Source organism: Pinus tabuliformis, chromosome 4_1 (genome assembly GCF_031772625.1).
Source record: "Pinus tabuliformis cultivar Carrire ecotype Pingquan chromosome 4_1, CPIR1, whole genome shotgun sequence".
Taxonomy (NCBI): Eukaryota; Viridiplantae; Streptophyta; class Pinopsida; order Pinales; family Pinaceae; genus Pinus; species Pinus tabuliformis.
In genome coordinates this window covers 323,419,410-323,491,498 of record NC_142303.1, presented here as the reverse complement: position 1 = coordinate 323,491,498, position 72,089 = coordinate 323,419,410, and positions in this window count along the sequence as shown.

The window sequence follows — 72,089 nt, the reverse complement described above, 5'->3', positions numbered from 1 at the left end:
AACATATATGCACTTTAATATATGTTTATTATATGTGTGTGTGTTTAATTTTTATTAATATATATAATTTTTTATAGTTAAATTTATTAAAATATGTTTTTAATATAATAATAAGTCAACATAAATTGAAAATATGGAGAAAAAATTATAAGTCATGAAAATGGAAATAATAAAAATAAGAAGCAAATAACAAAAATAAGAAAATTAAATAAAAATGAAATAAAATAAAAATGAAAGATTTGTAAGTAACAGAAATGGAAGTTACTAAACAACCAATAATAAGACCTCAACCAATCACCTTAGAAATAAATAAATTTAAATAATAATAATAAATAAGAAAAAATGAATTCCTAATGTTAAACCATGGATAAGCAACATAATTTTTTGGTCAAAGGCAAACTAATATAAAGACAACTGTTCAATGAAAGAAATATTTTTATATATTACAAAATAGTTATATAAGGCACATTTGATGCATGTTTATATTAAAAGTAATCCAATATTAAAATTACTCATGATCATTGATCAAATTGAGGGGTTGGTCTTAATTTCAATTAGAAGGGCATATATTCATGTAGGCCTTCTATAATGAAAAGTTAAAACACACACACACATTTCAATTGGCAACAATATATTATCTCAACATTTCATTTTCAATCAAATTTATTTGTATTAAATAAATTAAATTCCTAAAACTATATGACTACGTGATTGAGGGCATGGGTTGCTAAAACTGAAGTAGAAAACTACTAATGTTTACATTACACAATACGATGGTTGTTGTAGAAACAATGGAATTTTATGCCCTTAAACAGGTTACATTAGAGAAGAATATATGGGAAAAACCATGGGTTGTCAAAACCTAGAGCCAAAAAATTGAGAACCGTAAATTGACTAATTTACCTCAATTTTATTTTAATTATTAATTTCATTTATTTTATTTTATTTTATTTCTATGTAATTTGACTGGGTCAAATTTTTTAGCAAGACGAGACATTACAAAATCTCTTCCATGGTGGGTTGGAGAGTGCCTCTTTGCACAATTATAATATTTTTTGTTTTCGACAATGATTTTTTTTGACAAACTTCGGTTTGTTCAAGCTTGAACAAACCATGTAACCAATTCACATAATATTCTTCCAATATTGAATTGTAAGGAGAAATTATCAGAAATATTTTTCCCAAAGTATTTATTATATTATAGAAACAATTGTAAATAAAGTAAAAAGTATTTTTGCATGTGATTTTTAATATATATACAAACCATAATAAGGAACATAGTGTTATAGGAAAATTTGGGCCATCGACCCTGACTTCCAGATCCGTATTATTAGGGTCCATCAACCCCGAATTCAGTTGTTTTCATTCCCTAATGAAGTTAACCTACATCATGCTTGCCTCTCAAGAGTTTCATGACACCATTCATCCAAAAAATGCCCCTAAGGAGATCAATGCAGGTGGCCTTCTATCTGGCTGCAATGCATTGCAGTAACTGCACTGTCTGGGTGCTATGCATCACACCTAGCCTTTGTTCTGCCTACGCTGAGCGAGATTCATCGAATTTTTGAAATGAATCCATTGGATTCCTCATCCAATGGATGCTTCTGGAAGTTTCCAGATGGATTGAGCTCGCTTTTGGATGAGGAAGGAGATGAATGAACCTTAATCCATTATCCCTTCCTCCATGGAACCACTTCCCAATTTTGGCAAAGCATTCATGAGGGCCATTAATGGCTTAACCTCCTCCATTCAGCTATAAATGGACCAAGCATTCAAAGGCTGGGGAGGTTGGAACTTCTTGAGTTAAGGAAATGCTATTTGAGTGAGACTTGAAAGAGAGTAATGTTATCATGTCAAATTGTTGCTTCATGAGGAGAGAAGGGTTTGAAACTGGAAGGAATACGCTGAATCGAACATGGCTTCAAGGGTTGTAATCTTTCCTTTATCAATAAAGAGTTCTATGATTTTTCCGATTCATGTGTTTATATGATGTATATTTTACTTTCGATTCTATAATATGTTTAGTTAACAGATCGATATGTATGCTTTGATGGTTTTCTGTCTCGGCTTGTGTTCATGTACCTTCCAAGTGAGTTAAGTATGGAAGGGAGCAATGAAAACGGTCAAAGGGAAGAGGGATCGAGCAAGAGATATAGGTTGGTTCTTTTGTTCCTCTTTCTCTTATCTGTTAGCTATAGGAAAAACAATGTAATTACTTTAGCTGTTGTTCTAGACTAGCTACTAGGTCTAGGGGTTAGTCGTTTGAAGAAACACTAAATTTTCCCATAACACATAGAAACCATGTAGCCGATATACATGTTATAACATCATTCAACACTCTTGTAGTTCTGATGCTCTGGTATTGCCTTGAGCAATCCTTTCCCATACAGGCTTGATCATTCATTAAAAACAATGTTTTGAATTTCATACGTGACGTTGCCCTTTAAAAAGCGCGTACACATGCGGGTACCATAATATAAAACCTGCATATATTATTTAAAATATGAAAAAATAAAATAATATCCTATTTTTTGGGCGAGATTTACGGGTTTCACCGAAATCCCACCTACAGGAGCCTGTGGCCTAACTAAATCAACTGATTTCTGGTGGTATTTATACACCTCATGGGAAGGCCTAATGACATTAAGGAGATAGGATATCGACATTATAGTCTTTTCGGTCCCCAGATCAAGTCTGATTTTCCTTGTGCCTCCTGCACTCCTAGTCATAGGAAACCCTTGTTTCCTTGCATAAATGCTCATCCTTCATTATATGACATCCTTTTGCACATGCCCTAGAGGTGATCTTTGAGGCTTGGGCTAGACGGATTCGGAGGAAGGTTTCGTTGGTGCTGTGGTTGGATCAGGTTGTATCTATCCACTACTCTTTGTTGATATCAATAAAGAAGCTCTGTCTAGTTTTCGATATGTTATGATCTCATGTTTTTATGATTCATGTGTAATATGTCATGATTTATATGTTTATGCTTGATGATCTAACATGTTTATTATGCACACACTTTGAACTACTTGCTATGTATATGCTTCTTTGAATTGTGTTGCAGGTTTGCTCGCTTGGGAGGAAGCAAAGGGTTTGGACCCTACGAGATCAACATCGAACGTAGGACCTACGGGTACTCCTCTCAAACCCAAATTTGGTAGTTTATATAGTTTGTTTGCTTGAACGTATGTTTCTTGTTAATTGTCTGCCTTCGATCTGTTGAGGTTGTCAACCCTTACCTTAGGGAAGTTTCCCCACCAACAAAATTGGTGACTCCATTGGGGAATACAGTCACATATTTCCTAGAAGGGTTGTTTTTCCCTTGATCTGGGTTTTTCTTTCTTGTTTCTTGATTTTTCCAGTATTGTTGATTCTGTTATCTCAAAATCAGGCCCTGGAAGGCTGCAGACCAGGAAGACTTCAAGTAACTATTTCAAACCGACTTTAGGCTGAGGCTTAGCCTCCTCAACCTGAGAGGGCTCTCTCTTGATGGAATAATGATTTTGATTAAAGATAAGATGGCTAACTCTTATAGAACAACTGTGAAAAATATGAATGGTGGAAACACATTAAACAAAACTATCCATTGGGCTTATGGAGTCAACAACACCTCAATATAACAATGAACTCAACCCTACATGGAAGTCAGGGCATTCAGCATTTAAACATTCAGAACATAAACTCATATGGGACCACACAGTTTATAAATGTATACAGGAAGCCAGAGCACATTCAGTGAATTCTGAGTGATTATACATCCATACCACTGTAAGAATTAAGGAAAGGACAACATCACATATTCTGAACATAAAAAATCCTTCATGAATCCTGAGAAGTAAAGTCAAGCATGTATTACTGAAAACGAGTCTTACATAGGCCAAATACAAGCTTTTCCATAAAATTTTCCAACCCCGATTACATTGCTGTTTCAGCTATATATAGAGCTCTTATTCTAACTGATCGAGATTCCTCCTCAAGCATGAGGGGAATTCGAAAACTACTTCTATTACTGACAACTCTTAAACTCTAACTACTTAATAAATACAACAAAGTGTTGACTGGAGTTTTTTAGAGATCTAAATCAACTATGATTCTAACTCCATATTACATGCATGATGGCTTTAATTAAGATGATTCCTTTCTATGACATCTGGTTCTCTTTCAGTTTGGCTGAGATGGGTGTTTAATGCTCCATGTTAACCTTGGATGCTGTATCTTCTTCACTGTCCAGAAAAATTAGGAGACTATCCTTGTTTCTCGGCTGTATGATCTTCGAATCTTCATAAGTCGGTTTTTTAATTGTTATCCCTCAAAATATGACGGTGGCCACGTTTTGATGTGCTGTCCGCTGTTATGAAACCTGATTTGATGACGTGTCATCCACTGTTTCGAAAACAAAAAGGAAAATGTATTCAAGCTGTCTGATACATGCTTCAATTTCCTTATGATATGACAAAATGCCACTTTTTGATTCAAACTATTTATTTCCACTTGTGCTAGTCTGATTGGCTGTTGTAACTTCAGGTGTTCTCATTGTATACAACTGTCCTTCAAAATTTTCCCGCTTCAACTTCAAAACTGCTTGATTTATGTTGAAATCATCACTTTTAGCAGTTTCGTAGCGCGCTACGAAACTGCTGAGCTATTTAAAACAACTTGTTTTTAACCTGAGACCTTTATTAACCGAGTGCTTGATTGCCAAAAACTTCTTTAGACTTTCCAAAGGCCGAATAGGGATTTAGATTTCTTCAGAAAGATAAGATCAAGCAAACTTATCAAAATTTTGAAATAGAATCTTACTTGAAATGAAAACTCATTTAGCAGGTCCTTTAAGCTGGCTTAACTGTGCCTTCAGATCTTCAATTTGTTTCTTCATAACCTTATTCCCAGCTCTCAGTTGCATATTGATCCTTCTGATGTACTTGGCTTCTTTGATTGCTGGTACTGTCCAGGTGTGAAATTGTGAATGGCCATCAACCACTGAATTCAGCTGGGCTTCTACAGTTGCATTCCCTTCCCATAGAGTTTTATAATAGTTTGCTTGTATGATTGCATGTCTTCTAGCAGCTTTCTTCAATTTGGCAATCTCATGCTTAGCTGATTCTAATTGGCTCTTCAGGTCTGCTATATTATCTTCTTTAGATGTGATGACTGTTTTGCCTGTGTTTTTCTTTTGCCAACGTTGTGTCCCTTCCCCTGTTTCCTCTGTTCTTGACAGTGCTTCCTGTACTTGCTGGAATCTCCTTGTCATAGGTCTTCTAGGTTTAAAAACAAACTCTTCAGCTGGCTCATCAAATTTAAGCCTTTTCGAGGCCTTGGCTTTCTTGGTGCTTTCTTGTTCTGACTGTATCAACTCAATTTGAACTGGTAGAGACTGCTCAAAGTCAATAGCCTGTAATAAGGCATTTAAACTTCCCTTGGACACTGGACTTTCTTCGACTGCTACAGCTTTACCTTTTTCCTTATTCATCTGGCTTCTTGTTCTTATCCTTGAGACTACTTCAAATGTGCTTGTTTCAGGTACAGTCTTTTTACCATGAGCTTTTTCCTTAGTTGATTGCTGAGGTTGATCTTGGATGATGAGTGGCTTCACTTGTTTTCTTACTTGTGAATTTGGAACTCTTTTAGCTCTTGCTTCTGTTTGGAGCTCAGCTATTGTAAAATCTCTAGCAGGTAGAGGAGTGAGGCTAGTCTGGCTTTTGAAGCCAGCCATAAAAATGAATGAATTCCAATCTCTGTCTACCTTTTGGAGCCCATCTAAAACCAGTAGTTTGATCAAACCATGATGAAACAAAGATGTTTCACAATCCTCTTTCCTCAGCTGTACCTTATCACACATCTTACTCAAACTACGGAAAAGATAAAAAGGTAAGTCTATGGAGACCTTCCCGGTGAAATGCAAAAGGAGTTTAAAATGGTAAGAGTAAACCTTGTTATACCTTCCTTCACAAGTCAGATATTTCTGTATGCAGGTGAGTAAATGAGCATAATATTCTTTGACATAACTCCTGGGCACTGCCTTACTTAAATCTTCATTTACAAATTCATCCTTCAAAAACTCCTTGCAAGGATTCATGTCAAACTTGAAATTTTTAAACCATTGCTCTTGTCCTCGTGGGATCTCTGTCACAGTAGATATCACTTCTGGCGAAACCTGCAATTCTATCATGGCTACTTTTGAATTCAAGCCTGTGAAGTTAAGTGCAAATTCTTTAGTTACCTGTGCGTGCCCTCCTTGTAACTTTTTGCAAAAATTCCAGCACCCGGCCTTTTTAAATGCTTTCTCCACCTCTTTATTTCTCAGCGTTATATCTAAGCCTTCAGGCTCAGTCCTTAGACATTTGCCGGATCTGTGCTCCTTTTTCTCCATTGATTCTTCCAAATCTTCGCAAACAATGACTACCAGCTCCGGTTGGAATTGTGATTCAGCTTCTATTTGAATTCAGCCTCGCTTGATTATCTTTGCAGTTGAATTTTAAATTTTTCCGTTTAAAATCTTTCAAGTTGTAATCTTGCAGATTTGTCATTTCATGCAAGACTTACGACCATCATTAAGTTTTATGCACGGTGGTCTTTCTTGGAAATGATGATTCATGCGTATCAACAGATCTAGTGGTGGTGATAGTGGCAATGAGTGGTGAAATGTGATAAGAGGGGTACATGAGCTGACATGAGAAGACACGGCCTATGACTCACCTAACGGATTTGACATTTCGGGAAAGATTCGCTGCGAAATGTACGAATCCATGATTTCGCAGCGCTGTCAGTTTTAAATTTGAATGATGCGCTGCGAAACTGCCTAATCAGGATTGCGCTGCAAAATTACAAAAAGGCACGGTGACTGACATAAGATAACAGGTGGCTATAAAACAATGGTAGATGGAGGGGAACCAATGGGAGCTGAGAATAACTTGACTCAAAAACTCTTCAAACTTCAGATTCTAAGGGAAGAAAATTAAAACAAAAATAAACTAGCACTGACCTTTGTCATCGGGCTAGGATGAAAAGTTACATATATCAATTTTAGTTCTAAGTGATAACAGATTCATTTGTAGTCTGGACAATCAGTTTGATATTCTAGATCAAGTCTGTATTTTTTTCCCTGTTTTTCTATATATACACTCTTTTTGTTGTACAAAGAAGCATACATACACGATTTCTGCCAAAGAAACCAATGTATATGCTAGCTTCTTCGGAAACAGTCGCGTGTATACACAATGCTATTATTACATAGTCGCAAATATTTGGAAAATTTTGATTTTTTCAAGTTTTTCCTTCAGTCAAGGGTGTAGCCTGGTTTTTCTGTTTTCTTGAAGTCATCTACAATCTGGAATGGTCTTGTTTCTTACTGTTGTCAGTTTCTTTATCTCCTTTTGCAAAATGGATTTTTTCAACCTAGGATTTGCATTTTTTCGAAGTTTTTGCATTTGAAGTTTAGGTTCAAGACTTTCTTTGTGAAGTGTGTGACTGCTTTATGTTGTTGGGACAATGAGTTGGTTCTCAAATTGCTTATAATCTAATCTTTTCATTACTTCACTTTGCATTCTTGAAGTTGACTCATTTGGTTTCTTTTTGATTATCTGAGAAGGGTCTTTGCAAGTTTGGTTCAGTGAAGGATTTTGGTTCTCTAAAATCCTTTTGTCTTGTTGAATCTTTTATGTATCTTTCAAGTCAAGTTGTTCAACCGTTTTGGTCTCTTATTAACTTTAGTCTTATCATCTTGGTGATTGTTTATGGCTTGTGAAGTTTGGTGTCTTTTCGCTTGATTTTGATCTTGAAGTGGTTGATTGCTTTGCCTTCTTGAAAATTTTGTCATAAGTCAAAAAGAAAAAGAGAAAAAACATTTGTTTTTTGCCTTTCTTTTCTTTAGCTTTTGGTTTTTTGGGTTTTTTTTGGCTTTTCAACAAGTGTGCAAATCTTTGCTTGAGGTTGAAATTTTATTTGTTTGGGAAAACTTTTCTTGGATATTTGTTTCTCCTTGTTTGTCAAATTTTGGCTTTTGGCCTTTGAAAGAACACATTTTTTTGTTTAGAGCATTCCATAGAATCTTGCATTTAGGCATTTTAGTATGCATTAAGGCAGTTTTCATTTTAGGCATTTTAGTCTCTTTCGATAGATGTTGAATGTGTGAGTGTCTTTAAAGGAAAAAGAAAAGAGTTTTGCTTTCATAGATTTCTCGTAGAACCTTGTAGAGATCACTTTTCATTGAAGAAAAATAAGTTGCATTTGCATGTAGCCTAGTTTTCTATTGGTTTCTTTTTGTGTCAGAACATCACAAGTTTCACTTCCGCTACTCGTGACCTAAATAACAACCAATAAAATCAAGTGCTTAATTTAAAATGAACTAGATTTTATTTTTGTCATAGATACATCAATTATTCTAGGGAATTTAAGGTCTTGGAATAGGTGTCCCCAGAGTAAACTCTTCAAGGCCACTCTAAATTGAAACATAGAAGTTGATTAAATAGTGCAAATCCAATATTGTTAGGTTGTTCGGGAAAGCTCCTCTAACACAAGAGTTAAGCACAAGGATGAGTGAAGACAGGGAAAGAGAGATACCCCCTCTCCTACTTGTTGGATCATTCGCCCACAACTGTTCTGCCCAACCTTTGATTACGAGCTAGTGACCTTAATTTCCTATCCTAGGGACCGCACAAGTGACTGCGGGGGGATTTCCTGTGGTACTTGAGACAAATGTTGCATCACTTTCATAGTACTTCTGGAGGGTTCCCTTACGAAGATAGGGTACTTGCACCGACAAAGGCTATTATCTAGAGGTGAGTGTAACTGTTTCTGATACCTTCGCTGGTAGGCTTGGGCCGTAATTATCCCAAACTATCTTCGCAAGGTCCTTATCTTCATTTTCTTGTATATTTGTGTCCGGTCCTAATAACCTAGAGTGGAAATACCTAGAAGCTGCTTGTTTGGTTGTAGCTTTAGGGACGTTTTAGTGAGTTCTCTTTGCTCCTAGATTGCCATAAGCTTTTATTTTTGAGTCTTTAAAAAGTTCTCTTAATATTTAAAAGTTGCTGATCGATTGGTTCCTCGATCTAGGTGGCTTAGTGGCTTTCACCTGCGAGTGTTGAGCCTTCATCTAGAAGGCGTAGGAGCAATTCTGTTGGTGATTTTCAACCAGTAGCAGCTGACGCATCGAAGATTAATCCTTCTCCAGGGGCTCTCATTTCACAGGGTGAACCTAGTTCAGTTCATAATTTGGATGGAAACGCTCTGGTCCTTGCTAGGGTGCTCTTCCAATCGAAAGATGAGGTTGATATTGAAGACATCCTTGAGTCCCCCGTGATTCCTTTAGAACCTCTTCCTTTTGATGTTCCTCATGTTGTAGAATCATGGGTACCCCGACTCACAGGTTGGCAAGCCCCGTTCACTCTCCTTCTTATTTTTTTGATGGCCAATGTTAATGGCATAAGTATGGCTACTAATACTTCTGGTGTGCAGACCCCTCCTTCAATTGCAGGAGGGGGTAATATTCCTATCTCTATTGTTACGCCTAGTACAATAGTTGTTGGCTCTACCTCCATTTTGGGTTCGAATGGGGGCACCCAACCTTCTGCCCCTTTCATTGTTGCCTATCCTTTCAAGATGCCATCTAGTGGTATTCCTTCAGTTCCTTCAACCTTCCCATATTCTATTTCTAAATCCATGACTTCTATGCCAAGTGGTTCAACATCTTTTCAGGGTTTCTCTTTTGGAAGTGGTCATGTTCCTCCTTCCAATCCATCTTTTAACTTAGGATTGGTACCTTTCTCTAGATATGCTCAGAATGTTAATCCTTTCCAAGGAAGTCAAGGATGGATAAATACTTTCGTTAGTGGTTTAGGGGCTAAGAACTTATCCCATCTATTTTGTCAATAGGGGAGTATGCCCTTCCCTTTTGTCAGGAACTCACAAGTCTTTCTTCCGCTAGCTAGTGCATGGAATCCTTATTAGGGGATTTCCCCTTCTTTCAATGTTCCACTAGGAGGAAACTACCCTATGCATGGTTACCCTGCAAAAGGGGGTGGATACCCTCCGAATACTTCTGGGCCACAAGGATTTCCTTATGGTTCAGGTCCTTCTACAAGTAACCCATGGCAATCTGGTGCCTCTCCAAATCTAGGATACTCTTTTTCTAATGTCGGAAATTCTACTCTTGGTGGGTGGAATTCTCTTGTTCCTCTGTGCTTACCGTTCCTGACAACTTTGAACTTGCCAGATCTTTTGAAATTGACAAATGATTCAATCTGATACAATCTGGCTTGGCCTCCGGTCCCCACCAAACTTGCATCTAATATTCCAAAATTCGAAGGGAAGTCTGGAGAGGATCCAGCTGATCATATAACCACATTCCGTTTGTGGTGATCATCTAACTCCTTGATCGATGATTCATTCAGGTTGATATTATTTCAACGCACCCTAATTGGAAATGCTGCAAAGTGGTATATTGAGTTTAGAGGGGGTACCTTTTTTTACATTTGGTGAAATGGCTACTATGTTTCTAAATCATTTTCATTTGCCTATCTGATATGATGTTGAAACTGAGCTTCTAGCCAATTTTGAACAAGACAAGGCAACTCACATTTCTGACCACATCCAAGAGTGGAGCAGAAGGAAGAGGATAATCGAGGCATATATCCCTGATGAGTTTCTTTTGGAATGGTTTTTGAAATCTTTGCAGCCGGATATTTCTAAGGATGTGTCACTATTCGGAGTGTTCACTAAAGAACATGACATATTTAGAGCCCAACAGTTAGAACTCATCCATTCTCAGTCTGGAGTCCTTTACAAGATTCTTCCTGATGCTCCTCGATCGAAGATTGATCTAGCAAAACCTAAGCTGGGACCCCATGCCGATGGAATTGTAGGGACGATCAATAGTAGTATGACTAACTTGTTGAATCGATTGCAGCAATTGTCTTTACAATCTGCTTCTTCGAAACAGGCTACATCATAAATGTCTATTCCTTCCAAACCTTTAGCAATTAATGCTATCCAATATTCAAATCCAAAAGGAAACCAATAATACGATGGGAAGAAGAAGGGACGTGGTAAGAAGAAACATAAGGTTGGGAAGGGAAATGCGAACAAGCCTAGTAATGATACTGGAGAGGGAAAAAAGGAAACGAAAAAGAAAGTAAAATTCCCATGCAATTTATGCAATGGGGATCATCTTACCCATCTTTTCCCTAAGATTCAGGATGCTCAACGCTTGTTATCTTAGTAGGGTTCTTCAAGTTCCCAAGTTGTGCTAACTAACCCTTTTTTCCAAGGGTAGAAAATGCTTGTTGGTGCTAATGCTAGTGCTAGAACCTCTACAGGGGGCAACCAAGATGGGTAATCCTCATCGAATGTATGTATGGTAAGATCTCATGTTGATGTTGCTACAAGATCACATGATTATGGTGAGCAGGAACCTACTAAGGCTAAGGTTGCTTCCAATATCCTACAGCCACTCCATATCGAGAGGCCCGTAGTTGAGCCTATACCTCAGATGCCGAAAAGCTCTATAAAACGTTTGAATGTGAATCCCAATGCTAGATCTACTCAGAACTATTCTATTGTTGAAGATCTGGCTCAGAGCCCCTGTGCGATGTTAGCGTTAGAGGTACTCCAATCGTGTCCTGCATAAAGAAGTGCATTGATCATTGCGATCAGAGTAGTAGATCCGAAGAACTCTCTTGTTATTACATTTGATATGTCAAGTGTTAAGAAGAGACTCCCTCATCACATGGCTTTCCAGATTAAATCTACATATCGAAAGAAGACTATCTTTTGAATTATAGTTGATGAAGGGGCTTCCACATGTGTCATGTCAATATCATGTTGGAAGGCTATCAAGTCCCTGGAAGTTGTTCCTTCCCCTACTCTCCTTATTGCATTCGATGGTCATTCTCATAGGCCTCATGGAATTCTTCCAGCCTTTCCTGTTTGTGTTGGGGGCAAGGTTGTCAATGTCAAGGTAGAGATAGTTGATGCCAACCTTGATTATAATATTTTGTTGGGTCGAAATTGGGTTTACGCAATGGATGCCATTGTTTCATCATTGTTTCGCATCCTATGCTTCCCTCATGAAGGGAGAATTGTTACAATTGATCAAATGGCTTATTCTCCTAACGATCCTAATGCGTCCTTTGAATCTACTGTCCCCTTAGTGAAGAATACCAAGTAGCCTGTCGAGAATTTGGGCGTTGGAATGTATTCCTCGTTGATGGGTAATTTTGATCTTCCTTTTCCTATCGATCATATTAATGCCATTTTTTCCTCCAGGATCACTCCTCGAAAAGGTTCGTTCAAAACTCATTATTTTTCTAGTCCTTGGCCATTACCCCCCCCCACTGCCACATTAGAAGAGGGGAAAGTAGGTGGAATGGCATCTCCTATATTTGCAACAGGAATCACATACCAATCTATTGTGAATTCTGCAAATTCCTCCCCCATTCCTCCCCCATTAGAGGATTTGGATGGTGATGTGGCTCCGGTCTGGATTGTTGACTCTACTTCAACTATGGATTGCCTTGACATTGTCTTACCATTTGAAGAGGCAATTTTAGAAGCAATGGCTGGTGCAGAAAGACTGTGGGATGATTTGCATCATCGGTCATATTTTCTCCCTGATTTGCATGAAGTTGAATAAAATTTGTCTGTTCCTTCTTCAATTGGAAGTGTTCATAAAATTCTAAATCCTTTGGCCCCATCACATATTTTTTCTGAAGGTAATATATCTAATATATCAGAAACCATTTCGGTGAACATTTCCAGGAATCCCAATATCATCGAGAATATCTTCATCGAAGCTGAATGTTCCCCTGAAGAAATCAAGAATTATATTGACATCTTTGAGGATTTTCAAGATGTGTTTGCTTGGTCTTATAAAGAAATGCCTAGAATCGATCCATCGATAGTTCAACATGAGATCAAGACATACGAAAACGCTAAGCCCATACGACACAAGCTTCGACCAACAAATCCTAGGAAAGCTGCAACTATTAAAGCTGAGGTTGAAAAGCTGGTTAAGGCAGGTTTCATATACCCTGTTCCTCTAACTTAATGGGTCTCAAATCCAATCCCTATTGATAAAAAGCAAGGAATGATCCGGGTATGCATGGAATTTATGGATTTGAATAAGGATTGTCCTAAAGATAATTTCCCCACTGCATTTATCGATCAGATCATTGATGAGTGTGTTGGAAATGAGGTAGTTTCCTTCATGGACGGTTTCTCAGGATATAATCAAATAACTATCCATCCTGAAGATCAACACAAGACAAAATTTATTTTCCCCTGGGGTACATTTGCATACAAGAATATGCCTTTTGGCCTAAAAAATGTTGGAACTACTTTTCAGCAGGCCATGTCTTATGCTTTCCACGATATTAAGCACATAATAGAGGCATATTTGCATGACCTAGTTGCTCGTTCTCGAAAGATAATGGATCATCCAAAACACCTTCGTTTGGCTTTTGAAAGATGTCGTCACTATAAGATTCAGTTGAACCCTAATAAATGCGTTTGCGTTGTCACATCCAGTCGATTATTGGGATTCATTGTGCCCAATGAAGGGATTCATCTTGATCACTTCAAGGTTGAGGCAATACTTCAGTTGCCTCCCTTGCTAATTGTTCGTCAACTTCACAGTTTCCAAGGAAAAAGCAATTTCTTAAGGAGATTTATCTAAATTATGTTGAGATTATGAAAGGATTCCTGTGATTATTGAAGAAAGGAGTTCCATTTGTTTGGGACGATTTCGCTCAACACTCATTTGATGCTTTGAAAAAGGCATTGACCTCTACTCCTCTTTTGAGTCCACCAGATTATAGCAACAATTTACTCTTGTATCTTGCTGTGACATAATCAACCATTGGTATGGTTCTGGTTTAGGAAGACGATGCTCTTAGAGAGAACATGATTTATTATCTGAGCCGAGGCTTAGTCAGTCCTGAACTTAGGTATTCCCATATAGAGAAAATGGCTTTGGAAACAGTTCACGTTGTCCATTGACTCCGTCATTATATTATGCTTAGAAAAACTTTTGTGTTGGCTGACATCAACCCATTTATGTTTGTCCTCAGTATGCGAGTGATTGGGGGAAAGTATAATAAATGGATTGTCATCTTACAGGAATTCAATCTCGAGTTTATGTCAGCCAAGTCTAAAAAATCTTTAGTATTCACGAAATTGATTTTAGAGTTGCCTTGTGAAGAGGATGTTGTTTATGAAGAGTCATTTCCTGATGAACATATCTTTCTAATCTCTTCAAAGGATCCTTGGTATGGAGACATCATAGTATATCTCCAGGCTTCGAATTTCCCTCATACATTTTCGAAGGATGAACGTAGAAAATTGCGTCACTTAGCTAAAAACTGTATTATTATCGGTGACACCTTGTATCATTTTGGGATTGACTCAATCCTTAGGCATTGTTTAACGCTAGAATAAGCTGAGCCTGTTCTAAATGATTATCGTAGTGGAGCTTATGGAGGTCATCTATATGGGCTTTCTACTACCCAAAAAATCTTGTGTTCAAGATATTTTTGGCCCTCGATTTTCAAATATTGCATTGAAGAGGTCAAGAAGTGCCATCCTTGTTAGGTATACACTCGAAAAATGTGCGCTCAACCAGCTCCGCTTTTCCCCGTCATCACTGTCGATCCTTTCAATAAGTGGGGTATTGATTTCACGACTTGTAACCCAGCTTCTGCTAAGGGTCACAAGTAAATTATTGTAGCAGTAGACTGAAGTGGGTCGAAGCTATGCCTACTTTCAATAACGATGGTGAGACAACAAATATTTTCCTATTCAACCAAATCATTTCACGTTTTGGTATTCTAAGGGACATTGTCATTGATCATGGCAACCATTTTTAGAATAAGATGATGTCTGAGTTAGCTTTAAATTTGGGATTTCAGCAGGAGCATTAATCTCTATACTACCCTCAAGCTAATGGATAGGTTGAAGCCATAAACAAATCCCTCAAAACTATCTTGCAAAGGACAATCAATAAAGCTAAATCCCATTGGCACATCATGCCATATCTTGCGCTTTGGGCATACTGGATGTCTGTCAAGACCACCACGGGTTTTACTCCTTTTCAACTAGTTTATGGTTTGGAATCAATCTTCCCCGTGGAATGTGAGATCCCATCTCTTAAATTAGGGTTAAACTTCTTCCAAACACCTTCAATCTTGAAGAACACCTTATTCATTTCGAACATCTCAATGAACAACATCGGGATACAACCACAATGAATGAAGCTCATAAAAAAGAGAGTAAAGGCCGAATATGACAAGAATGTGCGTCGTAGGGTTTTCTCTGAATGTGACCTTGTCCTGATCAATGACCAAGATAAGGACACCTTGGGGGCAGGTTCAAACCCATGTGGTACAATCCTTTTATCAAAAAAAAGGTCTTGAAGAAAGGTGCATATGAGTTGGTTGACTTTGATGGAAACGTGCTGTCGGAGCCCAGAAATGGGATCTATCTTAAGAAGTATTATGCCTAGGCTGTTGCCTAGCATTTTCTTTGTTTTGTAAATATTGTACATAGTTGTTTGTTTCTGTCTATGGGTCTCGTGGTGATATTGGTATTTTTTATCTGCTTTGGCAGGTTTTGATGGGTGATCTGGTGTATCTAGGATTCGCTGATGGTGCTAGTAGACATACTCAGAACTTAGCTTCTGTCGCTTGGGTAATATATTATCCATCTGGTCAGTTGTTAGTCTCAAGAGGCATATGTATTGGTCCTACTTCCAACAATATGGATGAATACAATGTTTTCATTAATTTACTATCTGAAGCAATATCTTTTGGTATTAAATTATTAGTGGGTTATTTGGATTTGAAACTGGTGGTGTCTCAATTAAATAACATGTATCATGTGAGATATCCTTTATTACATCGCCAATTTTTGAGAGTGAGATTATTACAAAGATCATTTAATTTTATTACTTTTATTCATATTCCACAATCATAAAATTCACTTGTTAATTCTATAGCTAATCAAGCATTAGATTGGCACATTAATCATTCATCATGTTAAAACCAAAAATATCATAAAATCATTTGTATATATGATCAAATCATCGTGAAACCATATGTATATAGATAGGAATAATATGTCCAAAATGTTACAAAATGTGGACAAATGTCCTACAAAATTAGGGCTTAAGCCCGATCATGTCCATAAAAAGATCAGTCATCTAATCTAAGTCTAGGGGCCTTGCCTTGAATGAGCATCATAGAAAAAGATGATGGTATTCGTCACTCGTCAGAAGAGCCACACCCACTCCCGTGGTACTCCTACCACTTATCTCTGAATGGTCTCAGGGAGATCCTCTACAGCTGCCATGGGAACCTGGCGAGTCAAACTCTCAAAGTTCCTTTAGAATACATGAAGGACTCTCTCAGACTTTGTTGCCGCTCTCTCCGTGTCTATGTCACGACGCCTGTGCCTAGGTAGACCCTTAGGTCTCACTGGTCCAACATCTACATCATGAGCAAATAATCTTTTAAGATTTTTGTTTCACGAAAAAAGAATTTTAACTTTGTAAGATCATATTTAAAATCCAAAAAAAAGAAAATCAAATAACATAAAATTTTTAAAATTTTACCAATATCGCCCCATGCAGCACCCTCAGGAAGTGCCAGATCCAGGTCCTCTCAATAATCTATGCCTGCATAAGGGTAGTCATTTATAACTATGACTTATTGCTCCCACCAGAGGAAGAACTCATCATCGAATGCCGCTTGAGAGACTTTGCCTCCGCCGAGTCGCTTTATCAAGTCTGCCCATCTAGCCATCCTCGGATCCCTGGGACTGCTAATGGCTATAGACACTTTGGGTCAAAGTGCTAGGACTCTCTTAAAGAAAAATGAAAAAAGTATGTTGCCATAGCTAAAATGCTTTGCTTTCCCTTGTCTCGTTGAAGACAATTGCTTCTTCATGCAGACCAAGAGCGTTGTGCACTAATCAAAGAAACAAAGGCACTCTACTGCTAAGAACATGGCAGGTCGAGAGGCCCGATGTAGTGATACCGAGCCTGCTACCCTGTAAAGAGGATAATTTTAATTGGTAGACTCACTACATTTTTTATCATAATCTGTGACTTGAGCTTCTCTGTCTCTGGTGTACAGTAGAAACCTATGTAATCTCAAACATTCAGGCCTTCCCAAGCCCTCTCTTTTAGATCAACTACTTCCCCTCTTCAGGAAGGTCCTATGATGAAGTAAATATCTTCCATCTCAATCTGTAAGGACATCTGATCAATCATAAAGAGCTCTTGCTCTAGATCCTAGTAACGAATAAGCATCTCTAACAGTCGAGTTTGTGTTTTCATATTTGGCATCATAAAAAGCTTGAGCAATCTTCACCCTCTCAATGCATCTAATGCCAAAGGATCATTTTAAACCCCATTGTCAACATCACTGTGCTCCCTCTCTCTCCAAATGATTTCCATCTTGCAAATTTGAGGGAATTCATCCATTAGAAATAAGTTTTTTCATTCTTCTATGCACATATGGGACTTTCTTAAGAGAAAATCGCATATACACGTAGCTTTTCATTTGGAAACCCATGTGTATGGATTTTTATACGCAGTTTCCAAAGAGCCAACCCGCGTACATGTAGAGGCAATTTCTAAAACAAAATCATATGGTTAAAAATCGAATGAGTCCATTTAAAATGCAATCAAATGGATTAGATTCTGAATTTAGAATTACCTAGAAGCTTTGGTTGATGAATTAGTTGAGGAAATTAGTGTAATGGAGTTGCCCAACTTTGCTCCCAAGCTCTCAACACTTGCAAGTTCAAATGAAATTTTGGTGAGTTAAAATGTCCTTTTATATTAAAATTATAAAACCCACTTTTATAAAGTTTATAATTTTTAACTTTATTATTTCATGAACTTTGTAACTTTTTGGCTTGAAGTGTTGGGGGAGGTTGTTTTCTAGGGTAAATGAAGACTTTGTGACATTTTTTCACCACTTCGACTCCACGATCACAGACCTGTCGTGGCAGGTATCGTTTTCGTCACTGGCATATAGGTTAGGACATATAATTGTTTTCACTGCTTTTGCATCTTAACCTCATACTATGATATTTTGCCATAGGGTCGACCCCATTATGTTGCGGTTTTCAAATCACTTTCACTCGCCATCTTATAAAATCGTAATAGTGGTATAGCCACTCCTTCCATGGGCTTCCTAGTTAGATCCTCGCTAGCATATGTTTCCCATGTTGCAAGGATTATTTAGGCTCGAGAGTCCTCTTTAGTCCCGCCATGACTTTGCGATGAAGCCCCATTCCTCTTCTTCTTCACTATCATTCTGGCTATATATCCTAGAGGCTCCCATGTGTTAAGTTGTATTGCTACATTTCATATTGACTACTTGTACCCTTTTATCCTTAAGCGGACTTCACTTGGACTCATGTATAAGCCACTTTTGGCCATGACCTTTTTGCAAGTTCAAACCATGCATTCATTAGCCTCTGTGACTTGACACCTTTTATCCGTGGAAATAACATTCCTTTAAGTGTTGACAACCAATATTCGCCACCTTGCATTGAGCATAGGAATGTTCCAGTCCCAGGAACTAGTGCATCTTCCCCTAATACTCATTCTTTCCACTGTACTATAGACATTTTTTTATTCCTTTTCAGGCTGTAAATATGAAAAAGTTAAAAAATTTATATTTTCCAAAAAGAGTGGTAACGAGACATTTACTTCCGTATTTGATGGAAGCAAGAGTCATTTGTGTTGCCCTTGAACAAAGCACTCAAAACAAATCTTTCCTCTATTGGGATGGGACTTAGCTTGACTTTAGGAGAGCCATAACCTTGTTCTTGAGTCAATCCTCCTCCGGTTGGTTATCTCTTCCAATCATATGGAGAGTTTTCCTACTACTTTACAAACTTATACAAAGTTATTTTATGCTGCCATAAAGTCACATATGAGTCGTGCTTTTGTTCAAGGGAATTCAACCTGTGTCAGCCATTCTGCGTTGTCTCTTGACTGATTTTCAGTCAGCCATGCCCGGTCTGTCAAGTTATCTTCATTGTCATATCAGTTATTTGGCCCTTCGCTCGTGCTAGTTAAGAAGGTCTCCATTGACTTCTTGTTGGCAGGTCTACTCTTATTGACTCCGACAAATTGCTTTGAGAGTAGGCCTAGAGCCACACCTTGGCCCTATTTACATAATTGATAAGTGACCTTATGCTCAACATTGATCAATATCATGGATCTTTGATTGAGTGATTTCCCTTGTGTTTGACATCAGCTTACATTATCACACATTGGGATTCATGCAGTACCTTGGTTTCCATTTGACCTTATTGGTGGATTCCTCGCCTCTGTGTCAGTTCTCATTATTGGTTGGTTCAAAAGGTTTTTCTCGTGCGCTACCACATCTTGTGTACACAAGAAACATACTTCAGAATGGTTACTTGATCTCTTTTCGTCTTAGTTCTTCCAAATTATTAACCTGTGGGGATGTGGGATGCCTTAATGCCTTCCATCCAATAGATCTTTTCCCATTGATTCCAACTCATTGCTCTGGGAACAAGATCTAGAGTCATTTTTTTCTTTAGTACCTTAGGGTTTCAAGTCATCAGTGGCAGACTCCTTCGCTATCGACAGTGAGAATACATCAATGTCTCTTGATTGATAGATTCTATCAAGTGTTCGACTTCAACACATTTATTCGCACTTGTTAGATTGTATTGGGGTACCTTGACTCTCATCATCATTATCGGTGAGTTTTCTCGCATATGTTAACGATATACATCAATTACCAGTAATCAAACTATTTCTCACATGGTCAAATTCAACTCATTTATTCCCACAGTGTAGAAATGTACCATCTGTGGTCCGTGAAGACCTCGGGTTGTGTCATCATCTTGGTTCACTTGTCAACTCCTTCAGTTTTCTGCTAGTGTTACCAACCACCCTTATATGTTGTAGTTCATCATCGCAGCATCATGTATGTTGATACTCGAGTTTTTTCAATACCACTATTCCACCTATATGACTTGGTACTATTATGAGGATCAGTTATGCAACATCAGTGATCACACATTCTTCGAGCATCATTGATCATATTTTCTTCTATATGTGATATTGAGACATAGCTCTGTTGTGTTCCTTTGCAGTTATGGTAAGATGATCCACTATGTATTCTTCAGTCTTCTCTGTACACTTATGTATACATGTTAGATCCGCTCTATACTTTATCAACAAAAATGATTTACTATCTCTGAGCATGGGTATGCCCGCCTCAGACATGAGTCTTCTTTCTGACTCCTTCCACAGGTATTCAGTGGGTTGGAATATAGTGATCTCCTCTCACGTGCTCAAATGATCTCTCTTTGTACTTAATACATTTCTGCCATCATGTACACCTTCTGACTTCATATATTAGGGGGCATCTGTTTGTTGGAAATAATACTGAGAGGGGGGGGGGTGAATCAGTATTATCAGATCAGTAAAAAATTTCCAATTTCATGCTCAGAAACATATACGCGACTTTAATTAAGTGAACCCGCGTGTACACACGACTGTGTCTAATGCAACTAGCGTATACCCAGAGATCTTATAATTCAGTTAGCTTAATCTTCAGTAAATGCATCAGAACATTATTAAGCATATTAACAGTAAACAGGTGCAGTATAACAGAACAGAACATCACACAAGAGCCACACACATGAACACCATGATATAAGGTGGAAACCCAATGTGGGTGAAAACCACCTGCTGCAATTCGTCTCTTTCTTCTTTAATGAGAAACTTCTTTTACAATGTACTGGTGCAGTCCTTTACCAGTACGCAGGCTACAACCTGCAGAGGGCTACAACCCTCTCTCGTTTTCCAACTACTTCTGGAAGGGAGCTACAACCCCCTCAGCTCTTGTACTAGCTGATCCATTTACTAGTACGTAGGTGCTGACCCTACAACCTTCAGGGACCACGTTTCATCAATTTTCAGACTGGATCCAAGAGTACAAAACAAACATTACTGCAATACAATCATCAACTTAAACTTGCTTCATAATTCATTAAATAACCCAATACTGAATCACTGAAACCCTGTCATCAAGAACACAGAACCAAAACCAGAACCCAGAACTCTGCAACAACCACCAGAATTAGCAGCAACCTGAAATATCAAATCTTATTATGCATACGCTACTTCACTGTACCAAAACCGCGTGTATACGCGCTTTCACCAAGGGCAACCCGCGTGTAGATCTAGAAATAGATTCTTATGCCTTCGCTGTTAGATCCGACCCTTGCCAAACGTCCCGAACAGATAACCAGCTATACCAGATCCTCTCACTGCGTCAGACACACAATGCATACATCAACTTGCCTAATGATCTTCTCCTTATATAGCCTTAGGCCTTGTTCAATACCAAGAGCCAAAACCATAGTAACCCAATACCATCAACCTCAAAACTAGGGATTGACACGCCCGTCGAGACACCATGGTCCGAAACCATAGGCACAACTTCCAAGGACTAACCGCCACGGACCAAAAGTACTTTTCCACATACACGCTCTTTTACTGAAGCCAACCTGCGTGTACACGCGACTTGGGCTTAACGAACCTGCGTGTATGAACTTTCTTGGCATGCTGTACTAAGATCTGTCCTCTGATTAAGTTGCCATCACCTGTACCACCTGTACCAACCTCTGAGCACCTGTACCAGCTTCTGAGTGAGTTGCCATCAAGGACAACACTTGAATCATAATGCCAACAATCTCCCCCTTTGGACTTGATGGCAACCACCACACCAAGTCACTCTCCCCCTTTGACATCAAGGGCAAAGGGCGTACCAAGATATTCTCTTCTTTGGTATACCTTCTACTGTCCATACTGCTGTCCATACTCTCCCTGAGTACATGCTGAAGTTTCTGATTTGGCTCCCCCTTTGTATATGCCAAAGTGTACCAATCTATCCATGCTCCCCCTGAGCAGATGCAGGTTCTAAGACCAGCCATTCAGATCTGTACCATAAGCATCAACCTGCAATACTATTCCTTTGATCAAACAACAAGATGTATCATTTAGTTTCATCAGCAATCCATAATGCCAACAATGAATTATTTGAAGTATATGCTCCCCCTGAGTGTGAGCCAACCATGACTGAACCATTTCCTGAGTCTGTTCTGCTGCCCTTTATGCTCCCCCTGAGCCTGAGCCAACCATGACTGAACCTGGGTCTGTTCTGCTGCCCTTTCTCCATATACGCGACTTTGCAGCCTGTAACTCGCGTATATACGCGACTTGTCTTCATTATATCAGCGTATGCAGGATGGAATACTGAATTTCATCACCTTCAGATTCCCCTGTGTCTGTTATGTCAGCTGACTGAATTATGCCACACCTTTCTGTCTCTGTCTCCTTCAATTCCTGCAACTGTGATGATGTATGGTCCTCTTGTCTTGAATTTTGAAATCTGCTCCTGCATTCCCTTGCTTTATGCCCATAGTTGTTGCATGTATAACACCTTACATTTTTCATGTTCCTTCTAACACAATCAATTGCTTTGTGTCCATATGCATTGCAGGCAAAGCAATACCCTCTGAAGTACCTGGGATGTGATGATCTTTCTTGCACCATTCTACTTCTACATCTGGCTGCAACATGTCCAAGATTATGACATACATAACATTCAACATTATTCAGTGGAGGAAATAATCGTCTATCACGTCCATAGTTAGGAGTAAAGAATCTTCCTTGAGGGATTTCTTTCCTTGGTTGTTCCTTGTTGGGCATTTCAGATTTCTCATTAGAGTTTCTTGCCTCACCTTGTGAACTAGATTCACCTTCAACATATTCATGAAAACCAAGACCAGTCTTGATAGCAGGAGACCTTTGACTATTAAGAATATCATCCAAGACTTTAGTACTATCTTGAAATCGTAACATCTTATCCTTTTCTTCTATTTTACCTTTCAAGATATTTACCTCAACTTGATGTTGTTCTTCCTTTTTCAGATATTGATTCCTTAGGTCTTCTTCAGCTTTTCTTCCTTCTTCCACTTGTCGCTTTAGTTTGATCACTTCATGTTCTTCAAGAGTTTCTTTGTTCTGTTCTCTTGATTTTTTAAGATCTTCTTTTAGAGAGAGGATCTTTGATTCAAGCCTTTGAATAGTTATGCTTTGATCCTTTACTACATCCTGCAGTTGTTCCCTTACCCTGGTTACTATCTCCAATTGTTCATTTAATTTGGCAACTTCTTCAGTTTCTGCATTCTTCTCTTCATGTGCCATGAGACTTTTAATATCTTCGCTATTATTGGATGAAGCATTCTTCTTCTTATGTGCCATGAGACTTCTAATATCTTCACTATCATTGAATGAACTTTTAATATGGGTATAATAGCTTCTACCATCTTCTTCAGATATCTTTCCTTTGTTATGAGGACATCTAGCAGCATAGTGACCAACTCTACCACATAGAAAACATTTGAAAGGTAGCTTACCTTTGAACCGTCCACTTCCCCGTTCAAGATTCTTGACAAAATTTACCTCATCTTCTTCCTCTGACTCTTCGAATGCGGCCTCTGGTGGTACCTCTTGTCGCATTTCAAAAGTAGTTAAGATCCCGTGAAGCTGTGACATGGTGATTTTCTGCACATTCTCCTTTTCTTCTATGGCAGATACTTTAGAATCAAATTTAGTAGACAAAGATCTCAAAACCTTTTCAACTAAGACAACTTCCTCAAATTCTTCACCCAGATCCCTCATACAATTCACAATCTCATCCATACGCAGGAAATAATTAGCTACGCTTTCATTACTACGCATCTTAAGAGTTTCATACCGGATTCTGAGAGTTTTAAGCTTTGCTCCTTTTACCTGATCATCTCCTTCGTAGCTTGTAACGATTTTGTCCCATATTTCCTTGGCTGATTTGAAATGCATGATCTTCATAAATTCTGATTGAGTCAAACTACTCAATAGGACAGTAACAACTTTGGCATTGAGCTCATATTGCTTTTTCTCTGCTGGATCTGTAGGAGTTGCTGATGGGAATTTGTATCCTCCTTCTATGATTCCCCAAACTTCTGCTCCAAGAGATTGTATATATGCAGTGGTTCTTATCTTCCAGTGAGTAAAATTGTTCCCGTCAAAGACTGGTGGCCTGATGTGTGCCTCTCTTTCTGGATTAGCCATTCTGATGGATCTTTTCCTTCAAGCGATCAAGCTTCCTCTGAAGGACCTGCTCTGATACCAATTGTTGGAAATAATACTGAGAGGGGGGGGGGGGGTGAATCAGTATTATCAGATCAGTAAAAACTTTCCAATTTCATGCTCAGAAACATATACGCGACTTTAATTAAGTGAACCCGCGTGTACACGCGACTGTGTCTAATGCAACTAGCGTATACCCAGAGATCTTATAATTCAGTTAGCTTAATCTTCAGTAAATGCATTAGAACATTATTAAGCATATTAACAGTAAACAGGTGCAGTATAACAGAACATAACATCACACAAGAGCCACACACATGAACACCATGATATAAGGTGGAAACCCAATGTGGGTGAAAACCACCTGCTGCAATTCGTCTCTTTCTTCTTTAATGAGAAACTTCTTTTACAATGTACTGGTGCAGTCCTTTACCAGTACGCAGGCTACAACCTGCAGAGGGCTACAACCCTCTCTCGTTTTCCAACTACTTCTGTAAGGGAGCTACAACCCCCTCAGCTCTTGTACTAGCTGATCCATTTACTAGTACGTAGGTGCTGACCCTACAACCTTCAGGGACCACGTTTCATCAATTTTCAGACTGGATCCAAGAGTACAAAACAAACATTACTGCAATACAATCATCAACTTAAACTTGCTTCATAATTCATTAAATAACCCAATACTGAATCACTGAAACCCTGTCATCAAGAACACAGAACCAAAACCAGAACCCAGAACTCTGCAACAACCACCAGAATCAACAGCAACCTGAAATATCAAATCTTATTATGCATACGCTACTTCACTGTACCAAAACCGTGTGTATACGCGCTTTCACCAAGGGCAACCCGCGTGTAGTTCTAGAAATAGATTCTTATGCCTTCGCTGTTAGATCCGACCCTTGCCAAACGTCCCGAACAGATAACCAGCTATACCAGATCCTCTCACTGCGTCAGACACACAATGCCTACATCGACTTGCCTAATGATCTTCTCCTTATATAGCCTTAGGCCTTGTTCAATACCAAGAGCCAAAACCATAGTAACCCAATACCATCAACCTCAAAACTAGGGATTGACACGCTTGTCGAGACACCATGGTCCGAAACCATAGGCACAACTTCCAAGGACTAACCGCCACGGACCAAAAGTACTTTTCCACATACACACTCTTTTACTGAAGCCAACCTGCGTGTACACGCGACTTGGGCTTAACGAACCTGCGTGTATGAACTTTCTTGGCATGCTGTACTAAGATCTGTCCTCTGATTAAGTTGCCATCACCTGTACCACCTGTACCAACCTCTGAGCACCTGTACCAGCTTCTGAGTGAGTTGCCATCAAGGACAACACTTGAATCATAATGCCAACACTGTTATAGCATCATTCAACACTCCTATAGTTCTGATGCTCTAGTATGGCCTTGGGCAGTCCTTTCCCATACAAACTTGGTCATTTATTAAAAAACAATATTTTGAATTCTATACGCGACTCTGTCCTTTAAAAACCGGTACACACGCGAGTAACATAATACAAAACCCACGTATATTATCTAAAATATGAAAAAATAAAATAATGTCCTATTTTTGGGGTAGTGTTTACGAGTTTCACTGAAAGCCCACCTATAGGAGCCCATGGCCTAACTGAATCAACTAATTTCTAGTTGTATTTATACACCTCATGGTAAGGCCTAATGACATTAAGGAGATAAGATATCGACATTATAGTCTTTTTGGTCCCCAGATCAAATCTGATTTTCCTTGTGCCTCCTGCACTCCCTGTCATAAGAAACCCTTGTTTCCTTTCATAGATGCTCATCCTTCATTATATGACATCCTTTTGCACATTTTTGAGAGGTGATCTTTGAGGCTTGGGCTAGACAAATTTGGAGGAAGGTTTCGATGGTGCAGTGGTTGGACCAGGCTGTATCCCTCCACTACTCTTTGCTAATATCAATAAAGAAGCTTTGTTTAGTTTCCGATATGTTATGATCTCAAGTTTTTATGATTCATGTGTAACATGTCATGATTTATATGTTTATGCTTAATGATCTAACATGTTTATTATGCACGCACTTTGAACTACTTACTATGTATATGCTTCTCTGAACTGTGTTTAGGCCTTCTCTCTTGGGAGGAAGTAGAGGGTTTGGACCCTATGGGATCAACATTGAACGTAGGAGCTACAGGTACTCCTCTCAAACCCAAATTTGGAAGTTTGTATAGTTTGCTTGCTTGAAAATATGCTTCTTGTTGATTGGCTGCCTTCGATCTATTGAGGTCATCAACCCTTACCTTAGGGAAGATTTTCTCACCAACAATACAAATTTATCAAAATATTTTATTGAGGACTGCCTTTAAGGAGAAACTATCTTATGATTTTCTTTTCTTTTTCTTTCAAGTGTGACACAAACACACACACACACATGTACAATCAAAATAACAAGGGATTCCATTTACTCATAGTATTTTTCTCCATACAAAAATATTAACTCAAAGCCAAATTTAACTAGATTGGTAATTTAGTGGGCTTTTCCTTGAGATAAATTGTCATGAAAGCAAGGGTGATTAATCTAGTTACCACTTGTTACTGCTTAAGTTTGATGGATAATTCGAGTGATAATTGGTTTGAGTATTATCCAAGTGACGTGACGTGTGTGCAAAGAAGGAATTACAAAAGCAGTAGTAAGGAGATTAAATAACCTATGCAATCTTTTCCTAATAATTGGTTTCTACCTACCGTGCAATTTTTGCACGTTTTCCAAGTAGCAATAAGAAATTAGCTAGTTTCTTTAATAATAATCAAACATGGAGGTCATACATAAGAAATTGAAATGAGGACCTGAATTGGCTCCTTCAATGTGTGTTAGGGAACATGAACGTTGAAGTGACAAACTACATCTAAATCCAAGAACTAAATCCCCTTACCCTCTGTTTCTTCCTATCAACTATGAATTCAGGTTTTGTTTCCTTCTAGGGGCCTTATCTTATTTTAACCGCAAGGGGTTGTGGACATGTTTTAAAATGGACTTAGTACATACAAATCAACATAATTTGTTGCAATACTTCAGACCTAGAATTTGATTACATGACATTGGCCCCAACATAATTTGTTGTAGTACTTCTGACCTAGAATTTGATTATATGACAATGGCCCAAACATAATTTGATGCAGTACTTCTGACCTAGAATTTGATTATATGGCAGTGGCCAACTATTCTCGGGGCAATGTTTAAGCTCCGACTAGAAGGACCTCTATTTGATGTTATCCAGAATGTCTAGAGATTTGGTGAGTTAACAATATACATGGTGAAAGGTCGAAAGACATATTACAAAGAATACAATTGGCCTATAATGCCAACTTTAAAAAAAAAATCCATTTATAGAAGATAAAAGATAAATATTTTATTGCAAAGTAAAACCAATCAAGTATTTTTTTTTTCTAATTGGGTTAAAAATTAAACAAAGAAGGTTAGACACAAAATACTTCAAATCGACTCCATTATTCTCAGCTTGATTATATTCATGGACAAGCTAAAAAGATGTTCAAATGATTTAATTTAATACCATTTAAATTAAATAGTTTGATTGACCTCCCAATCGGTCAAAATGTTTTGGTATTAGTGTGTCCAAGATTGTGTCATGCAAATGTATAAGTTGTGAGGTTACATCCTTGCTTGCAACCACCAAATACACATCATGATATTCCATGCATGCATTGTTATGCTCAACACAACATGTATGGTATCCCTTGCTAAGAGGTATTCAAGTGATTCCATTCATCCACCCATTTCTATTTGATAATTTCCCACATGTTTCTCCAAGTTTTCCCAAAAAAGGTCGTTTAGGGCCTCAAAATGGCTCTGGAAGTTCAGGACCCGAAAAACTGCCAAAAATAGCAAATTGTGCTACAAATAAGGAAACTGAAAAAACTGAAAGAAACAATAGTGGGGGTCCAAGTGTAATAGGCGAGTGGCCACCAATATCCAATTGGATCACCTGGTAAAACCTCTGAGGTCCATGTTGTCCAGTCTACCGCAATAGATAAGACTTCTAAAGGTAAAAAGAAGGGCAAAGGTAAGGCCAAAGCCGATGCCCCAAAACAGGACCCTCCTAAATCTTTTGTTGATGATGCTTCTCGAAGAAAGCCGAAATATCCTTGCCTCATTTGTGAGGAGGATCATTACACTAAGGATTGTCCCCGATGATCTAAAGTTAGTCACTTGCTAAAAGGGACTCCAACTGTCTTAAAAGAACCCTTTCCATCACAGCAGACCCAATTGGTAGACCAACCTCAGTCTTCTACTTCCTCAGGTTCCCAAGTGTTCATGATGCAAGGTTCATCACCTATCTCGATTGCCACTCGAACTAAAGACTATGAAGCCGCGTCTAAGCAGACAATGGAGAAATAATCCATTGATACTCCTTCCACTTCTATTGCGTCCTCTTCTGGTCCACTCCATATCGAGCGCCCTAACAGTGAGTCCGCCATCCGGCCACCCCCCAAAGGTGTTCTTCGGAAGTCATCTTTTAATCCGAATGTTAGAGTTACGCAACATTACAATATTATTGAGGATTTAGCTCAAGCACCTTCGGTGATGTCTGCCTTGGAGGTTCTTCAATCCTGTTTAACGCAACGGAAGTCATTGTTGTCTGCTATAGGTGCCATTGATCCCTCTGATTTGAGTTTGATTACTTTCAATCTGGAGAATCATGTGCCTCATCTTCCTCATCAAATTGCATTTCTGATATAGGTCCTTATCAAAGGAAAGACGATTCATCAAACAATTATTAATGAAGGTGCCTCTACCTTCATTATTTCAGTTTCGTGTTGGGAAGCCATTGGATGTCCTTCTCTTAACCAATCTCCAAACACCTTGGAAGCCTTTGATGGCAGAGGTTCACGATCATATGGTATTATCATGAACTTGCTGATTACATTAGAAGGAAAGACTGTTGAATTAGAAGTAGAAGTTGCAGATGCCAATCTCAACTAAAAACTTCTTCTCGGGCGAAGCTGGACTCATGCCATGTTTTGTGTGCTGTCTTCTTTGTTCCGCGTCCTTCGTTTTCCTCATGAAGGAAAAATTGTCCCGGTTGATCAACTGTCTTTATTTTCTTCTGGTTCGTCCAATGGTAATGTTCCTTACATGGGAAATACTGAGATTCCTTACGAGAGTGTGGGGGCAGGTCTCTTCAAAGACTCTGCATTAATGGGTACCTTTTCTCTCCCACCTTCGAATGTTCATTCCATCAATATGATCTCGAATTCTATGGATCCTTGGATTATCCCTATCAATGATCAAATTGACTCATTTAGCGATGCCATGCCTTTAAGTCCATTAGAGATAAATTATCAAGAAATTGTCTTAGCTTCAATGGCCGCTTTAGAAATTCATACTGTCTTCAGTATGAACTTGGACACTTACGTGCCATCTCCTTGGCTTGGTTTTTAGATTCTCTGGATCCTTTGAACGAGACATTCCCCACTCACGAGAGTATCGTGGAGGTCATGTCTCTGGAGGAAATTCCATAGAACGGTCTACATCATTATTCTTCCTTTCTCCCTAGCCTCGATGAGATGCCTTCTTGTCTTGAAGCGTCTGTTTCTCATTCTCCTATGCCTCCACTTCAGAAATTTATTCAAGTACATGAATTCTTGTTGGATGGTAATATTGGAAACATCACGGCTACAATGCGTCTTGACATTTTCATTAAACTGGGAATTGTCGAGAACATTCATATAGGGGTTTCTTGTTCTCCAGATGAGATTTATATTTATATACAGCTTTTTAAAGAATTTCGAGACATTTTCGCTTGGTCATATGAGGAGATGTGATCCAAAAATGGATCTTGAATAAACCTCTAAGTCTAAATGACTTCATATAAGAGGTAAAAGGTGCCAAATGGCACAAATCCTTTGTAAATCAGAGGAAAATTAATATCGCAGGCTGCTCTCGGAAATAGTCTCATTGCAGAGATCTCCTCATTCTGAATCCAACACAACTTAAATGGGCGAAAATAGACTTTAGATGAAGGAGTTATCATAAAAATAAGTTTCCTTTTTGTTCTTTGGGAAAGAGGCAAAAACATGAAGAAAATAGTAAAATGAGGCCTGTTGGAGGCTTAAACCAAATCTGCACAGGAGCCGTCGGATCAACGGTCCAGTTTCGATCGGCAATCGCAATCGGCGGATATCGGCACATGGTATATGTTTAGTGGGATTGTGATATTGCAATCGGTGGTTACAGTGGAGTGCATATTAAACGGCTGGGGTATGTATGATGTGCGACTGCGACAAGTCACATCGCAATATCGCATCGGCGAAACACCAAAGGGAAGGCTTACGAAGACCGGAGACAGGGCAACTTGCGATTGCAATATCGCAATATCACGTCGGCACATTACAGAGAAGCGGCTATATATATATATCTATATATATATATATATATATATATATATATATATATATATATATATATCTATGTATATATATGTATCTATGTATATATATGTATATATATGTATATATATATATATGTATATATATGTATGTATATATATATGTATGTATATATATATATATATGTGTGTGTGTGATGTGATTTTTCGGACCCGATAAGATTATAAATGGTATTCCATATGTTTTGAGATCCGCCCAACACCAGTCTTGTGTATTTTCAATATTTTTAATGCAATTCTAAAATACAAAGGGGCAGGGCCTTGCGAAATGCGATGGCGACTTATGGGTGGATCCGATAGGAATATAGTGCCCAATTATGGAAATCTGAAGTCCTGTGAACAATGTTCTCTGCGAATTTTTCCTGTGTTTGGTATGTTTTCCTGTGTAAACTGAGAATGGATATATTGAGGGATTTCAAGCGTCGATGACCCTTCTGTTACAGAAAAGGTGGCATCCATCCCTGAGGGCGTTTAGCAATGATTGCTAACGCTCAGAGAAGGGATTTGAGCGGACTGTGGCTGGAAGACAGAGGGCCGCAAAGAATGATTATGCGTAGAGAAAACGGCTGTGGAAGCCATAGAGCCGGAAGACTGCCTCAAAGAAGCTAGAGAGCTCAATTGATGGAGAGAGAGAGCAGGTTGAGCGAACAACGAGCAAGAGCTGAGCGCGCAGAGAGTCTTTGGAGTCACTCGGAGGTCGAGTGAAAAGCCAGAGAGCTCAATTGACAGCAGTGTATTGTTGCTGAAGGTTGCTGGAGTTGCTTGGAGGTCGAGCGACTCACAGAGGCACGCAGAGGCCGAGAGAAAGAGCTCAGAGAAGCCAGAGCAGAGAGCCACGAGCCACAGCCAAAGCCGAAGAGCCAGAGTGAGAGCCGAGAGCCAGAACCGGAGCCAGAGCCAAAGAGCCAGAGCTAGAGCCAGAGCCAAGAGCCAGAGCCAAGAGCCAGAGCCAGAAAGCCGAGAGCTTCAGAGCCAGGGATGAGATGGTAAAGTAAGCCCATCGTGTTCTGTGTAAACTGATGGAGTTGAGTCAAAGACTTGTAAAAGAACTGCTGCCATAATCCCAAAGAGCCTAGTTGAGTTGACTAGAGCTCATGGAGATGTAGCCCAAGAGTTGTGGGTGAACTCCTAATTAAATTACTGTTATGTGTGTGTTTTACTTGCTGCATTATTTACTATTCTTTGTATTTAAAATATCAGCATAAGAAACAATAATTACAACACTTAACAGTAAAAAATAAACACAAGCATACACCTATATTTTCAAGTATTTTTAATTCCGCATTGGTTAATCATGAAGACTTGGGAATATTTAAAGCTTTGGAAGTGGGAGAGGTTCTTGTAAGTTAGACAAGAAGCCTAAGTGCCCCATTTTCAGATCAGGTGGTATCAGAGCTTGAGATTGATTAACCCCACTTTCAGGAAGGTGATATCAAAGCTGGTTATACCAGAGCAAGTGGTATCAAATCAGAATGCTTGATTGATAGAGCAAAGATTGCTTGTCTGAAAGGTGTTTAAACAGTCAGAGGTTGATTGTATGCTTGTTTGCAGACTGACTATTGTTTGAGTCTGCAGAAGTATGGATAGTCTTATGGAGGAAGTTCCAAAGCTGCCATGAAGGCCATTGAAACAGCTCCAAGAAGGAGTTTCATTTCAGGTCTTCTACCGCAAGAGTGTGAAGATTGTATTCAGGAGGAATGCAATAGCTTGAAACATCATTTGCAGGATGCAGGTGTTCAGAAGCACACACTTGAACCAGAGAGTTGGGGAGACTCCAACAACCTTGAAGAGATTGATGGTGTTCCAAAGGGAGCCACTTCTTCATTTGCTTCACCTCCTCATGAAGGAAATAAAGGTGAAAGAGAAAGGTATAAATCTGGTTCTAAATATTTTCCTTTTGATTGTGCAAAGCATGATAAATTTCCACATATGTATGGGAAAAGAATTGCATGTTACTTTTGTAGTTTGGATAACCATCATGTTTCTAGATGTTGGAAGATAATGGCCACACATAGGAAACTTTTGAAGGAAAGGAAGCAAGAAGCCAAAGGTCCATTAGACAAGGCAAATCATGCTATCAAGAGGATGCACATGTGTTGCACTTACTACCATAAGCAAGGACATCTTGCTAAAAAGTGTTGGACTCTGAATCCAACCATGCTTCCACAGAAATTGAAGAAGGTGGAAAGAGAAGATGGCAGAAATGGAAAGGAAGTTTCCATAAGTGATGTGTCTCGAAATGATTCACATAATGACACTGATGTGCAGACAAAGGTAGTACCTTTGGAAGGGATTGGTAAGGAACGGTTAGAGTTCTTATCCGATTATTATTGCATGTCTATTGATGCATCTACATTATATTTCATTTCAACTTCGAAAGTACAGTGTGCTTAAGTGAAAGTTGAAGGATGAAATGCATGCATGAGAATGAGATGCATGAACACATGGATGTTGATGATTTCCTTGTTTCTAAACATGTATGTGTAATTAACTTGCAAGGTTGATTGCTTTGACATGCATGTGATGCCATGTTGACTTGGAAGAAGTTAACTTGGTCTCCAAATGGAGATAATGATGAAGTGTTTCATCTTTTGAAAAAGAGTCCTAATGGTCTTTTTCTACATGCTTGACTTGAAGGGTCATTTGTTTAAAGGCATGTTTTGTGGGCTTGTTATCTAGTCCATCGTTTGTATATAGATGTAAGACATGGAGGTGTTCACAAGATGTGAAATCTGTTTCTTTTGTTGAAGCAGGAGTTAGTCCATCCAGTTGTTGTCTGTATGCCTGTTGTTGTTAACAGTTGTTGTTGGCAGCCTTTCAAACAGGTACAAATGAAAGAGCCAAGAGCCAGAGCGAGAGCCAGAGCCAGAAAGCCGAGAGCTTCAGAGCCAGGGATGAGATGGTAAAGTAAGCCCATCGTGTTCAGTGTAAATTGATGGAGTTGAGTCAAAGACTTGTAAATGAATTGCTGCCATAATCCCAAAGAGCCTAGTTGAGTTGACTAGAGCTCACAGAGACATAGCCCAAGAGTTGTGGGTGAACTCCTAATTAAATTGCTGTTATGTGTGTGCTTTACTTGCTGCATTATTTACTGTTCTTTGTATTTAAAATATCAGCATAAGCAACAATAATTACAACACTTAACAGTAAAAAATAAACACAAGCATACACCTATATTTTCAAGCATTTTTAATTCTGCATTGGTTAATCATGAAGACTTGGGAATATTTAAAGCTTTGGAAGTGGGAGAGGTTCTTGTAAGTTAGACAAGAAGGCTAAGTGCCCCATTTTCAGATCAATATGCTTGGTATTGTTCCATCCATAATGGTGCATGAGATTTCAACTTATCCTGGTGCTAAGCCTGTTCGGCAACGGCTTCGCCCTGTGCACCCTCAAAAGGCAGCTGCTATCAAAGCAGAAGTAGAGAAGCTTTTGAAAGAAGGTTTCATTTATCCTATTCCATTAACAGATTGGGTATCCAATATCATCCCTGTTTCCAAAAAGTAGGGTATGATATGTGTTTGTGTTGATTACCGCAATATCAATCGTGCGTGTGCTAAGGACAATTATCCTACTCCCTTTATTGACCAGATCATTGACGAATGCGTTGGGAGTGAGATTTTTTTGTTCATGGATAGTTTTTATGGCTATTACCAGATTAACATTTTACCCATTGATTAGCATAAAACAACCTTTTTCTGTCCCTGGGGTACTTTCACTTACAAAAAGCTTCCTTTATGTTTGAAAAACAAATGCTGGCACTACCTTCCAACACGCAATGTCCTATGAATTTGATGACATTCGACACATTGTTCGGCCATACCTCAACAACTTACCAGCTCATTCGGCTAAATGTCGTGACCATCCAAATCACTTAAGAGCTATCTTTTTACGATGTCGACATTATAATATCTGTCTCAATCCACACAAGTGTGTGTTTTGCGTCGAGTCTGGCTGGCTCTTAGGTTTTGTGGTGTCTCATGAAGGTATCAGGATTGATCCTTTGAAAGTTGAGGCCATAATCAATCTATCCCCTCCTTCATCACTGCTGCAATTGTAGAGCTTGCACGGAAAAGCTAATTTTCTCCGTCGGTTTGTCCCTAATTACGCCAAACTTGCCAAAGGTTTTACTCGCTTACTTAAGAAGGGGATCCCTTTTATTTGGGATGAAGTTGCCCAAGAATCCTTTGATGCTTTAAAGAAAGCCCTGATTAGTGCTCCTTTACTGCATCCCCTCGATTACCGCTATGATTATTTCCTGTATTTGGCTGCAACTGATACCACTATTGCTATGGTGTTAGTTCAGGACGACGATGATGGAAATGAGCATGTGGATTATAATATGAGCTGGAATCTTCTTGATACTGAGGCTCGATATGCTCATGTCGAGAAACTTGCTTTGGTGGCGGTTAATGCCGTCCAAAGGTTTTGACACTATATCCTTTTATGGAAAATCACCGTGATTTCTGATTACAACCCCATGACATATATATTAACTCGCCAGTTATTGGGGGGAAATACTCCAAATGGATTGTGATCCTACAGGAGTTTGATTTGGAATTTACTGTTGCCAAATCAAAGAAATCGCTCGTCTTTGCTGAGTTAATCTGTGCTCTTCTGTCTACAAGCACCCCAACTGATTTTACTGAGCAGATACCTGATGAAACTCTGTTTCTAATCAACACTCTTGACCCCTGGTATGGAGACATTATTGTTTATCTCCAAACCCGGACTTTTCAATCTGAGTTGTCCCGATCTGACTGACACTACATCTGACATTAGTCCCAACCCTATCGGATCATCGGTGATACATTGTATCGGGTCGATGTGGACTCTGTCCTTCGCAAATGTCTCACCCTTGAAGAGGCTGAGCGGGTCTTAAATGATTGCCACTTTGGTGCCTGTGGTGGTCATATGTCTGGATATGCCACTGCTTGGAAAATCCTCTGCGTCGGTTATTTCTGGCCTTATATCTTTAAAGACTACATTGTTGTTATCCAAAAATGCCATGAATGCTAGATTTTCAACTGCAAGCAGCGCGCCCCACCCGCACCCCTACACCTAGTAATTACCATTGGCCCATTTGCCAAATGGGGCATTGATTTCATGACATGTAACCCTCACTCAACCAGGGGGCATGGTTATATCATCGTTGCCATCGACTATTTTATGAAATGGGCTGAGGTGATGCCTACATACAATGATGACAATATTACTACTGCTTAGTTCCTTTTTAACCACGTCATAGCACATTTTGGTGTCCCTCAAGCTATCGTGACTGACCATGGATCACATTTTCGTCAGCACATGATGGCAGAGCTAACTGCTCAGTTGGGCCTTCGACATGATAGCTCAACTCCTTATTATCCATAGGCCAATGGCCAAGTTGAAGCAGTCAATAAGGTTTTGATTACTATGCTTCAGCGTACCATTGGGAAGCACATAAAGGATTGGCATTTAATGCTATTCTCAGCTCTTTGGGCTTACAAAAATTCTGCTAAGACGATCACTGGATTCACTCCGTTCCAGTTGGTGTATGGTTTAGAGGCAAATCTTCCAATCGAATGCGAAATCCCTTCGCTTAAGCTAGCTATCGAACTTCTTCCGAATACCTCACCTGAAGAGGAGTGACTACTATATCTTGAGAGACTTGACGAGACTCGTCGCATTGCTACGATGGTCATCGAAGCTCAAAAGAAGCGAGTCAAAGCTCATTTTGACCAAACCGTTTCTCCTTGCACTTTCGCTGAAGGCGACTTGGTCCTTCTTTACGATCAAGCCAACAATAAATTGGGGGCAGACAAGTTCAAACCCATGTGGAATGGGTCCTACATCGTCAAATGTGTTTTACAGAAAGGTGCCTATGAGATATGTGATTATGAGGGAAATGCATTGTCACAGCCCCATAATGGGTTGTATCTCAAAAAGTATTATGCGCGAAATTCGTCTAATAACTTTTGTACATTAGTGTGTTAATTCATTAGTGTGTGTTTTTGATTTATGGCATGTTTGTTTGCTTTGCAGACATTTGTTTTTCTGCTTAACCTATGTTCCACTCGGTTTCAGATTTCATCAGGTCATTACATTGGTTTTGCTGATGGTGCTTGTCATAGCATACAAGACCTCTCTTCTGCAACATGGGTACTCTATGACCCTAATGGCGAGCTGATTAACTTACAAGGTATCTGCCTTGGTCGAACAACCAATAATATTGTTGAATATAGTGCAGTTATTAAACTCTTGTCAGAAGCAGTTTCTCTTGGCATTAGGGATTTAGTTTTCAAGTTGGATTCACAGCTCGTTGTGTTACAATTAAGCAATCATTACTCAGTGAGAAATCCAAAAATATTGCCTATGTATCTACGTGTTAGTTTGCTGGAAAGAAATTTTGATTACATTACATATCAACATATTCCACGTAATTTAAATACATTACCCGATGCATTAACAAATTTTGTTCTTGATAAACATTTGCATCATTTGTAAAATTGAATCATGTTATGAACACATAAGTAGAAATAAAACATGCATATATATATATATATGTGTGTGTGTGTGTGTGTATATCGCATCTGCCGGAGTGTTTACATCAAAATGCCAAAAAATAGAGTGTTCTAAGACACTTGTCTTTCAAAGCCTACAAAATGTGTAAAACACTAGATAAACTATCAAACTGCATGGTGTTCATGATAGCACGAGACTGCCCTGATCACTAGGCCTGGCAGCTGACACAGCCTAGCAGAGGATCCCACAGTATATCTCTACCAACACAGTGGAACATTGTCGATAGTGGCATAATCTGGAACCTCTCGAGTGATTGCCTCCAGATTGCGCTCCATCTCAGCTAAGGGTTAGCCCCTTTCTCGTAGTCCGCACCCACTATCGGATGGGCAGCTCACCATGCTATTGGTGACATGCCTGGTGGTCTCTCTGGTCCCACATCTGCACATTTATCATAAGTTGAGTCTTAGTTTACACTTTCATAAAAATCATAAAACTTGAAAAAATCCAAAAACAAGTTTTTCCCTGCATCGGTCCACTATTCGCCTAGTGGCAGAGGTAGATCTGGATCCCCTCTGAAATCTGTGCCAGCATAAGTGTAGTCATCTACCACGAGCAGTTGGTGTTCAATCCAAACAAAGAACTATGGTGGATAATGCATATGTTGATCCGTGCCTCCTCGAGGCATGAGCTGGCTCCATCTCACGAGCCTTGGATCTCGGGGGGCAGGATGTGGTACTTTTGCCCACTGATACCAGAAGAGGGGCACTCGCTCCAAAAATAAGGTCACCAATATAGAGCCAAACCCGAATTGCTTCAGGTGTCCATGCTTACCCTTGGTTAGTTGTCGCTTCATATTCGCTAAAAGGCCTCCACACCAGTTGAAGATGGTGGGGGTCAAGCATGCGATAGCATATTGAAACTGAGACTTTGAAGCCTCATGCAAAGCTTGCATGCCGGATACATGTGCCATGGTGAACAAAATTGTTCTTAGAACGAGGTTGTTGGTGATTGTTGCAATCTTCACCTTACCTCCATTGGTTATCTCAACACCAGGACAGTATCTCTGGACTAGATTCCTGGTACTCTCACCTCCTTGGCGAGATCCAAAGAGTTGAACTGCTTCTCCTTAGCGGGATAATCCTGTGATGAAATAGATGTCCATCTCCTCTAGTTCCAGTTCTTGCCTTTGATGATGAAGATCTCTTGATCTACATCCCAAAGGCTGATCAGATAAGGTAGTAGCTCCATCTGAGCCCTCAACCCTATGGTCTTAAAGAATTTCAGTAGTCCACAATCCCTCAAAGCATTTATGCATGCCAGATCCTAAGATGCTTGGAAATCTTCGGCCTCATGGCCTCTTTATTTCCACTCCAAGACCATATTCTCCTGCAAAACAACATTTAAACACTTATTAATGCTTTTTACATGGATAAAAATCAACATTTTTTTGCTTAAAAGAGAGTTTTTAATCTCAAAAAATCGCTCTCGGCACCATTGCGCCTATTTTTGTAAACATTGCAATGGAATCGCATGAACCTTTGGGGTCGAGCACGACCATCGTGGGTCTGATGACCATACCCGTGATGGTCGCCGACGACCTAAAATTTCAAAATCCTCCTTTCTAGCATAAAATTTACCGTTTAAATTGCATAAAAAAGTAATGAAATGCAAGAGCAGGGATGAGGCTCTTACCTGTCGCAGACAGATCGTGAAATGGTACCTTGGATCTCCTGCAATAGCCACCGGAAAATCAAGAGAATTAGGGCACAAAAGCACTTTCAGAGCTCAATTTGGTAAAATGGTAACAAATGAAATTACTTTTACCTATTTATAACTTTTGAAAGTCATTTTGTCAAATATTTTCATTTTAATATTTTCTCTCGATATCGGTGATGGGTGTGTTTCTTGTGCAGTTACAGGTGCCTTCAATGTGAACAATGATTATTATTGACCGATTCTGCGAGTTTTATTTGATCTCTTTTTTCAGACTCATTAAATAAACGAAAAAGGAACCCTTGTAGAGTCATCTTTCATCGCTTTTCTGACTCTCGAAAATTGGAAAGATTACCGAGTACTTGTCGTTTCAAACTCGTTAAAGTAAATGAATCAACATCACCTCAGTATATGTTTACCCCCTTTTCAGGCTGCGATTGACTATTTACAAAAAAGGTACACCTTGGTCAACATGGTCAAGAGGTTCCCTCAGATATCTTTTTCTACCTTTTCGGGTTCGAGGGAAAAATTATGAAAAGGGACATGATGGAGTTTTCTTTTTCGTTTCTTTTTCAAACTCTCTAAACATAAAAAATATATCGAGTTATTCTTACGTCGAGCTTGTTAAAACTTTACGATGAAAGACTCGTCACCATGATGAAACTGAGCTTCTCCTTCCTAGGACTCATAAAACTTACTAGGATAGATTCATTCGAAGAATGAACTTACATAACAAGTACATGCTATCCCCTTCAAGCTTGTGATAACAATAATTGGGGTACTCGCTAGAAATAGCGGGGGAAAAATAAAGATGAGACATCCTTTATATAGGTAGCATGTCACTCTTGAACATGACACTCTTCTGCTCTTGTGTCGGGTTTGGGATATCCTCACTTAGTCACATATCCTCCCGGGTTTAGGTGATCCATTTTTCCTCTCATTTGATTATTCCACACTGTCATCATGACCTTTATTCCCATGTTGAGTCAGTTGCTGCCACACTCCGGAGTCATGTCGCCAATATGTTCAAGAGAAGTCCAATCTGTAGTTATTTACCTATACATTGTTTGAGTCGTTGCTACAATCCTGAATATCATTACACTTTATTCCTTGTTTCGTGTCGATGATTGGGGATTCATCCTATGGGATCAACATTGAACGTAGGACCTACGGGTACTCCTATCAAACCCAAATTTGGAAGTTTGTATAGTTTGCTTGCTTGAACATATGCTTCTTGTTGATTGGCTGCCTTCGATCTATTGAGGTTGTCAACCCTTACCTTAGGGAAGATTTTCTCGCTAACAATACAAATTTATCAAAATATTTTATTGAGGACTGCCTTTAAGGAGAAACTATCATATGATTTTCTTTTCTTTTTCTTTCAAGTGTGATACAAACACACACACACACATGTACAATCAAAATAACGAGGGATTCCATTTACTCATAGTATTTTTCTCCATATAAAAATATTAACTCAAAGCCAAATTTAACTAGATTGGTCATTTAGTGGGCTTCTCCTTGAGATAAATTGTCATGAAAGCAAGGGTGATTAATCTAGTTACCACTTGTTACTGCTTAAGTTTGATGGATAATTTGAGAGATAATTGGTTTGAGTATTATCTAGGTGAAGTGACGTTGTGCAAAGAAGGAATTACAAAAGCAGTAGTAAGGAGATTAAATAACCTATGCAATCTTTTCCTAATAATTGGTTTCTACCTACTGTGCAATTTTTGCATGTGATTTCCAAGTAGCAATAAGAAATTAGCTAGTTTCTTTAATAATAATCAAACATGGAGGTCATACATAAGAAATTGAAATGAGGACCTGAATTGGCTCCTTGAATGTGTGTTAGGGAACATGAATGTTGAAGTGACAAACTACATATAAATCCAAGAACTAAATCCCCTTACCCTCTGTTTCTTCCTATCAACTATGAATTCAGGTTTTGTTTCCTTCTAGGGGACTTATCTTATTTTAACCGCAAGGGGTTGTGGACATGTTTTAAAATGGACTCAGTACATACAAATCAACATAATTTGTTGCAATACTTCAGACCTAGAATTTGATTACATGACATTGGCCCCAACATAATTTGTTGTAGTACTTCTGACCTAGAATTTGATTATATGACAATGGCCCAAACATAATTCGATGCAGTACTTCTGACCTAGAATTTGATTATATGGCAGTGGCCAACTATTCTCGGGGCAATGTTTAAGCTCCGACTAGAAGGACCTCTATTTGATGTTATCCAGAATGTCTAGAGATTTGGTGAGCTAACAATATACATGGTGAAAGGTCGAAAGACATATTTCAAAGAATACAATTGGCATATAATGCCAACTTTAAAAAAAAAAAATCCATTTATAGAAGATAAAAGATAAATATTTTATTGCAAAGTAAAACCAATCAAGTAATTTTTTTTCTTTCTAATTGGGTTAAAACTTAAACAAAGAAGGTTAGACACAAAATACTTCAAATCGACTCCATTATTCTCAGCTTGATTATATTCATGGACAAGCTAAAAAGATGTTCAAATGATTTAATTTAATACCATTTAAATTAAATAGTTTGATTGACCTCCCAATCGGTCAAAATTTTTTGGTGTAGTGTGTCCAAGCTTGTGTCATGCAAATGTATAAGTTGTGAGGTTACGTCCTTGCTTGCAACCACCAAATACACATCATGATATTCCATGCATGCATTGTTATGCTCAACACAACATGTATGGTATCCCTTGCTAAGAGGTGTTCATGTGATTCCATTCATCCACCCATTTCTATTTGATAATTTCACCAAATTACTCATAAAATTAATAGTCTCGCCCTTCCAGTAACACATTAAGAATTCCAATCAAAATGACTCAGTTTTACCTGAGTCGTGAGAGCTGAAAATGTTTAAGGTCAACTTAGAGGATTTTGTTGGGATGAAGCTTCACCATGATAAGGAAAGGAACCCACACTACCATTAACATTTTCCCCACTCACCTGGTTTAGGTTTGGTTATATGTTGCAGACAAACATTCTTGGATGCTACCCAACGGTACATGTACAAGTGGGAGAAGTTGAAATTGAGTGGAAAATGTGGTGGTGTAGAGATACCATCAATATTACAAATCTTATTGCATTTGTGATATGATTTGATCATAGAATGCATACATACAAAACAAATTTTGGCTAAAAAAGGTTTTGAAGGCAATGGGAGGTTCATGTCGTTGTTTGCATGTGAGAAGACAAAATTGAGCGGAAAATGTGGTTGCATATAGATACGATCCATATTCCAAATCTCTTTGCATTTATGATTTGATATGATCTTGCATTTATCACCGATAGAAGTCCTGGGAAAAATAATGGGAGGTTCATGTTGTTGGTAGCCCGTGATAGGATTAAGTTACATATAATGTTATGGAATCGATCCTCAAATCACACAACTTAATGAAATGAGAACCATGAATAACCAGTATTGGATGTCACTATTACACAGTATTTTGTCAAGCCTCCTGCACTTCCCTATGACGTACCTTGAAGTGCCCGAAACATGATCATTATACAATATACACATCCATGTATACAACTCAGATCCCTCCTTTAACTTTGCTTGGAAAATATCTGGAGCTTTCCCTGAAGAAATGGCTCTTGAAACCCTAAAATGAGAGTCATTTCCCTTATGAAGCTCAAAACTGCGATGATCGCCTGTTGCACCTTGTTAAGCCAATGATGGCATCACTCTTTTCTCTCTCATACTTGTGATGGTCTCAGAAAGGAAGTTTTCTCAAAGAGGATGAGAAGCTTTGTGATCTAGAAGCTTCCAGAACGACAATCTGGAGGTGGTATCGTATAGATGAGGTCGAGTACTCCTAATATGACCTCTTGGTCTCATCCCTATGAGATACCTCCTTGAAATGTGGGCCTAATCCTATCTTTGGAGGAGGCCTAACTCCCTTTCCCAGGCTATAAATTCCCCCTCTACCATTCCCAAATGGTTGATATATGTCCATTTGCACCCCTATGCTGAGCTTGTGCTTAGAGGCTATTCATTAGACTTGGAGAAGGAGTGTTGGAGAGTTTCTTGGCTTGGACTTGGATTACCACTCAAGGAGAGCCTTTCAACATCAAGGATATGGTTGTAAGCTTCCCCTTTATTCTTTAAATAATAATACAACTGCTGGTTCATCTTCCCAAAATATATATGTTCATGTATGTATTGGCTTGGCATTCCTTGATCAACTAAGTAGGTTATTATTGGATTTGCTATTGGTTTTGGCATGCTTTGTTGTCTCTTGGTCACTTGTGCAGGTACATAAGCGTTGAAAGAAGCAGGAACAAGTCCATGACACAAGCGGTTTGAGGATCTCAACAAAGGAAATCAGATTAGCATCAGAGCAAGGTAGGCCACCTCTCTTGTTCTACTTTTCAATTATAATCTAGGAAGATGTCTAGTTGATTGTCCCTTCAGTTGCTAGACCCACTCATTGGGCTAGAGGGATCGTCTCTGTCTGCAGAGAGGATTAACCTTGTTAACAAAATGGCGACTCCACTCGGGATCCTATGAACCTTTCCTTCTCTCCCTCACCTTGTCTTTTGACGAGTTTGATCAACCATTGATTTTTAGACTTCATTGCTTGTTTGTAGTCAGTGTCATTGTCTGGTAGAAGCTTGAAGATTGTTAACTTGAGCTGTTTTTGAAGATTTTGGATTTCTTTTTTGTTTTCCTCGACCATCGCGGATTTGACCTTGACAGTTGCGATGATATCACGGGGTTTTTAGTTACAGTAGCGATGATTGCTACTTTACTCTTGACAGGTGCGGTGATTGTAGAAAATTAACGAATTTAGGGTTTTCTCTCTTATTTTCAGTTCTAGTTGCCTTCTCCCTGTGATTTACTAGTGTGTTCTTCATTGACTCTCTCATTGTCCAATTTAAGTTATCTTTTAACTTGGCTTGAGTGTCCTTGAAGTTTGATTAGCCTTTTAGGGTTCTAGGTCTTCTAGGTCAACCTTCATCCACTCGTTGGTCTTCCCATCAGAAATCAGAGATCAATTGCCTGTGTTAAAGAGTCTTTGTGTGTTCAGACATACTTTGCAGATCAATTTTTGGTTCTTGTACCTTAAGTTGTTTTCATTAGTCGATATTGTGAAATTTACTTAAGCTTCATTTGACGAACGATAGATTACAAATCGATTGTCTCATTGGAATCAAAAGGAAGTGTTTGCTTTGAAGTTTTTGTGTTTCGAAGTGAAAGTGAAAGTGCTATTCTTTTCATAGTTTTCGAAGCATTTTGAGTTGCATTCAAATCATTGATGTGAAAGAGATTTTCATATTTCTTGGCTTGCTTGCATTCTCTTTTACTTTGCACTAGATTACATTAGTTGCATTTTGAAAAAGAGAAAAAAACATCATTATATCTTAAGGAAATTTTGCTTTAAGATTTGTTTTGGCATTGCATTTGCTTATCATATGAAAGATTAGATTTCATATTTTGCATTTAGAGTTTGAAGATTGTCATGGATGCATTTTTGCATTTGGTTTGATGCATGATTTGAGTGATCTTCTTCCCTACATAGATAGCTTTCATCGAATTGAAGGATTTCATTTCATCATCTACTTTGCATTTTAGAAATAGGTAACATCATTAAGGCCTTGAAATTGAGACATAATTACAAAATCAACTTTAAAATCTATCAATTAACCTAAGGAGCATTTGAAAAATTAACGATCATATCTAGTGGTGAGGTTAAAGACGTGTTCCGATGTCTTAAAAACTTAGCAGTGTTGTTCACTTCGACATTAGACAACGCTAGCAGGAACTTGTGCTCCTTGTATCGTCACATATATAAAGGGAGACCCCCCTAGGTTGCAAACCTTTATCCGTAGGAAGCCGAGTTTGTGGCCCTGTAAACATGATACGCTGAACAAAACATTCGGGAAGATTGCCTGCACACATGTCAAGTCCTTGGTCAATTTATTGGCTAAGGTGTATATTGCAGTTCACGGTTACTTGGTACTCCTTTTACCTAGATTCACCTAAGCGGTCATTGGATCTATTCTGACTCTTTAAATTTGAAAAGATCATCGAGGAACTTGTCCTTTCAAGCTCACAAAACTATTGAAAGGGACTAGAGTCACCTTTTCGCCCTTTTTTCGACTCTTAAAATATGAAAAGACAATGTTTTTGTTTCTAAAATATAACTGCCCACGATAAACATGTCGATCCCAAGCAGTTGCTTCTTAGACCAAATTGAGTAATTTCCTTTTAATTTCAAGATTGTTAAAGCCCTAAACGAATTTTTTCCTTTCCTTTTTTGTTGTTGAGGGGAAGCCATCGTGGCTGAACCATTGAGTCCATCTCATAGTTCCCCTTCATTGTCTGATACTGAAGGGTCCTCCCAGGAGTTCACCTAGAACTTCCTCCGTCGCTTGAGGATCAAGGTGTTGAACTTGGAATTGTTTTGATTATCAAACCTTTGTCTTATCACCCGCCTCGATTAGATCTTTGTCACCTCAAGACTCTGATCCAGATTCCTCTGATAATCCTATCCCGACACCTGAGAGTTTGCAGCAGCTAGTTATCTATCCACCGAACCCATTGTTCGATCATGTTGTGATATCTCCTCAGCGCCCTTACAGTCCGTACGATCGACCTGGTATTCCTTTGGAGTTATTGATCTGAATGCGGAAATTACCAAGATCTTTTCTAGTTCTTGTACAAAATGGAATGCAAGCATTACTGAAATAATTATTCGTGTATGTGATTTAACTGTTAGACATGAAATGATTTTAAGTATAAATCTATGAATGTTTAGATTTAACTAATTCCACATCAATCACATAATAATACCATAATACCAAAAGTTTGTTACGGAGTTCATCCCTCCTGGACTACGTCTCCGGGTCTGCCTCAGAAATGTGCGTCCGCTGTATTCCTTAAGCCAAGAGAAATATTGCTTACAATGAATCATCAGTTGCACTACTGATGTTGCAGATATGGATCATCTCCTGAAAAGGCTACTTGAATACAGATTCTTATCCTTCAACAACTGAGAAAGGATGAGGATGAATTGCACACTATTACTGAAGAACTGAAGCTTTATGGACCTTTGACTATATGGTGGCTGAACAGAGTTTGAAAAGTCGAAGTGGATCTCATCAATCATCAACGTACTTCGACACTGAAACTATGCAAGTAGGATGTCCTTTGCTCCTTCAATAACCTGCAAAATCAAAACTCTCCACCAATTATATCTAGCATATTATTAAGAGTGTTCACTTCATCTTGAAGTAGAGAAAACTAAGTAGGATGTCCTTTGCTCCTTCAATAACCTGCAAAATCAAAACTCTCCACCAATTATATCTAGGATATTATTAAGAGTGTTCACTTCATCTTGAAGTAGAGAAAACTATCTCCTTTCCTCTCAAGTCACTCTTTCATTAAGCCAAGAGAATTCCCCTTTACAATGAATCAATCATGCCTTTTAAAGGCCTCCAAGTGCACTTGTACTCCCTAACTGGATTGGAATGTACAGGCTGATCTCTTGGAATTAGATTTGATCTCGGCCTCCTTATGCAATGCCACCTAAGGATAGGATCCATGGTCATTGCATTAAAATCCTCCACAAATCATTTACAAACCCAAAATAGACATTGGATAAGCCGATGACCGCTGGTGGTCAAGTTGGTGATGCGAAGAATACTAATAGTGCATGTGAATAGGCGGACTTCCCGCAGTTCTGGCTAATGGCACTTCCACGGTTGCAGTCTGCTACATGCCATGTGACAACTGTAACCTAGCTGTTATGGTCTCTGCTAACTATGCGGTTTATAATCAGTAGTTTTGCTAACCTCCGCATTGCTCACATGGTAACTGTTGCTGCGTGGTTCCGACAAAGTTCTGATAACCATTAACCTTCAACCTGTTCTGTTCACATAGCTGCGGTTTCCGACACAGTCTCTGCCTACGGTTTGGAGCCTGACTGTTTGGTTAACCTTCGACGGTCAATACCATAACTGCTCACATGTCCTCCGACGCGGTCTCTGCCTGCGGTTAGGACTGTATAATGTTTTAATTGTAATGTTTTACAATGATTTCAAAACAATAGGCCGAGAGGGTTTAGCACCTCAGTTTATGCATTAATACATTGTCTTAATGTATTAGGATTATAGCATAGGGTCTGACAAGGTTTAGCATGACCCCTTTTACATGGTTTCTCACCTTAGCCTAGGTAGATTTGCATTTGACACCTAGGGTTTGTTCTTAGGATTTTGATTTAGACCTAGGACCTTAAATCTAGGTTTAGTCCTTTTTACCTTAGGATTTCTTATCCTTTAAGGTTTACAAAGTGGACTTTAGACATTTGACATTCTTAACACCTTTAAGTCATTACAATCATAACTTGTTGTGTTTTTATGTCGCAGGTTGATATGATGACGTCTTGCTCTGACGCGATGCTGATGTCGATACTGCTGTCTATATTGATATCGATACTCATGTCAAACTTTTAAACTTAAGTTGACAACCATCTTGGTCGAAACTCTTGTTTTATGACATTATCGATAATTACTTATTTCAAAATGACCACCTTGGACGTTTGGTAATCTCGATGATATTTTGAGAATCCAAAATTGGATCACTCCTCCCAACAAAAAGAACTTTTGGTTCTCCAAAAGTTTTATTACAATGCTTTTTGAAGAAAATTTAATTCTAGAACCTAGTTACATCTTTTCTAGATCTAGACAATTCTTACAAACTCATATAGCATATGGCATAAAATCTGCCCAATTCCATTTGGCATTTGATTGTTCTCTAGCAGGTGACTTGGATACATCCTGGGCTGCTGGTGTCGATGCTGTTTCACTTGGAAGGATTGGACAATTGCCTTTGACATGCCCTGACAATTTGCATTTCTAACAAACTTTCTCCTTTGTACTTGTTGAGTTTTCAGAGTTGGGTGCTTCTTTTGCAGATTGAAGCGAAATTTTTCCTGACTGCTTCTTTACCTGAAGTGTCTTGTCATCTTCTGATGGCTGACTTTTTGTAGCTCCAATTTTCTTGTTGTAGACCTTATGTTTCCAACATTGCTCTACACAGTGCCAAGAACTACTACAAAATGTACATGGATATATTCTCTTAATTGTTTCTATTACCCTATTCTGATAAAAGAAGTCACTATCAGAATCATTATTGCTAGAGGATTGCGGTTTCTTACCTTCTTTATCCTGGAGCTTCTTTGGTAATAGTTCAGGATGCATTGACCAACATTGGTCAGCGATGTGACCAAGCTTCCCGCAATAGTCACATTTCATCAAATCACATCCTAGACCCAGATTCTTAGGTCTTTCTTGTACCGTGATAGGTAGAAGCCTCCCTTGTCCATTTCTTCCCAAGCCTTCACCTTCTTGGTATCCCATGGCTTTCATCATGGATAAGCCTTTGCTTTCAGGAACCACAATTGGTTTCTGACTAGAGACTTCATCAGACTCACTTTCCGATGATGTTAGTGAATCAAACTTTTCCTCAGCCAATGATTTGGAAAAAGAGCCAATGCCTTCCATTGCTGACTTTGGTGAGGATGAAAGAGAAGAACTACTTTTATCTTCCTGTTGAAGAGAAAGTATGGGCTTTTCGCTATTTGAAGCCACATCTTTCATGAGAGGACTGCTTCCTCTTTGATTCCTCCTCAATTCTTCCAGTTCAGATTGCAAGCTTTGCTTGTTGCTCTCTAGCGCTTGCACCATCCTCCGTAATGCAGCATTTTCCTGCCTATACTGCTGATTGAACTCTTCCAGTTCTTTTAGCCTTAGCTGCTGTCGGGAGTTTCTGCCCATATTGTACCTGAAAAAGAGCTAGACTGCTCTGATACCACTTGATCTGAATGCGAAAATTACCAAGATCTTTTCTAGTTCTTGTACAAAATGGAATGCAAGCGTTACTGAAAGAATTATTCGTGTATGTGATTTAACTGTTAGACATGAAATGATTTTAAGTATAAATCTATGAATGTTTAGATTTAACTAATTCCACATCAATCACATAATAATACCATAATACCAAAAGTTTGTTATGGAGTTCGTCCCTCCTGGACTACGTCTCCGGGTCCGCCTCAGAAATGTGCGTCCGCTGTACTCCTTAAGCCAAGAGAAATATTGCTTACAATGAATCATTAGTTGCACCACTCACGTTGCAGATATGGATCATCTCCTAAAAAGGCTACTTGAATACAGATTCTTATCCTTCAACAATTGAGAAAGGATGAGGATGAATTGCACACTATTACTGAAGAACTGAAGCTTTATGGACCTTTGACTGTATGGTGGCTGAATAGAGTTTGAAAAGTCGAAGTGGATCTCGTCAATCATCAACGTACTTCGACACTGAAACTATGCAAGTAGGATGTCCTTTGCTCCTTCAATAACTTGCAAAATCAAAACTCTCCACCAATTATATCTGGGATATTATTAAGAGTGTTCACTTCATCTTGAAGTAGAGAAAACTATCTCCTTTCCTCTCAAGTCACTCTCTCCTTAAGCCAAGAGAATTCCCCTTTACAATGAATCAATCATGCCTTTTAAAGGCCTCCAAGTGCACTCGTACTCTCCTAACTGGATTGGAATGTACAGGCTGATCTCTTGGAATTGGATTTGATCTCGGCCTCCTTATGCAATGCCACCTAAGGATAGGATCCATGGTCATTGCATTAAAATCCTCCACAAATCATTTACAAACCCAAAATAGACATTGGATAAGCCGATGACCGCTGGTGGTCAGGCTGGCGATGCGGAGAATATTAACAGTGCGTGAGAATAGGTGTACTTCCCGTGGTTTTGTCTAACAGCGCTACGGTGGTTGTAGTCTGCTACGTGCCATGTGACCACTGTAACCTAGCTGTTACGGTCTCTGCTAACTACATGGTCTCTTATCCACAGTTTTTCTAACCTCTGCATTGCTCACATGGTAACTATTGTTGCATGGTTCCGACATGGTTCTGATAACCATTAACCTTCAACCTGTTCTTTTCACATAGCTACGGTTTCTGACGCGGTCTCTGCCTGCGGTTTGGAGCCTGACTGTTTGGTTAACCTCCTACGGTCATACCATAACTGCTCACATGTCCTTCAACGCGGTCTTTGCCTGCGGTTTGGAGCCTGACTATTTGGTTAACCTCCGATGGTCATACCATAACTGCTCACATGTCCTCCGACGCGGTCTCTGCCTGCGGTTAGGATTGTAATGTTTTAATTGTAATATTTTACAATGATTTCAATACAATAGGCTGAGAGGGTTTAGCAACATAGTTTATGCATTTAAATTAATACATTGTCTTAATGTATTAGGATTAAAACATAGGGTCCGACAAGGTTTAGCATGACCCATTTTACATAGTTTCTCACCTAAGCCTAGGTAGATTTGCATTTGACACCTAGGGTTTGTTCTTAGGATTTTGATTTAGACCTAGAACCTTAAATCTAGGTTTAGTCCTTTTTACCTTAGGATTTCTTATCCTTTAAGGTTTACAAAGTGGACTTTAGACATTTGACATTCTTAACACCTTTAAGTCATTACAATCATAACTTCTTGTGTTTTTATGTCGTAGGTTGATATGATGACGTCTTTCTCTGACGCGATGCTGATGTCGATATTGATATCGATACTAATGTCGAACTTTTAAACTTAATTTGATGACGATCTTGGCCTAAACACCTATTTTATTACATTATCGATAATTGCTTATTTCAAAATGACCATCTTGGACATTTGGTAATCTCGATGAAATTTTGAGAATCCAAAATTGGATCAGTTATCTCCTCGTACATATCCAGTTCCTTGTCACTAGTTGTTTCCATATATGGATTCAAAAGGCGAGATACCAGTCTCCTCTCTGGGTCATTCAGAAGTTTCTGCTACCCATACTCCTCACGTATATGATGAGCAGGGATATGAGTGCCCTCCAGAAGGTTTTCCCTATAAGATAAGAGTCCCGTCTCTCTCCTATCCTGAGGCTAGTGGACCCATGTTGCCACATGACAATACCACTTTAGCTCAGTTAGTTTCAGGAACTCCTAGTGCCTCATCATTGTATCAGAACCCCATCTTGTCTTCCAGTGATATGCCTACATCAGGTCCGTTTGTGTAGAACATGACCTCTCGACTGATTATACAAACTACAGTCACTTCAGTTCTGGTTCAACCTACCATTCTGTCTCAACCTATTTCATCATTTCAATCGACTCTTTTGGTTCAACCGACTATCTCAGGTCAGGTCTCGGTAAGTTCTTCTATCCCTCCAACAAGTGGACAGATTGTGCCACCGCCTGGGGGGCAAGATCCAAATATTCCTCTCATGTCAGGCGAAACCAATGTGAGTGGATTACAAACTCACATGGTTGGAATGAATCAACCCTTTTATGGCGCTATTCCTAACCCTGCTAGTCCATCTAGGTCAGGTAACGTCCAATACCAACAGCCATATATGGCTCAGGTCCCATTCCAACAGGCTTATGTCCCATATGGTTCGCAAGCCTTGGTTAATCTGCCTTACATTCCTCAAGCTGGACCTTATGTTCAGCCTGGTCAATCCGCTATGCCTGGTGGATATGGCCAGATCCAATTCGGGAACTATCAATACCCTCAAGGTATAACCCCAGGAACTATCCATCTACCCTTGCAGCAACAAGGACAACCTTTGCAGCAGCAAGGGAAACCTTCGCAACAGCAAGATAAACCTTTGCAAAAATAAGGGAAATCTTTGTAGCAGTAAGGATAAGCATTGCAGCAATAAGGACAACTGCTACAACCACAAGGGTAACCTTTTCAACATTCGCAGCAACCTTTGCAGCCGCAAACTCAGTTTGTGCAGCAGTACTCCCAACCTTTGTCCTCGCAAGGCCAATCTTTGCAGAAGCGAGGTCAACCTTTACAACAACAAAGTTAGCCTTTGCAACAATAAGGTCAGCCTTGGCAACAATAAGCTTTATATGTGTATCAACAAGGTCAGCCTTTACAAGGTCAAGGTCAACCCTTGCATCACTAGGGTCAATCTCCTTACGTCTAGGGTCAACAGGTTCAACAACCTTATAACTTGTATGTTGCATACAATGCTCATCAGCGGCCTATGGCAGGGCAATATCAAACCTACCCAGGATCAAATTCTCCTTACAGGCAAGGTAACCCTCAGTGGGGACACAACAATATTCCAGATGGACAAAATCCTCCATTGTGGGGGAAAAATCCTTACCAACAAGGATGGACTCTGCAATTTGGGTCTCCTCAAAGGCCCTATATGTCATTTAACACACAATTTCCTTTCTTGGCTACGTTGGAGCTGCCTGATGTCTCGAGGCTCACAAATGATCCCATTCTTCATTCGCCTTATTGGCCTCCAGTTCCGACGAAGATTCCATGCGATTGCCGCAAATTCAAGGGAAAAGCGAAGGAGGATCCATAAGCCCACGAGATGACATATCACCTCTGGTGCTCCTCCAATTCGTATGTCGACGATTATATCCGTCTTTGACTCTTTCAAAGAATTCTCATAGGTGCTACTGCTAAATGGTACATTGAATTGCCTTGAGGTACCTACAGTGACTTCAACTCTCTTATTATGGCTTTCCTCACTCATTTCAAACTGCCGGTTCGCTATGACATTGACGCTCATTTGCTTACATCCCTTAAGCAAGACAACATGACCCACATTTATGATCATATCCATGAATGGAGACATCAGCATCGCCTCGTCAAATTTCAGATTGCTGACGAGTTGTTGACAGAATGGTTCACCAAATCATTCGTCAACAAAATTGCTAAGGACATAGCCATGGGTGGATGTGTTACTGAAGAGCAAGCTATCGCCCATGCCTGGTATTTAGAATTGGTATTTGTAATCTGGCACATTGTATGAGATGTTACCTGATGCTTCGAGACCATCAGATCTGAACGCATTTAAGTCCCCAGATACACCACCTGTTGTCGGTGTGATTGGTTCCATGTCTTAGATTCCCACAAAAGATTCTTTGAAGCAGAAATCAGTCTCGAACACTGGTTCCAATAATCCCTCCAAAAATTCATTCAGTCTTGGTGATCCAGATTTAAACAGGCTTCCCACCATTGCTAGACACATCAGACATTGCAGAACAACTCACACCTACAGAGTTAAATCTAGATTGTATGGAACAAGTGACAACTGATTGGATCATGGACACGCAGATCAAGAACACCCGACAACAAAGGATCGAACTATATCGAGTTGTTAAAGCAAGCCAACTCCTTCACCAGGGAAAGTGGCTCACCAGGGACCAAGTTCAACAGAAATTTCCTCATCTCATGGAGGAACTCCACGCAATGGGGACCATTTCTTCCTAAGGGGGGAGGAATGATCCAAGTGGAAATAGGTGGGTGGCCACCAATATCCACCTGGATCATTCCTCCCCCTTTAGGAAGCAATGGTCCCCTTTACGTTGAGTTCCTCCATGAGATGAGGAAACTTCTGCTAAATTTGGTCCCTTGTGAGCCACTTGCCCTGGTGAAGGAGTTGGCCTATGTTAACAACTCGATATAGTTGGATCCTTTGCTTTCGGGTGTTCTTTATCTGCATGTCCATGATCTGAGTAGTTGTGGCTTGTTCCATGCAATTTGGATTTAACTCTGTAGGTGTGAGCTGTTCTACAATGTCTGATGTGTCTAGCAATGGTGGGATGTATGGTCGAAGGCGGTCCACATTGAACACTCGGGGTAGGCCAAGGAATGGGGGAATGCTAAGCTCAAATGCATTGTCTCCCACAACCTTGGTACCATATCAGAGTGGTTTGAGTTTCAGATGGGTTCCTGTAAGGTGTTCCTTTTGCAAATGCAACCAAACTTTGTCAACCACCTGAAACTTGTGTGGCACCCGATGTTGATCATGTCGCTGATTGTACTTGGCATTTGATTTCTCCAAAATGTCGTGGACCTGCTGGAAAATATGTTGGATGTGCTCAATGAAGTTATTGGCCTTATCAGTTTCAGACTAGACATGAGCTGAATCTGCTTGAGTAGTTGCAAATGGCATGGGCACATCAATGGGACATAGTGGCTGGAATCCCAAGCCCACCTGAAAAGGGCTGTGGCCAGTCGAGCTGTGGAGAGCCCGGTTATAGATGTGCTGGACATAGGGGAGGCTCTCATCCCATGTGCGTGGATGCTTTGAGTTGTACATGTGCAAAATGTGTACGATCATCCTGTTGACGACCTCTGTCTGGCCATCAGTTTGGGGATGGAAAGTTGTGGACTTAGTGAGCTTGGTGTCCAGCATTGACCAGAGATTGGACCAAAATGTACTGAGGAACCTGTTGTCCTGATCTGATATGATAGACTGTGGGATCCCAAAGTGTACCCACACTCATTCAAAGAAGAGTTTAGCAGTGGCTTTTGCTGTGATATTCTTCTTGCAGGCCGCCATAATGGCCATCTTTGAGAATCTGTCGACGACCACAAAAACATAGTCATTGCCATGCTTAGTAGAAGGAAGGCCGACATGTAATCCATGGAGATGGATTCCCAAGGTCGACTAGGGGTAGGTAGCGGAGTATAGAGGCCTTGCTTCTTGATGGTCAGTTTGGTAATGGCGCAAGTAGTGCAAGATCTGATGTACTTCCCAACATCCTGTCGAAGATTCGTACAATAGAAATACTTCTACAATACTGCCACCATTTTCTTGACCCCGAAATGGCCAGCAGCGCAACTATAGTGCGATTCCCAAATCATCTTGGCACACTCGCTTGAAGGAACACAAAGGTATCCCAGGTGGCGTAACAGGGCATCCTGGAGTTGAAAATCTGGAACTTGTTGACTCTCCAAGAGCATCTGGTATGTGTCACCGAATTCTGGGTCAATTTTGTAGAGAAGTGGCCAATCAGAAGTCTCTGCCCACAAGAGTTGTGCACGGTGGTTAACGCCATGATTAGTGGTCGGCTGAGGCAATCTGCAGCACTATTGGTGCTGCCCTTCTTATACTTGATATTCAAATGGAACTGTTGCAGGTATGTGGACCACTTCTGATTGCGATAATTCTGCAACTTCCCTTGCGTCTGTATGAACTAGAGGTGCTAGTGATCTATGTGGATGTCTGTTTCCTTCACCAAAATGTAATGCTTCCATTGTCGGTAGGCCTGCACAATGGATTACATCTATTTTTCATAAGTGGGATACTTCTAGACTATGTATAAAAGTGTCTCAGTGTGATATGCCACTGGATGCCCCTGTTGAGTAAGGATTTCCCCAATATCATAATTAGAGGCATCTGTGTCGATCTCAAATGAATGTTGCAAGTCTAGTGATGTGAGCAACGGTGCAGAGTGGAGGTGATGTTTCAACTATGTGAATGCCTTTTGTTGAGATTCAGACCAAAAGAAATTTTCTTTCGCTCCTCCCTTGGTGACTTGACTCAAGGGCCAAGTGATATGAGAGAATCCCAACACAAACCTGCGATAGAAATTGGCAAGACCCAGAAAGCTGCGGAGCTCTATCAGAGTGGTTGGAGCTGGCCAATCCCGAATGACTTGGATCTTGGCTAAATCCACAGACACCCCCCATTCATCAATAATGTATCCCAGATACTGAACCTGGGTCATGTCAAAAGTGCATTTCTCCAAATTGGCACATAGCTTGTGCAGTGTTTGGAGAACCTATCGAACGTGGTGGAGGTGTTCTTCCCAACTCTGGCTGAAGATTAGGTTGTCATCCAAGTATAACCAACCATTCAAAAAGGCCCTCCTTGGCTTTGAAGGCAATCTTCCACACATCGAAGGTTTCGATTGGTACCTGGTGATATCCTGACTTCAAGTCGATCTTGCTGAAATATTCCCCTCCCCTTCAGTTGGTCCAGAAGGTCATCAATCCGTGGGATCGGGTACCTATTTGGGACAGTGATCTTGTTCAGTGCTCGATAGCCAATACAGAGTCTCCAAGTCCCATCCTTCTTCTGCACCAACATGATCGGGCTCGCACAGGGCGATGAACACGACCGTTATGACCTTTCTGCAACAGATCCTAAATTTTCCTCTTGATTTCGTCGTTCTCCAGAATGAAGTGCCGATAGATTGGTCCATTGGGCAGTGACGCACCTAGGGTTAGATCGATGGAGTGCTTGGCCTGACAGTGTAGAGGCACCCCTGCGGGGGAGGTGAAGATGTCCTCGTACTCCTCCACGACCTTGTTCATCTGTTGTTGTCGTGTGGAGGGGCCCTGCCTAGAGGTCGTGGCCACCATCTTTTTCTTTCCCTGAGGGCGTATCATCAGGAAGACAAATTTCCCGATTTTGGAAATGAGCTTATTGCATTGTTTTGTAGTAACCAAAGAGATGGCGGTGATGGTGGTAGGTGGTGTTACCTCCGGTATCATGTACAACTTATTTCCCAAAGTAACAATAACAACATGAGGCCTTAACTCATACACAACATGTCACTTCCATAAGTATGGTTGGCCTAATAATAAATCACAAACATCAAGGGGAGAAACATCACATAATACCTCATCCGTGAAGGGCTTGATGTTATATGGAAGGTGGCACTGCTAGCTCATGTGAAGATCCCGTCCTTGGTGAAGCCACCCGATGGTGTACCATTGTGGATGTGCTGTGGTCGGTGAGCCAAATTGCTTCACAACCACTGCCGAAATGAGGTTCTTTTGGCTCCCGCTGTCAACAATGAACTATAGCGGGGAACCCTTTAGCCACATCTAGGAGTTGAAGAGGCGCTCCTCCTCCTCTGGATCTTCGGGTTCCTCCTTCTGGATCTTTGTGATGGCCATTGTGGCATTGGGCTCCACATAGATAATTTGCTTCCCTTTGTCATTCCCCTTGTCGGGTTCTGACTCAGAGTCAGAACATGCATCTAATTCCGAAGCCTTTAGCTCGGCCACTAGTGACTGCTTGGCCTGACACTCACTTGTGTTGTGAGTGGAGCTCTTATGGAACTCACATCACTTTCCCGTGTCCTTCTTCAACTTCGCGGCGTTGTTATTTTCTTGCAGCTTTGGTGGGTTGTCCTGGGTCACCCTGCCTTAGCTTTGTCCTTTGTTCTGCGGTTTGGGGGCACCTTTCCCTTGCTTCGAATTCATAGATCCAAAGTCTCGCTTCTTCTATTTAAACTTTTGCTCGATCTTGATGGCATATCGGTATACCATGCCGAGTGAGGAGATGTCCAAGAATTCCATCTTATCTTGGATGTACCTGTGCATGCAACCACAATACTTGAGAACCAAATTCTTCTCAGAATCCTTGATACCCAACTTCATACAAATGGTATGAAAAACATTGGTATACTCAGGAACATCTTGGTCCCTTCCCTGTCGCAGCATTGTCCACTTTATGTATTTATCCTCATAGCTTCTGATAGGGTAGTACTACTCCTTGATGGCATCTCGGAATGAGTTCCAAGTGGGTGCGGCTGAAAACAGTGAGTTTGTACTTTCATCCTTCTGCTCACAGTAGGTTTCCCACCAGTCCTTGACGTGGGGGGTTGCTTTGAGAAGTGCAAAAGTGATCTTTTCCTGGCTGGAAAAATCATGAACAGAAAAATATCCTTCTAGCATATTTAACCATTTATCTACGACGTCTGCATCTATCTGACCCTCAAATATGGGAATGTCAAAGTTAACTTGTACCTTAAAGGGTGTGGCGCTTCCAGAGTAGCTGCCGAAAGTAGATGCGTCGCCCTTGGGTAGCCGCTGAAGGATCTAGGAAAAGTTGTCCATCATCGCATTCCTTTGTCACTTGAGGGCTTCTTCGAGCAAGATTTTGATAGGATCTCCTACCCCCTCATCTTTCTTTTCATCTGCCATGGGAGACCGTCGGGATTTGCGAGGCTGGTCTTGCAAAGGTTCGACCAGTTCAAACCCTAACTCCTTATATCCCGACCTCGTTGGGGACATGCAAAGAAAAACAAAGAAAGAGAAGTCTACTATGATACCACTAATCTAGTTTTAAATAGGAACACAACAAATTACATATATAACCATAATTACAAAGATTCAGTAGAAATAACACTTCACTTCATTAATATCAAATACTAAAATATGCTTACAAATAGAATGGAAATAAGACTAGCTTAGGCGATGGTAGCTTATCTTTGAGAAGAGATGTGGTGGCTACATTCCTCTGAACTGTGTTACAATGAGGCTCAAAGGCCTATTTATTGTTGAGAAACAATGGAAAACCCTAAACATCCAAAAACCTAACCCTAGGAGATGAAGCACCAAACTATGGGCCCTGTTTGGGTAAATTGGTACATCAACTTCTCGAGGTCGTAACTTTGGCATACGATCTCCATTTGACACGCACAATACCTCGTTAGAAAGATCTATCCAAGGACTACAACTTTTGAGTGAGAAACATTAATTTATCACACATGTTTCTCCAAGTTTTCCTAAAAAAGGTCGTTTAGGGCCTCAAAATGGCTCCGGAAGTTCAGGACCCGAAAAACTGCCAAAAATAGAAAATTGTGCTACAAATAAGGAAACTGAAAGAACTAAAAGAAACAATAGTGGGGGTCCAAGTGTAATAGGCGGGTGGCCACCAATATCCACTTGGATCACCTGGTAAAACCTCTAAGGTCCATGTTGTCCAGTCTACCGCAACAAATAGGACCTCTAAAGGTAAAAAGAAGGGCAAAGGTAAGGCCAAAGCCGATGCCCCAAAACATGACCCTCCTATATCTTTTGTTGATGATGCTTCTCGAAGAAAGCCGAAATATCCTTGCCTCATTTGTGAGGAGTATCATTACACTAAGGATTGTCCCCGACGATCTAAAGTTAGCCACTTGCTAAAAGGGACTCCAACTGTCTTAAAAGAACCCTTTCCATCACAGTAGAACCAATTGGTAGACCAACCTCAGTCTTCTGCTTCCTCAAGTTCCCAAGTGTTCATGATGCAAGGTTCATCACCTATCTTGATCGCCACTCGAACTAAAGACTATGAAGCCGCGTCTAAGCAGACAATGGAGAAATAAGCCATTGATACTTCTTCCACTTGTACTGCGTCCTCTTCTGGTCCACTCCATATCAAGCGCCCTAACAGTGAGTCCGCCATCTGGCCACCCCCTAAAGGTGTTCTTTGGAAGTCATCTTTTAATCCGAATGTTAGAGTTACGCAACATTACAATATTGTTGAGGATTTAGCTCAAGCAACTTTGGTGATGTCTGCCTTGGAGGTTCTTCAATCCTGTTTAACGCAGTGGAAGTCAATGTTGTCTGTTGTAGGTGCCATTGATCCCTCTGATTTGAGTCTGATTACTTTCAATCTAGAGAATCATGTGCCTCATCTTCCTCATCAAATTGCATTTCTGATACAGGTCCTTATCAAAGGAAAGGCGATTCATCAAACAATTATTAATGAAGGTGCCTCTACCTTCATCATTTCAGTTTCGTGTTGGAAAGCCATTGGATGTCCTCCTCTTAACCAATCTCCAAACACCTTGGAAGCCTTTGATGGCAGAGGTTCACGATCATATGGTATTCTCATGAACTTGCCGATTACATTAGAAGGAAAGACTGTTGAATTAGAAGTAGAAGTTGTAGATGCCAATCTCAACTACAAACTTCTTCTCGGGCGAAGCTGGACTCATGCCATGTTTTGTGTGGTGTCTTCTTTGTTTCACGTCCTTCGTTTTCCTCATGAAGGAAAAATTGTCACAGTTGATCAACCGTCTTTCTTTTCTTCTGGTTCGTCCAATGGTAATGTTCCTTACATGGGAAATACTGAGATTCCTTACGAGAGTGTGGGGGCAAGTCTCTTCAAAGACTCTGCGTTAATGGGTACCTTTTCTCTCCCACCTTCGAATGTTCATTCCATCAATATGATCTCGAATTCTATGGATCCTTGGATTATCCCTATCAATGATCAAATTGACTCATTTAGCGATGCCATGCCTTTAAGTCCATTAGAGATAAATTATCAAGAAATTGTCTTAGCTTCAATGGCCGCTTCAGAAAGTCATACTGTCTTCAGTATGAACCTGGACACTTACGTGCCATCTCCTTGGCTTGGTTTTTTAAATTCTCTGGATCCTTTGAACGAGACATTCCCCACTCACGAGAGTATCGTGGAGGTCATGTCTCTAGAGGAAATTCCATAGAACGGTCTACATCATTGTTCTTCCTTTCTCCCTAGCCTCGATGAGATGCCTTCTTGTCTTGAAGCGTCTGTTTCTCATTCTCCTATGCCTCCACTTCAGACATTTATTCGAGTACATGAATTCTTGTTAGATGGTAATATGGGAAACATCACGGATACAATGCGTCTTGACATTTTCATTAAACTGGGAATTGTCGAGAACATTCATATAGGGGTTTCTTGTTCTCCAGATGAGATTAAGATTTATATACAACTTTTTAAAGAATTTCGAGATGTTTTCGCTTGGTCATGCGAGGAGATGTGATCCAAAAATGGATCCTGAATAAACCTCTAAGTCTAAATGACTTCATATAAGAGGTAAAAGGTGCCAAATGGCACAATTCCGTTGTAAATCAGAGGAAAATGAAAATCGCAGGCTGCTCTCGGAAATAGTCTCATTGCAGAGATCTCCTCATTCTGAATCCAACGCAACTTAAATGGGCGAAAATAGACTTTAGATGAAGGAGTTATCATAAAAATAAGTTTCCTTTTTGTTCTTTGGGAAAGAGGCAAAAACCTGAAGAAAACAATAAAATGAGGCCTATTGGAGGCTTAAACCAAATCTGCACAGGAGCCGTCGGATCAACGGTCCAGATCCGACCGATCAATGGTCCAGTTCCGATCAGCAATCGCAATCGGCGGATATCGGCACATGGTATATGTTTAGTGGGATTGTGATATTGCAATCGGCGGTTACAGTGGAGCGCATATTAAACGGCCGGGGTATGTATGATGTGCGACTGCGACAAGTCACATCGCAATATCACATCAGCGAAACACCAAAGGGAAGGCTTACGGAGACTGGAGACCGGGCAACTTGCGATTGCGATATTGCAATATCACATCGGCGCATTACAGAGAAGCGGCTATATGTTATCTATCTATATATATATATATGCGATTTTTTGGACCCGATAAGATTATAAACGATATTCCATATGTTTTGAGATCCGCCCAACGCCAGTCTTGTGTATTTTCAATATTTTTAATGCAATTCTAAAATACAAAGGGGTAGGGACTTGCGACATGTGATAACGACTTATGGGTGGATCCGATAGGAATATAGTGTGCAATTATGGAAATATGAAGTCCTGTGAACAATGTTCTCTCCGAATTTTTCCTGTGTTTGGTATGTTTTACTGTGTAAGCTGAGAATGGATATATTGAGGGATTTCAAGCACTGATGACCTTCCGTTATAGAATAGGTGGCATCCATCCCTGAGGGCATTTAGCAATGATTGCTAACGCTCAAAGAAGGGATTTGAGCAGACTGTGGCTGGAAGACAGAGGGCCGCAAAGAAAGATTATGCGTAGAGAAAACGACTGTGAAAGCCATAGAGCTGGAAGACTGCCTCAAAGAAGCCAGAGAGCTCAATTGATGTAGAGAGAGAGCAGGTTGAGCGAACAACGAGCAAGAGCTGAGCGCGCAGAGAGTCTTTGGAGTCACTCGGAGGTCGAGTGAAAAGCCAAAGAGCTCAATTGACAGCAGTGTATTGTTGCTGAAGGTTGCTGGAGTTGCTTGGAGGTCGAGCGACTCATAGAGGCACTCAAAGGCCGAGAGAAAGAGATTAGAGAAGTTAGAGTAGAGAGCCATGAGCCAGAGCCAAAGACGAAGAGCCAGAGTGAGAGCCGAGAGCCAGAACCGGAGCCAGAGCTAGAGCCAGAGCCAAGAGCCAAAGCTAGAAAGCCGAGAGCTTCAAAGCCAGGGATGAGATGGTGAAGTAAGCCCATCGTGTTCTATGTAAACTAATGGAGTTGAGTCAAAGACTTGTAAAAGAACTACTGCCATAATCCCAAAGAGCCTAGTTGAGTTGACTAGAGCTCATGGAGACGTAACCCAAGAGTTGTGGGTGAACTCCTAATTAAATTGCTGTTATGTGCGTGTTTTACTTGCTGCATTATTTACTGTTCTTTGTATTTAAAATATCAGCATAAGAAACAATAATTACAACACTTAAAAGTAAAAAATAAACAGAAGCATAGACCTATATTTTCAAGCATTTTTAATTCCGCATTGGTTAATCATGAAGACTTGGGAATATTTAAAGCTTTGGAAGTGGGAGAGGTTCTTGTAAGTTAGACAAGAAGCCTAAGTGCCCCATTTTCAGATCAGGTGGTATCAGAGCTTGAGATTGATTAACCCCACCTTCAGGAAGGTGATATCAAAGCTGGTCATACCAGAGCAAGTGGTATGAAATCAGAATGCTTGATTGGTAGAGCAAAGATTGCTTGTCTGAAAGGTGTTTAAACAATCAGAGGTTGATTGCATGCTTGTTTGCAGATTGACTATTATTTGAGTCTGCAGAAGTATGGACAATCTTATGGAGGAAGTTCTAAAGCTGCAATGAAGGCCATTGAAACAGCTCCAAGAAGGAGTTTCATTTCAGGTCTTCTACCGCAAGAGTGTGAAGATTGTATTAAGGAGGAATGCAATAGCTTGAAACATCATTTGCAGGATGCAGGTGTTCAGAAGTACACACTTGAACCAGAGAGTTGGGGAGACTCCAACAATCTTGAAGAGATTGATGGTGTTCCAATGGGAGCCACTTCTTCATTTGCTTCACCTCCTCATGAAGGCAATAAAGGTGAAAGAGAAAGGTATAAATCTGGTTCTAAACATTTTCCTTTTGATTGTGCAAAGCATGATAAATTTCCACATATTTATGGGAAAAGAATTGCATGTTACTTTTGTAGTTTGGATAACCATCATGTTTCTAGATGTTGGAAGATAATGGCCACACATAGGAAACTTTTGAAGGAAAGGAAGCAAGAAGCCAAAGTCCATTGGACAAGGCAAATCATGCTGTCAAGAGGATGCACATGTGTTGCACTTACTGCCATAAGCAAGGACATCTTGCTAAAAAGTGTTGGAAAGAGAAGATGGCAGAAATGGAAAGGAAGTTTCCATAAGTGATATGTCTCGAAGTGATTCACATAATGATGTTGATGTGCAGACAAGGGTAGTACCTTTGGAAGGGATTGGTAAGGAATGGTTAGAGTTCTTATCTGATTAATATTGCATGTCTATTGATGCATCTACATTATATTTCATTTCAACTTCGAAAGTACAGTGTGCTTAAGTGAAAGTTGAAGGATGAAATTCATGCATGAGAATGAGATGCATGAACACATGGATGTTGATGATTTCCTTGTTTTTGAACATGTATGTGTAATTAACTTGCAGGGTTGATTGATTTGACATGCATGTGATGCCATGTTGAGTTGGAAGAAGTTAACTTGGTCTCCAAATGGAGATAATGATGAAGTGTTTCATCTTTTGAAAAAGAGTCCTAATGGTCTTTTTCTACATGCTTGACTTGAAGGGTCATTTGTTTAAAGGCATGTTTTGTGGGCTTGTTATCAAGTCCATCGTTTGTATACAGATGTAAGACATGAAGGTGTTCACAAGATGTGAAATCTGTTTCTTTTGTTGAAGCAGGAGTTAGTCCATCCAGTTGTTGTCTGTATGCCTGTTGTTGTTAACAGTTGTTGTTGGAAGCCTTTCAAACAGGTACAAATGAAAGTTTTGTGGAGTAGATGAACTTCACATTTGCTTGAGCCACCTTGGATCAATGATCAAGGCAAATAAGTTCAAACCACCTTCTATGACCATTTCAGCAGAAGTTTTGCAGGAAGGCAAGGAGGAAGATAGTTCTTCCCAGGAAGACCAACCCATCCAAGAAGGCAAGTGGTCAGAAACTTTGGTTTAGAGGCACTATGCAAGGCAAGCGTAGGGAGGTTGAAAGAAGAGGGTTAGTCACTCTCATTTACTTTTCAGATTAGTATATCAGTCTTTTGGAGACCAAAAGTTCTTTTAGTGGGAAGGCATGATCCAAAAATGGATCCTGAATAAACCTCTAAGTCTAAATACTTCATATAAGAGGTAACATGTGCCAAATGACACAAATCATTTGTAAATAAGATGAAAATGAAAATCGCAGGCTGCTCTCGGAAATAGTCTCATTGCAGAGATCTCCTCATTTTGAATCCAATGCAACTTGAATGGGCGAAAACGGACTTCAGATGAAGGAGTTATCATAAAAAGCAGTTCCCTTTTTGTTCTTTGGGAAAGAGGAACCTGAAAAAAACAGTAAAATGAGGCCTATTGGAGGCTTAAACCAAATCTGCACAGGAGCTGTTGGATTTGGCCGATCAATGGTCCAGATCCGATCGGAAATTGCAATAGGCGGTGGCAGTCAGTGAATATCGGCACATGGTATATGTTTAGTGCGATTGCGATATCACAATTGGCGGTTACAGTGGAGTGCATATTAAACGGCCAGGGTATGTGCGACTGCGACAAGTAACATCGCAATATTGCATCGGTGAAACACCAAAGGGAAGGCTTACGGAGACCGGAGACCGGGCGACTTGTGATTGCGATATCGCAATATCGCATCGGCGCATTACAGAGGAGCGGCTATATGTTATATATATATATATATATATATATATAGATATATATATATATATATATATATATATATATATATATATATATATATATATATATATATATATATATATATATAGATATGCGATGCGAATTTTCGAACCCAATAAGATTGTAAACGGTATTCCATATGTTTTGAGATCTGCCCAACGACAGTCTTGTGTGTATTTTCAATATTTTTAATGCAATTCTAAAATACAAGCGACTTACGGGCTGACCCGATAGGAATATAGTGCGCAAATATGGAAATTTGAAGTCCAGTGAACAGTGTTCTATATGGATTTTTCCCGTGTTTGGTATGTTTTCCTGTGTAAGCCGAGAATGGCTATATTGAGGGATTTCAAGCGCCGATGACCCTTCTATTATAGAATAGGTGGCATCCATCCCCGAGGGTGTTTAGCAATGATTGCTAATGCTCAAAGAAGGGATTTGAGCGGATTGTGGCTAGAAAACAGAGGGCCGCAGAGAAAATCGCATTGGAAGCCGTAGAGATGGAAGACTACCTCAAAGAAGCCAGAGAGCTCAATTGATGGAGAGAGAGAGCAGGTTGAGTGAACAACGAGGAAGAGCTGAGTGCAGAGAGAGTCTTTGGAGTCACTCGGAGGTCAAGTGAAAAGCCAGAGAGCTCAATTGACATCAGCGTATTGTTGCCAAAGGTTGCTGGAGTTGCTTGGAGGTCGAGCAACTCACAGAGGCTGAGAGAAAGAGCTCAGAGAAGCTAGAGTAGAGAGCCACGAGCCAGAGCCAGAGCTGAAGAGCCAGAGTGAGAGTCGAGAGCTAGAACCAGAGCCAGAGCCAGAGTCAGAGCTGAGAGCCAGAGTGCGAGCCAAGAGCCAAAGCGAGAGCGAGAGCCAGAAAGCCGAGAGCTTCAGAGCCAGGGATGAGATGGTAAAGTAAGCCCATCGTGTTTAGTTTAAACTGATGGAGTTGAGTTAAAGACTTGTAAAAGAACTGTTGCCATAATCCCAAAGAGCTTAGTTGAGTTGACTAGAGCTCACGGAGACATAGCCCAAGAGTTGTGGGTGAACTCCTAATTAAATTGCTGTTATGTACGTGCTTTACTTGCTGCATTATTTACTGTTATTTGTATTTAAAATATCAGCATAAGCAACAATAATTACAACACTTAACAGTAAAAAATAAACACAAGCATACACTTATATTTTCAAGCATTTTTAATTCCGCATTGGTTAATCATGAAGATTTGGGAATATTTAAAGCTTTGGAAGTGGGAGAGGTTCTTGTAAGTTAGACAAGAAGCCTAAGAACCCCATTTTCAGATCAATATGCCTGGTATTGTTCCATCCATAATGGTGCATGAGATTTCGACTTATCCTGGTGCTAAACCTGTTCGGCAACGGCTTTGCCCTGTGGACCCTCAAAAGGCAGCTGCTATCAAAGCAGAAGTAGAGAAGCTTTTGAAAGCAGGTTTCATTTATCCTATTCCATTAACGGATTGGGTATCCAATGTCATCCCTGTTTCCAAAAAGCGGGGCATGATACGTGTTTGTGTTGATTACCGCAATATCAATCGTGCGTGTGCTAAGGACAATTATCCTACTCCCTTTATTGACCAGATCATCGACGAATGCGCTGGGAGTGAGATTTTTTTGTTCATGGATAGTTTTTATGGCTATAACCAGATTAACATTTTACCCGTTGATTAGCATAAAACAACCTTTATCTGTCCCTGGGGTACTTTCACTTACAAAAAGCTTCCTTTCGGTTTGAAAAAAAAATGTTGGCACTACCTTCCAACATGCAATGTCCTACGAATTTCATGACATTCGACAAATTGTTCGGCCATACCTCAACAACTTACCAGCTCATTCGGCTAAATGTCGTGACCATCCAAATCACTTAAGAGCTATCTTTTTACGATGTCGGCATTACAATATCCATCTCAATCCACACACGTGTGTGTTTTACGTCGAGTCTGGCTCGCTCTTAGGTTTTGTGGTGTCTCATGAAGGTATTAGGATTGATCCTTTGAAAGTTGAGGCCATAGTCAATCTATCCCCTCCATCACTGCTGCAATTGCAGAGCTTGCAGGGTAAAGCTAATTTTCTCCTTCGGTTTGTCCATAATTACGCCAAACATGCCAAAGGTTTTACTTGCTTACTTAAGAAGGGGATCCCTTTTAGTTGGGATGAAGTTGCCCAAGAATACTTTGATGCTTTAATGAAAGCCCTGATTAGTGCTCCTTTACTACATCCCCTCGATTACGCTTTGATTATTTCCTGTATTTGGCTGCAACTGATACCACTATTGCTATGGTGTTAGTTTAGGACGACGATGATGGCAATGAGCACGTGGTTTATTATCTGAGCTGGAATCTTCTTGATACTGAGTCTCGATATGCTCATGTCGAGAAACTTGCTTTGGCGGCAGTTAATGCCATCCAAAGGTTTCGACACTATATCCTTTTATGGAAAACCACTGTGATTTCTGATTACAACCCCATGACATATATATTAACTCGCCAGTTACTGGGGGGAAAATACTCCAAATGGATTGTGATCCTACAGGAGTTTGATTTGGAATTTACTGTTGCCAAATCAAAGAAATCGCTCGTCTTTGTTGAGTTAATCTGTGCTCTTCTGTCTACAAGCACCCCAACTGATTTTACTGAGCAGATACTCGATGAAACTCTATTTCTGATCAACACTCTTGACCCCTGGTATGGAGACATTAATGTTTATCTCCAAACCTGGACTTTTCAATCTGAGTTGTCCCAATTTGACTGACACTACATCCGACATCACTCCCAACCCTATCGGATCATCGGTGATACAAAAAAAAGTATCGGGTCGATGTGGACTCTGTCCTTCATAAATGTCTCACCCTTGAAGAGGCTGAGCGGGTCTTAAATGATTTCCACTCTAGTGCCTGTGGTGGTCATATGTCTGGATATGCCACTGCTTAGAAAATCCTCCGCGCCGATTATTTCTGGCCTTATATCTTCAAAGACTACATTGTTTCTGTCCAAAAATGCCATGAATGCCAGATTTTCAACCGCAAGCAGCGCGTCCCACCTGCACCCCTACACCTAGTAATTACCATTGGCCCATTTTCCAAATGGGGCATTGATTTCATGACATGTAACCCTCGCTCAACCGAGGGGCATCGTTATATCATCATTGCCGTGGACTATTTTACGAAATGGGCCGAAGCGATGCCTACATACAATGATGACAATATTACTACTGCTCAGTTCCTTTTTAACCACATCATAGCACGTTTTGGTGTCCCTCAAGCTATCGTGACTGACCATGGATCACATTTTCATCAGCACATGATGGTAGAGCTAACTGCTCAGTTGGGCCTTCGACATGATAGCTCAACTCCTTATTATCCACAGGCCAATGGCCAAGTTGAAGCAGTCAATAAGGTTTTGATTACTATGCTTCAGTGTACCATTGGGAAGCACATAAAGGATTGGCATTTAATGCTATTCTCAGCTCTTTGGGCTTACAAAAATTCTGCTAAGACGACCACTAGATTCACTCTGTTCCAGCTGGTGTATGGTTTAGAGGCAAATCTTCCAATCGAATGCGAAATCCCTTCGCTTAAGCTAGCTATCGAACTTCTTCCGAATACCTCGCCTGAAGAGGAGCGACTACTATATCTTGAGAGACTTGACGAGACTCGTCGCATTGCTACGATGGTCATCGAAGCTCAAAAGAAGTGAGTCAAAGCTCATTTTGACCAAACCGTTTCTCCTTGCACTTTCGCTGAAGGTGACTTGGTCCTTCTTTATGATCAAGCCAACAATAAATTGGGGGCAGACAAGTTCAAACCCATGTGGCATGGGTCCTACATCGTCAAACGTGTTTTACAGAAAGGTGCCTATGAGCTATGTGATTATGAGGGAAATGCATTGTCACAGCCCCGTAATGGGTTGTATCTCAAAAAGTATTATGCGTGAAATTCGTGTAATAACTTTTGTACATTAGTGTGTTAATTCATTAGTGTGTGTTTTTTATTTTTGGTGTGTTTGTTTGCTTTGCAGACATGTTTTTTTCTGCTTACCCTATGTTCCACTCAGTTTGCAGATTTCATCAGGTCATTACATTGGTTTTGCTAATGGTGCTTGTCATAGCACACAAAACCTCTCTTCTGCAACATGGGTACTCTATGACCCTAATGGCGAGCTGATTAACTTACAAGGTATCTGCCTTGGTCGAACAACCAATAATATTGTTGAATATAGTGCAGTTATTGAACTCTTGTCAGAAGCAGTTGCTCTTGGCATTAGGGATTTAGTTGTCAAGTTGGATTCGCAGCTCGTTGTGTTACAATTAAACAATCATTACTCAGTGAGAAATCCACAAATATTGCGTATGTATCTACGTGTTAGATTGTTGGAAAGAAATTTTGATTACATTACATATCAACATATTCCACGTAATTTAAATACATTAACCGATGCATTAGCAAATTTTGTTCTTGATAGACATTTGCGTCATTTGTAAAACTAAATCATGTTATGAACACATAAGTAGAAATAAAACATATATATATATATATATATATATATATATATATAGATAGATATATATCTATATATATATATATATATATATAGATAGATATATATCTATAGATATATATCTATAGATATATATATATCTATAGATATATATATATCTATAGATAGATATATATCTATAGATATATATCTATCTATAGATAGATATATATCTATAGATATATATCTATATCTATATATCTATATATCTATATAGATATATATATATCTATAGATATATATATCTATATATCTATATAGATATATATATATATATATATCTATATATATATCTATAGATATATATCTATATATATATCTATATATAGATATCTATAGATATATATCTATCTATATATATATATAGATATATATATATATATATATATATAGATAGATATATATCTATAGATATATATCTATAGATATATATATATATCTATATATATATATATATATATATATCTATATATATATATATAGATATATATATATATATATCTATATATATATATATATATATCTATAGATATATATATATATATATAGATATATATCTATAGATATATATATATATATAGATATATATCTATCTATATATATATAGATAGATATATATCTATAGATATATATATATATATATATATATATATATATATATATATTGCATCTGCCGGAGTGTTTACATCAAAATGTCAAAAAATAGAGTGTTCTAAGACACTTGGCTTTCAAAGCCTACAAAATGTGTAAAACACTAAATAAACTATCAAATTGCACGGTGTTCATGACAGCACAAGACTGCCCTGATCACTAGGCCTGGTAGCTGACACAGCCTAGCAGAGACTCCCACAGTATATCTGTACCAACATAGTGGAAAAACGTCAATAGTGGCATAATCTGGAACCCCTCAAGTGATTGCCTCCAAATTGCGCTCCCTCTCAGCTACGGGCTTAGCCCCTTTCTCGTAGTCCGCACCCACTATCGGATGGGTAGCTCACCATGCTATTGGTGACATGCCTGATAGTCTCTTTGGTCGCACATATGCACATTTATCATAAGTTGAGTCTTAGTTTACACTTTCATAAAAATCATAAAACTTGAAAAAATCCAAAAGCAAGTTTTTCCCTACATCGGTCCACTATTCGCCTAGTGGCAGAGGTAGATCTAGATCCCCTCTCAAATTTGTGCTAGCATAAGTGTAGTCATCTACCACGAGCAGTTGGCGTTCAAGCCAAACGAAGAACTGTGGTGGATAATGCATATGTTGATTCATGGCTCCTCGAGGCGCGAGCTGGCTCCATCTCACGAGCCTTGGATCTCAGGGGGCAGGATGTGGTACCTTTGCCTACTGATACCAGAAGAGGGGCACTCGCTCCAAAAATAAGGTCACCAATATAGAGCCAAACCCGAATCGCTTCAGGTGTCCATGCTTACCTTTGGTTAGTTGTCGCTTCATATTCGCTAAAAGGCCTCCACACCAGTTGAAGATGGTGGGGTCAAGCATGCGATAGCATACTGAAACTGAGACTTTGAAGCCTCATGCAAAGCTTGCATGCCAGATACATGCGCCATGGTGAACAAAATTGTTCTCAAAACGAGGTTGTTGGTGATTGTTGCAATCTTCACCTTACCTCCATTGGTTATCTCAGCACCATGATAGTATCTTTGGACTAGGCTTGCGGGTACTCTCACCTCCTTGGCGAAATCCAAAGTGTTGAACTACTTCTCCTCAGCGGGATAATCCCGTGATGAAATAGATGTCCATCTCCTCTAGTTCCAGTTATTGCCCTTTGATGATGAAGATCTCTTGATCTACATCCCAAAGGATGATCAGATAAGGTAGCAACTCCATCTGAGCTCTCAACCCTATGGTCCTGAAGAATTTCAGTAGTCCACAATCCCTCAAAGCATTTATGCATGCCAGATCCTAAGATGCTTTGAAATCTTCGACCTCATGGCCTCTTTATTTCCACTCCAAGAACATATTCTCCTACAAAACAACATTTAAACACTTATTAATGCTTTTTACTTGGATAAAAATCAACATTTTTTGTTTAAAAGAGAGTTTTTAGTCTCAAAAAATTGCTCTCGGCACCATCGCGCCTATTTTTGTAAACATTGCGATGGAATCGCATGAACCTTTGGGGTCGAGCGCGACCATCGTGGGTTTGATGACCATACCCGTGATGATCGCCGACGACCTAAAATTTCAAAATCCTTCTTTCTAGCATAAAATTTACCGTTTAAATTGCATAAAAAAGTAATGAAATGCAAGAGCAGGGATGAGGCTCTTACTTGTCGCAGACAGATCGTGAAATGGTACCTTGGATCTCCTGCAATGGCCACTGGAAAATCAAGAGAATTAGGGCATAAAAGCACTTTCAGAGCTCAATTTGGTAAACTGGTAACAAATGAAATTACTTTTACCTATTTATAACTTTTGAAAGTCATTTTGTCAAATATTTTCATTTTAATATTTTCTCTCGATATCGGTGATGGGTGTGTTTCATGTGTAGTTACAGGTGCCTTCAATGTGAACAATGATTATTATTGACCGATTCTCCGAGTTTTATTTGATCTCTTTTTTCAGACTCATTAAATAAACGAAAAAGGAACCCTTGTGGAGTCATCTTTCATCGCTTTTTTGACTCTCGAAAATTGGAAAGATTACCGAGTACTTGTCGTTTCAAACTCGTTAAAGTAAATGAATCAATGTCACCTCAGTATATGTGTACCCCCTTTCAGGCTGAGAATGACTATTTACAAAAAAGGTACACCTTAGTCGACATGGTCAAGAGGTTCCCTCAGATATTTTTTTCTACCTTTTTGGGTTCGAGGGACAAATTATGAAAAGAGACATGATGGAGTTTTCTTTTTCTTTTCTTTTTCAAGCTCTCTAAACATAAAAAATATATCGAGTTATTCTTACGTCGAGCTTGTTAAAACTTTACGATGAAAGACTCGTCACCATGATGAGACTGAGCTTCTCCTTCCTAGGAGTCGTAAAACTTACTAGGATGGATTCATTCGAAGAATGAACTTACATAACAAGCACATTCTATCCCCTTCAAGCTTGTGATAACAATAATTGGGGTACTCGC